This window comes from Meleagris gallopavo, chromosome 1, assembly GCF_000146605.3.
Source record: "Meleagris gallopavo isolate NT-WF06-2002-E0010 breed Aviagen turkey brand Nicholas breeding stock chromosome 1, Turkey_5.1, whole genome shotgun sequence".
In the NCBI taxonomy this organism is placed as follows: domain Eukaryota; kingdom Metazoa; phylum Chordata; class Aves; order Galliformes; family Phasianidae; genus Meleagris; species Meleagris gallopavo.
The window spans coordinates 182,832,401-182,895,300 of NC_015011.2; the positions used below are offsets into that span (position 1 = coordinate 182,832,401).

The 62,900-nt window shown below is 43.8% G+C and overlaps 1 long non-coding RNA gene across 1 annotated transcript; it reads left to right on the top strand.

The window, feature by feature from the left end:
• The first annotated feature begins 7,141 nt into the window (after window positions 1-7,141).
• On the top strand, window positions 7,142-43,767 carry LOC104909389. The gene is made up of 4 exons (XR_004158657.1): window positions 7,142-7,356; window positions 40,056-40,166; window positions 40,928-41,009; window positions 42,608-43,767. It is a non-coding gene; the product is annotated as an uncharacterized LOC104909389 (long non-coding RNA).
• The last annotated feature ends 19,133 nt before the right edge of the window (window positions 43,768-62,900 follow it).

The following is a 62,900-nucleotide window of genomic DNA, read 5'->3' on the forward strand; positions in this document are numbered from 1 at the left end:
GGGACCGGGGTCGGTTCTCACTCCTACGGGCACACAGCGCCGGTTCCCACGGCGGGGAGCCGGCAGCAGCACAGCCTGGGGGCCGGGAGGCTCCTTCCTCCCTCCTCCTCCTCCTCCTCCTCCTCCGAGGCGTGCAGCTGGCCGGGCAGGCGGGCTGCCCCCTTCCCCGCAGGAGGAGGGAGGAGGGAGGAGGGAGCTCAACAGATGGCTGCACACAAGGGAACATCTGGGAGGAGGAGGAGGAGGAGGAGGAAGGAGGCAGGACTTGTGCTCCGCTGGGCGACTCCTGAGTTGATAGACCCCCCCTCCCCTTGCCTTTATTCCTTTGTGAACTTAATGCTGGAGTGACCCCTCAAAAGGAACGGGGCTTTTTGCCTGACCCCACTAAAGAAATATGACTTTTTTCCCTTTTTGGAAAAAAAGGGAGTGTGTGTGTTTGAAGCTGGCTTTGCATCCCCTGGGTAAAATCTCTTACCATGGAATCAGAATATCCAAAGTTGGAAGGGACCCACAAGGATCGTCGAGTCTTAGACATGGCTCCACATAGGACCACCCCTTGTAGTCCCATGGCTTTGGTGTGCTGACTTCAGAATTCCCCTCAGCTCTTTTTCCTAACCTGTATTCACAGAATCGTAGAGCTAGGGTTGGAAAAGACCTCTAAGATCATCCAGTCCAACCATTTGCCTGTCATCCATGCTCTCTAAACCACGTCCCTAAGCACCACATTCACAGGAGCGGGTCCTATAACCAAACACCTCACACATCCACATTTTGCATGTGTAGGACACACACCCAGCACTCCAAGGTACTGAGACATGGTTAGTGGGCATGGTCATGTTGAGTTGACAGTAGGATGAGATGATCTTGGAGATCTTTTCCTATCTTAATGATCCTATGAGTAGGCATGGTGGTGTTGACAGTTGGACAGGATGACCTTGGAATTCTTTTCCAGCCTTAATGATTCTATGATTCTATGAGCAGGATAAGACAGCACCAAGGGCTCACCAGTCCCATGCTGTAAACTCAGGTTCCAGTTTGGGAGACTGTGCATATTGGTTTGAGGTGCACTGCGCCTGGCTCAGCACCAGCTGCTGCAGGAGACTGGAGCTAACAAACTCTTGAGATGTGATAAAGCAGAACAAAGAAGGCAGAAACCCACAGACAAGGGAGCAGAGAGGCTGGATTTGTTTGTTGTAGGGTGAGCAGAGTTTCTTGATGGTTGGGTTTAATGGCCCAGAAGTGGCTGGGCCCCATTTGAATTGTGATACTGGAGAAAGGAATGGGAGAGTACTTCTTGTTGTGGTTCTGTGGCAATGTTTGGACAAAGGGAAGGGGACCTTGAGTTCATGAGTCACAGAGAACTCATGTTGTGGCTGGCTGCAACACACACCTCTCCCTAGGTGTGACCTGTGGCAGGTCCCAAGCTGTGTTTCCTAACAAGTTTGGGATGAAAAGGCATCATCAGGCTCCTGCGTTTGCTTTGAATAATGCTGGGGCTTTGAAACGCAATCACATGGCTCACACCAATAACAAAAGATTGCTCAGCCCCATCCATTGACACCAGTGTGTTAATGAGATTGGGAGTTTGGGATTCCATCAGTCTGTGACCACTCTGCCACGGGGAGGACAGAGGAAATCTGTGCTCAGGACTCAGCTGTACCAAACACTTTGTGGGAAAACCTTGGGAAAACCCCTTCATCTGGGTTATGATTTTCTGTCTGAAGTTGGCAGCAGTGTTCCAGCCATGTGCATTCTGCTGGCAGGATCCATTCCCCAAGGTCTCTGCACTCTTCATTTTTATAGCTCTGGATAGGGGAAGTTGCTCAGCTGAAAGCTTTTGTTTAATTTTCCATTTCGTTCATTTTTCCATTCCTCTCTGTGGGTCTTTGCCATCTCAGTGTTGGCCTCAGTAAAGGAAAATGCCAGTTTGAGGCTGGGGGAATTGGGAATTAAATCCTACAGCTGGGACAAACTCCAGCACTGCCATGTCTGGTGATTTGAAATGAAGAAATGAGAAACATGAAACCTGGCTTCAAACCTCAGGATTTTGGTCAAGAAAGAACTTTAGTTGTTGTTTTTCTTATTTGAAGCCTATTATTGCTTTGCTGTAGCTGCTGGACATGGGAAGATCAAGTACTCAGAAAGTCCGTTGCTCAGATGAAATAATAATGAATCGAGTGGTGTTCTGTCTTGAACTTTGAATGTTAAGAGATGTTAATAAACCCAAAGGGCTGGAAATGGGCAGTGTGGGTGAACTGGGGGTAGGGGTTAGCAGAGATGGATGGCAAAGCGATGCTTGGTGCTGATGTGGTCCATTGCAGTACCAAGAAACGCTCCATTGCAAAGTGCCTTGGACAGTCCATAAAGGGATGCTCTCTACAGTAGATCAAACCCAGTTAATTAGCATGATAATACCAGGTTCATTTTTACAGGGCATTTAAGGGCTACGTTTCCCATCACCATTCCTATTTGCCATATTTTCTTGAGAGAAAATAATATTTTTTTCCCAGTTTCCCAGTTGTGCCAGAGCTGATCCTTCCCAGGCAAAGTCCACCATGCTGTGCTGGGACAAATTTCCCTAGCTGTCTAAGAAAGGTGATTGCCTAAATACACTAGGGTGGGATGAAAGAAGAAATGGATTTGCCTGAGGTCATGCAGCACCAGATGGTGGTAGGACTTCACCTGGTGTCCTAGGCACTGGCCATGCATTACCCACCCCTTTCTTTGCTTTGGGAAAGCAGATGAGGGCAGTTCCACCAAAATGCTTTCAGTTCATCCTGATTCAAGGCCAGTTTGGGTGGGGCTCTGTGCAGCCTGATCTGGTGGGTGGCAACCAGCTCATGGTAGTGGCGTTGGAACTGGATGGTCTTTAAGGCCCCTTCCAACCTAAGCCATTCTATGATTCAGATCTGGATATCATAAGGCATCATTCCTAAATTAGTTCAACCGGGGCCATGCTGAGCTTAACTCTGACCACGTGTTCCCAGAAGACACCATCTCGGTTTCTTGTTTCTCATTGTTTTCTCATTCCTCATTAGATGTGACAAAATCCAGGAAAATCTTAATCCAAAGGAGAGATATCTGAGTAATTCTGACTTTCTCCTGAATAAATTCCAGTATATACATGCCAGGAAAGGAGTTAAAGAGTGAATGAAGATGATGTAAGATAAATTAGTAAGAAGAGCTAATGTTGGAGTTTTGCCCCATGATATTTGAATCCCCCTCTGAAACCTCATTTCCCTTTCTTTTATGCAATCTCAGAAAAGAGGTTTTCTCATGCACCAAACTTGAAGAAAGCAAGAGTGCCCTGCAATTCCTAGCTCTGATCTTTTTGCTATGAGAGAGACTGCTCATGAACCTTCTCCTTTGTGGCTGAGGTAGATCATAGAATCATAGAATAGTAGAATCACAGACTGGTTTGGGTAGGAAGGAACCTCAAAGCCCACTCAGTCCCAACCCCTCCTATGTCCAGGGACACCTCACATAGATCAGATGTCCAAGGCCCCATCCAGCCTGGTTTTGTGCACTGACAGGGATGGGGCACCCACACCTTTTTCAGGCGACCTGTGCCAGGGCCTCACCACCTCATGGTAAAAAATATATTTCTAACGACTAATTTAAACCTACCCCCTTTTAATTTTAAACAATTCTCCCTTGTCCTATCCCTACACCTCTACAAATAGTCCATCCACAGCTCTCCTGTAGCCCCTTTAAGCACCAGAAGACCACTGTAAGGTCTCTCCAGAGCTTTCACTTCTCCAGGCTGAATACCCCCAGCTCCCAGCACAACTTCTTAGCAGAGATGTTCCAGCCTCTAAGCATCCTCATGGCCTCAGTACTTAGATACATAGAGCAGACCATTTGGGAAGCTATCCAAACTTGGATGTGCTTGATGTTATTTCTCAACAGGAAGCACCCAGAGCAGCAGCCAGCATGATTACTTGTGGATGAGTGTAGTTCTTGCAAAAGATTAGCAAAAACGTTGCCTGCAATAGAACCAAACAACGACCAACAGTTCCCACTGGCAACATGCAACAGCTGTAGGAATGTTTCCCATCCTTATGAGAGTCCTGTAGGAAATCAAAACTGCATCTCTACAACATCACACGCTCACTTTTCAGATGTTTTGGAGCCCAGAGTGCTTGCTCAGTGGAACTGTAGAGTTTTTTATCTGGCTGTATCAGCTGCTTCTGAGAAGCATGTAGTTGTTTCCCAGCAAGCTGCTCACTGGCCTGTTCACCTCCTTTCTATATATTTTCCATCTCTCATTGCAGATATTGGCTTCCCTTTGACATTAGTCAATATTTAGTTCTTGAGTTAATAAATACTAAGATTTACTGGTATGAAATCAATGCATCCTAAGATCTTTCTGCCATCAGTCATGGTTAGGCCTTGGGGCAATGAGCAGCCCCTGTCATTTTTTCAAGACCTGTTTCTTCAAGGCTGTTTGTTGACTGACTTCTTGACTAAGTTAATTCTGTTCATGAAAGCTCCACCCTCTTCTTTGTTTGGTTGAATGCTACCTGGAGTCATCATGGTCCATAGGATCACACAGCAAAGAAAGTAAAGCATAGGGATTCTTTTCTTTTGCTCCATTTATTTTTGAGCAGCTTTGCGTTGGCTTCAGCAGATAAATATGTACATTGAAGGGGTGTTGGCATCTTTCTGATGCCATGCAGGTGTTCTCATTCTGTTTCAGGCCTTTGTGTTCTCAGCTCCTCAAGGGTTTCTACACCCGTAGTTCCCATAATTCACAGAATCATAGAATCATAGCATCATTAAGGTTGGAAAAGACCTCCAAAATCCCCAAGTCCAACCTGTCCCAACCCCACCATACCCACTGACCACGTCCCTCAGTGCCACATCTCCACGGTTCTTGAACACCTCCAGGAACAGTGGCTTCTTCACCTCCCTAGGCAGCCTGTGCCACTGCATCACCACTCTTTCAGGGAGTAAATTTTTCCTGTTATCTAATCTGGACCTCCTCTGGTACATCGCATCTTAACAATTCCAAGTGATTGGAATCAGAATCCCTTCAAGCTGTAAATCTTTGAAAATGAAAACCAGGTTGTGTATCCAGTACTTATCCCATTAATCCATTCTGAAAAAGTCTAGGAAGTGCATTCTGACATCAGGCATACAAACAGGATACTTTGGTCATCTTGTCTCCTAAAACAACATTGAAGTACTCTTTATCAGATGATCAGAGACCTGAACATCCTTTTAGCTTGGAAAATAAGACTCATTTATAGTGACAGAAGGAGAACTAACAAGGAGGAAGCTAAGAGCCATACACTATGCATGTGGACTATAATGGCAGCTCTCAAATACAAGCTGAAAGAATAGTTTAGGTTGGAGGCTATCCAAGGAGGTCTTTAGTATAAAACCTCAAACTTCATCCCAGAAAACTCTTAAACTCTGACTTCATGTTTTGCATGTGATCGAGTTCCATTTACTTCACTTCTGCAGAGCATTGTGAGTTTCACTCCACACCTGTGACCTTTGTTAAGTGTGTGGGTACAAGCAGTTTGCTGAAATAAGCCCTGCATTGACACGTGTCATGGAAAAAAAAAAATGCAAAAAATAGACATCATTTAACTACTTTTAAATGTTGTTTTTGGAGAAAGTTGTCAGCACACTTTTCTCGGTGGATACCATTCTACAACCAAAATAAGCAACAAAATCTGATTACACATTTACACTGGAACTCTCTGTTCCCCCAGTTAGTTTTGTGCAGTGAAGGCCAACATGTAATGTCAATGGCTGGGCATTGGGATACCAGCTGTAAGGACAGTAGGGATTTGATGCCTTGCAGAATGGGTAAGAAATTGCCTTTCCATTAATGTGCCTTTAATTAATTCATATTTCTGATATTCATGAAACATGTAGGAACCTCATACTCCCCTTGAGTGGCAAAAACCCTTTTCTGAAAGTGAGGTGATACCAACTAACAGGCTTAAAAGATTTGATTCTTAAAGGCAAGGCAAAGTGACCACATGGGCATCGTTATGTTTAAGAACCAGGCTAAGAGAGCAAAGTAACTCCAGGCTCAATAAAAAGCAACTTTAGTTGTTTTGGTTTTCTTATTTGTTTGTTTCCTTTTTCATCTTTTCTCATTCTAAGCTAGAATGGCTATGAAAGCTTTTTTCCTTCTCTTTTTAACTTGGGGAATAAAATTCACCCATGCATGGAAGCTTTGGAAGTAAGCTTTTAGCCCAAAGCACAAATCATTACCTGATGAAATTAGCTTCTGAGGGGCCAAATTTCAAAAGAAAACATTGACTTAGGGTGCTTTTGCTTGTCACTTGAGAAGGTTAAACACTAAATAGTGGGAAATAAAGAAAACAGGAGGCCAGATAGCAGGAAAAGCTTCTTAAAAGCAAGGACTTTCATCTCTGGAATTGCCTGCTGAAATAAGCGAGGGATGCCCTTGTTGCTGATACTTTTAAAGTTAGATTAGGGAAAGAATGAAAATATCTACTCCCTAATATCTAGATCTCATTTCTTCTAATCTTAATGAAAATACTCTGACTGCAGAGGCTACGGTACAGTTTTCTCCCATATCTGTCTGCTAATCACTCTCTCCCTCCTCTGAAGCTACCTATAATGTCCATTGCTATGGTAACCGAGCATGGTATGTGCCACAGACAAGACGACATATGCATCTTTTCCTGCTTTAATAGCTACTCTGATTAGGCTGCAATCTTCCTTCATTGCTGCATTCCCAAAGGATGCATGCACATGGGTTTGCATCTCCTGGTGGGCAGCAGCTATCGCTGGTACCACGAAGCCCAGTGTGTTGACATCCAAACCAGACCATAAATTTGGGATGCGTTCCTCTGAGGTTTAATTACATGTGTTTTTAACTCAGCAGCAAGAAAACATTTTGAAAGAAGCAACGTTCAGTGAGCTTCAAGTGTAATTACCCAATAGCTAAACATGCCTGGAGAGATGGGAGTTATTGCACTCTTGGCTTTGTCAGGCAGGTTGGTCATTAAAGTTTAACAAATGAAGCCAGTATTTTATCTCAGCAAGTTTGCACCAGCTCGCATTGATCCACTGGCTGTTTGTTCATGCTACCTTTCCAAAATACACACCCATCAATACGCAGCAGCCTCGTGAACTCGAGGACAGGCTCATAATGAAGCAAGCAGATGGTTGTGAGCAGTGCTTAGAAGATTTACACCATCTTGCAACTTTATAACAGTTGCAAAAAATCATAGAATCGTAGAATTATAGAGTGGCTTGGGTTGGAAGGGACCTTAAAGACCAGTGAGTTCCAACCCCCTGCCATGGTCTGGTTGCCACTCACCATATCAGGCTGCCCAGGATCCTATCCATCCATGGCATCTCCAGGTATGTGGCATCCACAGCTCTCTCGGCAGCCTGTGCTTGAGGTTTAATGGAAAATGCAGAAAATTGTCTTCTCCACCCCAGAAAGATGCATGGAATGGTATTAGCTTCTAACACAGCCTGTCTCCACCCTTAGAGTCCTTCAGAGACAAGTGCTCAGGACTTTATGTGTAGCTGCAGTTGCTGGCATTGACCTGGTTTCACATCAGCCTTGGTCAGGGTGACCTGCAGTTTCAGAAATGAGATGCTCATCCCATAATGCTGTGCAGCAAGGAAATGTCCCCCCATTTCCCCTCCTGAGTTCTTACATTAGTGTGTCAGTTTCCTTTCATCTGTCCTCTTCTCTTCAGGATGTAAGCATGGGGGTTGGAAGAAGGAGGGAGAGATATTGGTTGGCCTGGGCAATGAAGACATGGTTGTTTTGCCTGAATGTGCGTGGCAGTGCTAACACTGGGGCAGGAGAAGAGCTAGATAAGCTGAACCTGCCTCCAGAACATGGACAATGGGATTAAAAAAATGGTGCAGAAACATATAGCTAGAAATGTGATGCTTTCTGTCTGCAGTTGTGAAATAAAGCTAGCAAGGAATAGATACAATAGCCTGTAATTTTTTTCTGATCCTCTCAAAGATATCATTATTTCGTATCTGTGTGCAAAATCATATCTGCTTAGTGAGTTTCCTCATTTTATCCCCCTTTACTCTTACTCTGCCCTTCTGCCTGCAGCAAAGCCTCCCAGGAGCTTGCCTGACCCTTAAATCCCAAACCTGCAGCACACTGTTTCCTCTGGAACCTACTGATGACTCAGAGAACGCCAGGGAGCTGTGCTGCAAAACATGGGCTCCCTGGGAGAGAAAATCTGTGCTTCTGTGCAGAGTAATGAAGGCACCTGAGGTATCCTGAGATAAAAAGGTGGGGGAGATAAGGCAGCTCTGTTTTACTGGGAGGCACATTCATGGGAATCAGCGGTGCTTCAATGTTTAAATACCAGAAGTGCCTCTTCTTTGGGCCAATGGGGTTTGTGCATATTATTCCAGCTAAGGTAAAAACCCTTATTTGTGCACACCAGCTGTAACGAGGCTGTATTTCCAACTGAGCTGGCTCTCTCAACTGATTACTTTTTCCTCTGAATGATACAGAAATGCTGCTGCTTTCTCTGCTGATAACCTCCTCCCACTGAGTGCTGCAGTGAGGCTGCTGGAGTCTATTGTCCGTGTTGTTTATGGTTTGAGATGTTATTGAGGGTGAACATGTGAATAGCCGAGCCCTGGGCTTCCTGGGGGAAACCTAGTTTTACAAAATTTGTTGAAAATTAATTACATTTGAGCCTCTCTGTTGGCCAACAGTTATATAGGAGGGAGAAAGGAAGGAAGAAGGGGACAGACTCTTTTGCAGAGTCTGTTGTGATAGAACAAGGGGAAATGGTGTCAAACTAAAAAATACAAGATATAGATTGGATATAAGAAGAAAGTTTTCTATGATAAGGATGGTGAGGCAATGGAATAAGTTGCATAGGGATGTGGTAGATGCCCCATCCCTGGAGATACCTGGTCAGGATGGATGGGGCTTTGTGCACCTGATGGAGCTGTGGGTGTCCTGCTCATTGCAGGGGATTTGAACTAGATGGCTGTTGAAGGTCCCTTCCAACTGAAACAATTCTGTGATTCTAGGCAACTGATGCAAAAAACAAATTTTGTAGTAGAAGAGGCTTGGGAACAAGCTTGGGATGAAGGAGAAGCTCTGACTTATGTGGTAGAACAGGTGTATATTCTTGGCTTCTTGGTTCTTTTGTCCTTTGAACGCTATGATGAGGGTGAACAGCCTCATGGACTATAGCTTCTTGGATGCCCGTTTTCTCATCCTTGCTGTCTACAAATGGATTATTTCTGACTTTAGGTGAAGATGCCTCATGCTATTTCAGGAAGCAACTTCCATATCTAGCAGTATAGGGACCCATTCCATTCTTCTTCCTTCTGATTTGAGTAAGCCAGGTGTTTCTTTCTGTTCACACATTTTCTGGTGTCAACAACGAGAAAAAAATAGCTTTACTATTTTGCAAGTTCATTACATGGTAGCAGAGTCTTAGTGCCTCATTTTGCAGGTGGTTGTCTCCTCAGGGGTTCATTTCAGGGTTTTGAGGGACATGATTTATTGGGCATGGTAGTGATGGGTTGACAGTTGGACTAGATGATCTTAATGATCTTTTCCAACCTTAATTCTATATAGATGGCAATACTATCAGTTTCTTGGGCTGATACAGCTCTGTGATAATACTACTGTTTCCTTTATTCTCTGACGCTGACTTTCTGTGCCACAGTGTTAGCAAAATATGTCTTTAAAAACTCTCTTCCTAGAGTGAGTCTTCAGGTTTGCTCACACTTCCTAATATATTTGTTCTCTTCCTGCATTCCTTTCTCTCCAGCTGTTGGCCTTTCTCCTACAGAGCCATCTTGGCATTTATGGGCAATTCGCATTCACAGAAGCATTTTTACAATATGTGAAGACCATCACCACCAAGTCCAATGTATCCACCAATTGTTTGCTGACATTTGCACAAGATAAAGATCTGAATGGCACAGCACACATTGCCAAGAGATTCATTTCAACCTGAACGGTTACTATACTATATGGGATGATGAGGGCATGAAATTAATCTCAATTTGCATTATTACTACACTACATGGCATGGTGAGGAAATGTTGACCGTTATTCTGTGCAGCCTTGAAACAGACTTGAAGGGGTTGCTTAACTTTCTTCCTTCTCTTAATGCTTCGCACAGCAATTACAGTTACAATAATTTGAACTGGAGCATGTATTATTTTCTTCATTTGTATGATGTTTCTCCCAAAATGTGACCCCAAAGCACCTTTAATTGCCACCCTCTCTCTTTTTCTACCCACAGTTAATACAGCAATATTTGATCTCACTCCCACACCTAAGCATTTTTCACCCATTGCTCCCTATGTAATTTACCTTAGTCAGTCAGTAATTTATTTCACCATGAGTTTTTCCACTGCTCTATGTCTGTATAGTTTCACTGGTGGCAGTAACAGGTGCATTATTTTTTGTTGGTCTGCTGATACCTCCTCTTGTTAGGCACAGGGTGATGCCTAACATTGCTAGGACATACACTGCTAAAAGGATGGAAGAACTGTTCTTACTATATAGTTTTCCCCATTTCTTCACCTTTTCAGAGTTGATAACTCTTCTGTTGTGTAAGCTATGCTCTTCACTGTGGTCTGGCACAATGGTGTCCAGGCAGAAGAAATACTCTTTTGGTGGACCTACCTTCTCATCCTTCACAGTTCATCAGAGCTCCTCTTTGTTCTCACAGCCCCAGTGGTGTTCCCATGGAATATCTTTTCCCATCTTTGTTACACACCTCGTTTTCCTGGAGTTTCTCTTGGTTGTTAAGTCTTTCTATACCCCAAAAGAGTTTACTTGCTCAGCCTTTGGATGTTTACTTCTGCTTTGTGTTGTGCTTTTATTTCCACTCTCCCACAATCCTTGGCTCTGCTTGTATTTTGCCTCTAATGTTCTTGTTTTGATGTTTGTCCAGCTCCTCCTTGTTTGCTTAGGCCTCCCAATAAGTTCCCTACTGTGCTCTCTATTGCTTCCTTAAATATTTCCCATCTGGTCTCTGCTGAGATTTCTTTATCATACCAGATTAATGGCCTGAAACATTCTCCAAGCATTATCTTTTCTGTCTATCTCATAGACTTGCCTTTTAACATTGCAAGATCAAACCTAGCTCCAGTGTCACCCCTATTTCCCTTGGGCTTTAATGTGTTTGTCATCTTTCCAATAAGTAATTGACAATCGCTGCTGCCCTTCAGCATGGCTATAGACTTTCACATCCAGCAGAGCCTCTGTTGTGCCTTTTGCCGATACTCATGAGGTCCATCTGTGCTTTTTTTTGTGCGTGACCATCTGGTGACCCCTTGTAAATCCACGAGGGAGACAAATGCCAGCAGTGATAAGACTATGCACCTCAACGTTGTGTCTGCTTAACTCCCAATTCTATGTCACCTACCGTATTTTTTCGCTTGTTATTTCTGCTTTCATCCTCTGTGTTCCCAGCTTTCACCTTCACAACTGCCTTGTAAGTTGGGAACTCATTTCAGATGTTCTATCAATAAAATTTATTTTTTCCCCTTCTCTGCAACTTGTTTTGGTGCATAAAAGCAAATCACAGATAGGCAGAGATTACTTCGAGCTGCAGTAAATACCACTGTGGATGATCTGCTCAGACATTATTTTCCTATTGTTCACAGAAGCCCTTATTCCTCTTGTACATGGAGGCCATATTATTTATATGTTTTATTTATGAAAAAGGGAAAGGAAGGGAAGGGAAGGGAAGGGAAGGAAAGGCAAAAAACCTCATGAGGTTTAACAAAGTCAAGTGTAACGTCTTGCATCTGGGTTGGGTCAGACCCAATCACAAATACAGTCTGGGTGAAGAATGAGTTGTGAGAAGCTCTGAGGAGGACATGGGATTGTTTGTCGATTAGAAATGGAGCATAAGCCAACAATGTGTGCTTGCAGCCCAGAAAACCAACTATACCCTGGGCTGGGAGGGACTCCTTGTTCAGGGGTGTGGTGACAGGACAAGGGGTGACAGAGGGTAGGTTTAGATTAGAAATACAGAAGAAATTCTTGCCAGTGAGGGCAGTGAGGCCCTAGCACAGGCTGCCCAGAGAAGATGTGGGTGCCCGACCTCCAGCAATGCTCAATGCCAGGCTGGATGGGACTTTGGGCACTGGGCTATGGGAGGTGACCCTACCCACGGAGGGGTTAGGGATGGGTGGGCTTTAAGTGTTTATGTCTCTTCTAGTACTGGGAGGAGAAGTACTCTCAGTACTCTCCAGAGACTAGTAGAAGAAGAAAGGAAGAGTAAAAGCAAGAAAAGTTGTGGGATGAAATTTTAAAAAAATTTTAACAAGAGAAAGCATACACAAATGCTGCCTTCATATTTTGCATTCCATCACTCATGAGTTTGGCCTCTTTTGGCTTAAAATCTGAGTTTACCTCTGCCCACTATGCAGGAAAATTGAAGCTTCTTTAGCAGGAAATGCAAGTTCTTTATCCTTAGATGAGATAAATTTATGACATTTCATTCAGTAATATTTGATGTGACACTTCCGGGTCATTCCTGTCCATCACCTAAATTTGGAACAACAAAATGTCTGTATCCCAGCACAGGAACAACCTGTTTTCATTTAATTTTTAGGATGTTTGATGAGATGTTTATTAAAATATTCTAAAGCAGAAAACACTGATAATAGAGAGGATATAAAAGGATGGGATTAGTTTGACGTTAACATGTCTGAGTGTCTGTAGATGGGATACATGTCTAAGTTCCCATGTTAATGAATGAAAACACATTTGCTGCCTAAAAGCTTTGTAAGATGCTGGCTGGGCTTTTCTGCTGGCTTTAGGGCACAGGAATAAACTGGTTTTGTGTCACGACATCTGATCCCATGTGGACGTGTTGGCCAACAGATGCCACCTCAAAGGTCAATCAGCACTTAGCACTATCTGAGCCTCTGGTCAACACAGGCAGCATAGTCCAAATTCAGCTACACAAACACAGGTGTTGACTTTCAGAGGCAGCTGACTGCCTTTGCAGAGCAAATCTTTGCTTCACAATGGTGGCTGTGATGCAGCCTTGGACACCCAATGTGACAGTGATGTCTGTATGCCTCACCAAGGCACACTGGGGAAGTTAGCTACCTCAAGGAATTATTAATCACCTGAAATTAACCCTCTTCTGTTAACATCTCACACTATTTGAAGTCTGGATTAACTCTGAATGTCTCCCAGCACAGTTTCTTAGTAGTTCATTGTATAAAGTCATTCCAGAGACAGCCAAATCTCAACAACTCTCAGTTTTGTCACTTAAAACACTACAAAATAGTATGACATTTCAAATGGGTCTTGAGTAGCTCATGCTTTAGATATTATGAGGCTTTCTTCGCTCTGCTTTAAATAGCTATATAAACTCCTGGGGAATGGAAGTAGTGAACCAGGCTTGCTTGGTGTTATGGCTTCCATCCGAGATTGCTGTTATGGCTTCCATTTGAGAGTGCTTGAATCCTTCTGTGCTCACAGCGTTCATTCCCTTTTGTGAACCCTTAAGGCTGATGTGTATGTCAATTTCATATCACCTTCATTTCTTAGCAGCTAAAATAATGGGCCTAACCAGGGCTGGAATAGGATAACAGAGGATGAAACTGTTTACAATTGATATAGGACTGATTGGAGACCTCCACTCTTCAGTCACAGCTTGTTACAGGAAGAGCCAATAACTAAATAGAAATGTACACTCAGAAATGTGAGAAACTGATAGACAGTTCTCAAAAATATATACCTTAGATTCTGCACTTAGGAAAATCAATGAAATGTATCGAATTGCCAGAGGTGCTCTACCAGGCATAATCAGCAAAGCCATGGTCAGACCAGAGAGCTGCCTCATTATTTCCTCTTCTGGTGATTTGCTTGACTGTTTTTTATTGCTTGTGCTTTCAAGGGGTAGCCCAAACTTCTGAGTAATGTCTTGCTTGAGCAGGAAGCTGGTAAAACTGGACTACAGTTTGCTTAGACTTTATCTTTTTCAGGCCAAGTCTTCTCTGAAGATAGGGAACTTTTATTCCAAGCAGATTCCCATTTTGTGACACTTTTTAGCAGAACCACAGATTGCAAGTTCTAATACTGAGTCATCCCAGGGGAGAGCAGAAAGCAGGGTGGTATTTAGACCATTGGGTCGCCCATATTCAAAGCACTGGCCCAGTCTTCAATATCTAGAAGAGACTCAACACGTAGCTCAGGGCAACTTCATGTTATTCTGTGATGCCTGCGACAGTGAGGAGAGGAAGGCTCATAGTTTCCACTGGAAGTGACTTCAGTGACACTTTCCACTTCAATTTCCATCAAAGCACATTAAAAGTGATAAAGCTTAGCACTCACAGGAGAGGTTTTCCAAGCTGCTGATATCTGAGTGTGTGTTTCCTAATAAAAGAGACCTACAAATACAAAAGCATCTTGGAAAACCTTGGCTCTTTGCAGTGATGCAAAGCGGGTAGTCTGAAGTCATACAGACAATTTAACTCTCTGGGTTTTCAGGCACTTAACTCTCATCTCAGATCCCCATAGATTGGCACACACTTTTATTTATTATAAAATGACCAACTCTTACCCCAGTGCTGAATAATTCAGCCTATTCCAATCTGGGGTAGAGAGGGAATGGGGAAGATGGAATACATATTTAGAGACAGAATATCAACTTTTGTAAAGTCGTATACTTTAAAACTGGAGGGACATTAAATGCCACCCTCTTTGACTCCCTTGGAGGGACAGAAATTAGCATTCTTGGAGGAGTCTAGAAATACATCTGAATCCCTCCTGGAGAGTAACTGTGATTTATGGGTTATGTGTAGGGGTCATATTAACTACAACAACATGGGATCAAGTGTTGAGAACCTCAGCACTATAAAGTGATGCAGGAAAACTGAATGTTTTTGCAGACAAAGTAGACTTTTTGGGACCACTGGGTTTGGGCATGTGATTTACTCTCCAGTGTGATGTCATTAAGTCTGGCCATGCATGACAGAGGGAAGCACTGCTGCTCAGGGTGAATATTGACCTTGTGCAAAGACAGGAACCTGGTCAGCAAACACAAAGAGAAATGAGATCAAAGAGTGTTTCTCTTTCCAGGACAGCTTTCATTGTCAGTCTTGGGTACTCATGTCAATTGATTGCCATAGTAACTGGTGCACTATCTATCTCTTGTGTGCATGGCTGTGTGGTGATGGCTGGTGAATTGGAGCAAAAAGTCCATTTTCAGACCTCCTTCTGTGATGCCTCTGTTCAAGGAGCAAGGACTCCTTGAAAGGAAGGGAAGGGAAGGGAAGGGAAGGGAAGGGAAGGGAAGAGGCCCTTTCTTTGTTTTCCTTTGTACTGTGACTTGCTCCAAGACTTGGATATCTGCAATATCAATTTGGGTTGGTTTTCTTTTCCTCGGTCTGCAAGGAAAGGTCTCTGTTAGTCAAGTGATTATTCTTAGAGTAATAAAAACTTGCAGATGGACCCAGGAGCCTGGCTGAGGCAGACAATAAAACCATGGGAAGGCATGCAGAAAAGAGAGATTGCTTTTGCTTGCCAGGCTTAGAACTCTCCCACTCTGAAGGCTGCTTGCTTTAACCCCCTTGCACCTCAACACACACTTAAAGGACAATGCATGGGTCACCTGCTAAAATACGTTAATGACCTATGCTCCTATTTTGTGCTGTCACCTCCACTCATCTCTAAAACCATTGGATGTGAGAGCTCATAAGCTATGTAACAGAAGATCTCATTCAGCTCCGGAGCACTAAAATGCTCACAAATGCAAAAGATTGGAGGTCAATTTGGCCAAAAGATTAGAATCCGATAGGACGAAGGGTAATGGATGGCTTTAAGTTGTGCCAGGAATGGTTCAGGTTGGACACTGGGAAAAACTTATTATCTGAAAGAGTGGTAATGCAGTGGAACAAGTTGTCCAGGGAGGTGGTGGAGTCACCATCCGTGGAGGTGTTCATGAACCGTGTGGATGTGGCACTGAGGGCCATGGTCAGTGGGCATGGTGGGGATGAGTTGTAGTTGGGTTTGGAGATCTTGGATGTCTTTTCCAATCTTAATGTTCTGTTCTATACCTCAGTTGCAGTGTTTTACCAGAGAGGTATATTTATCCTACTTCTTGCCTTATTTCAATCAGAGCTGAAAAACCTCTACCTGCTCCCGCGTTTGGTGGTGCATCATTTCAGCTCTCATATCTGAGTCTGTCTCCATGCCCAAGCAAGACAAATTTCCTTTTGGGCTGGGAAAGGTCAGCCATGACTCTTCTCATGTTTGCAGTTTTCCTAATAAATGGATTGCATTTTTCTGAACGAAAACAAGGCCTTGGATTTAGACATTTCCAGTCTTTCTCATAACGCTTTTACATGTGTGGAGCTGTATAGATTAGTGAAGCCTTTTGCTCTTGCATTACTCAAGAGTCTGATTTATACAGCTGAATATAAATGAAATCACAACTGCCTTGCTATCACTTGCTTCCTTCCTCCCTTTCTCCCTCCATTTATCTCTGTATCTATCTATCTGTGCTGTCCTTGGAGTGACTGAATATCTTTTCCATAAATTCAATCACAGTTGAGAGGTCCCTAGTGAAGGTCCTAGATCCTGTTAAAGTGTTGACAGGGTTAAAAGTCTTCCTCTGATTGACTTCAGGGCTTGGATTTGGGATTTAATTTCTTCGCTTCTCAACGGGTTTTTATTGGGTAAAAACAGTCTGCAGAGTATAGAGACTGCATTACAGAGAGGATGTGTCGATTCCCAGCATCATAACGACGGCTGAGGGATCAAACCTGAGGTCCTGAACCAAACTCATGGCTGCTGGCTGGGTGAAGCTGTCTGGTGCGATGCCCTCTGGCCCTGTGCTTGAGGACTTCCCATGCCTCTCTTTGGTCCCTACCAATTTCTGCTGTCCTTCCTATTTCTCTCTGGGCTGAATTTATCAAATTTCAGCTTGGCAAACTTAACTCCTTAAGCAATAGGAGCAGCTTGCTGGGATTAGTGTTGGGTTACACAGAGGTGCTGGGGGAAAAGACACACATTGTTTGGATCTCTGAAAACAACAAGGGTTGATGTAGGAGAGGGGGCAAGGTTGGGTCTGGGGAGGAAAAAGGAACACCAGCTCATTTTTCTTTCTTTAATGAAGCAATAGAACTTGAAGGAATCAGTTAGGGAAGATGTAACCCAATATGTGTGTGTGAGATAGAACCGAAGAAGGAGTGCCCAGGTCTATGGGAGTTGGGCTCTGGCCAGGCTGTGGCTTGGCTCTGGAGCCAGATTTTTGACAGGACTCTGGTTCTCAGCTGGTTCTCCAGTTTTTGAGCTGCTTTGTGTCTGAAGCTGTTTGTGAAGTCCAGAGCTGGATGATTTTCCACCTCATCACACTCTGAGACTAAATTTTGTGTGGTCTCAGCCAGTAGGCTAAAGTTGCCTCAATACCAAGTGAGATACTGCTGCGTGCAGTTCTCTAGATTCTGAAATAAACAGTAACTGAATGATTAATAGCCTTCTATTTCTATCCTGCCTAACTCTCCATATATTCTCATTCCCACAGCTTCCACTGTCTCTGCATGGATCTGGTATAATGTCTGTGTAAGTCATGAATGCATCACATTGTCCCAGTCTGATGGGTGCATTGCTGGATGAGGGCAACCCAGAATGTGCCAGGGTTGTGTCCCTGTTGTGATATGACACAGAAATGCATGGAGGGATGGGATGGGATCCACTAGAAAGACCTGCTAGCAGCTATCCCTCCATCCCAGCTCAGCTCCTCCTCTCTTGTGCTGATCTGTTAGCATTGTGGCTATTCCCACCTCAGATCTCCTCATTCCTTCCTGAACCTGGAGTAAGGGATGAGGAAGATAGTGGAGAGCAATGATGGAAATGGTGTTAATAATGGGATGAGGGAGAGAAAGGGGGGAGTTGGAGAGCTAAAGCTCTTTGAGCCATCAGCACATAGGGCTATAAGAGATGCTTGATAGTTCTGAACCCAAAACAGAAGCCGTCTGGATTGAATGTTGTATATCATCTGCTCATTGGGCTTTTCCCAACACACGTCCCCAGAAATCCAACGTACATATCTGGCATGCCCACGGGGTGCTGGGGTTGTGTTGGAAGTATGTTTTGCCTCAGCTTTTTTTTGTGAGACTTCATGAGGGAAAGTTCTTAGGACAGGGAATAGCTCATCATGGGCCAGCAAAGGGGTAAGAAAAGAAGAGAAGAGGGAATGTTAGGGGAAGTGCAAAACATTCTTAGGAAACCACAGAATTTTGTGGTTTTAGAAGCAAAACATCTTTGTTTGCATTTGTCTTGCAAACAAAATATGGGTGGCAGTCTCTCCTTTATTTCCAATGTGGTGCCCAGTGGCAGCTCTGACTCCATGAATAGAGTTACAGCTTCTGGTATGTGAGGATGAGCCTGTAGTCAACACCCAGGCCAAGGAATCTGGCTGCTCTGCCAAGCCCTGCCTTGGGCTGACTGCTTCAGCTGCATCCCTGGGGCTCAAAACATGAACAGTCAAGCTGTGTCTGTTGCCATCAAGTGAGGTGGGAGCTCTGGGGAGTGTGAGAATAGGGACTTGGCTTAGTGACCATGTTGATGGCAGGTTCATGGTTGGATGTGATGATCTTGGATGTCTTTTCAGCCATAATGGTTCTGTGATTCTAAGGGGAAAGAGACGTCTTGCTGGGTTGCAAGGACTGTGTTCAGTGCAAGTCCTCCTTGGCTGAACCCATCCTTCTTCAAACACCAACTGAACATATCACTTGGACTGGAGTTTCCTCCTTCCTGGGAAAAGCATCGCACTTGGCTATTAATAATTAACCCACATGCTTAATAATCATCCCTTATGCATTTTCTATTCCTGCCCCATCTCCTTCTTTTTTATGTGCATGTCTACAGAATTACCATCTCCTTTGCGTGTTTCCTACCCCAGATCCCACTTTGGGGTGCACCTTGTGCAAATCAGCCCAAGGAGCCATCCCTGAAATGCAAGCAATGGATTGGGCATGGGTAGTAGAAAAGCACCTACCTCTGGCTATCCTGGAGCTGCAAGAAATCAGAATCATAGAATCACAGAGTTGTTAAGGTTGGCAAAGACCATAAGGATGATCAATCCATTAAGTTAATCCACTTAACATCAGAGGCAGAGCAGGTAAAATGAGCTGCTGCCAGTGTTGCTGCTGGAGCTTTTGCTTTCACTCTGAGCATATTACTCAAGCCAAAAGGAGTCGTCTTAGGATGTTAAAGTATGGCCATGACCAACTGCAAAAGTGTCCCAGACTACAAGAAAAAGAAAACAAAGGCAAGGTCGTCCTCAGGGAGGGTAGGACCACACTGGTCTTCTCTCACCCTGCAGTGAGCAGCTTTGGAAGCTTTGGGGCTCTCCAAACCATGGCAGTCACCTCACCAGGGGTGCACACACTGCTCTGTAATGGTTCATGAGCACTGTTCCTTGGATGGGAAATGCTACTCTGAGTCAGCAGAACAAAGACACAGTGCACACAGTGGGAAAATATTCAACTCAGTGGCTTTGGCTCGGACAGGGAGTATTTCTCTCATGCCAATAGCCTTTCAGAGTTGAGTTTAATAAACATCTCCTGCCATATCTTGACATGAACTTCAGCTCTAGGAAAAAACACTTGAGGAATGAAGGAAGCATTTGATTCTTTCAGTAAACAGGAACTTAAGTGCCTAATTCAGGTCTGGGGATCTCTCCACCTCCTCATTGTGTCTTTTGGACATCTGTGAAACATGCTGAATGCCCAGCAAAGCATGTCAGCAGAAGTCCTTCTGTCTCTCCTAAATATAACTGAGCCTTGGGAGGAGAGATTTGCATTCTTCTGGATCAGAGATGAGCAGAACAGATAGAGTCTGAGCGAAGAGTCCGGGTCAGAAAACCTCAATTCTCCATGATTCTATGAAAACTTTCATATTTTTTTAACAGGCCTGTTATTTTCTCTTTCTTGCCCTGCTCCTCTCCACCTTTCATAGGGCAGTTTGATATTACAACTCTGTTAATTATTCATCACAGCCTATACATGCCAAGGTAGCTGATCACGTCATGAACTCCCCTGACTTGCCCAATCAAGCCTTATCAGGTTGTAAATTAGCCATGTAAACACAGTCAGTACTGATGAATGGTGGCCACAGTATTTCCTCCTACAAAATTTCAGCATGACTTTGCAATATTTTGAAACACGCACAATTTTGCTACAACAGTTCCTAGCCAAGGCATTGCTGTGCCCTAGAAGGGCACATACATAGCTTAAATTCTGACTGTCAAACAAGTGAATCCAAGCACAGACAGATAGTAAGGCATCAACTTGAGGAACAACCTCATGTCATGCAGATTCTTCCACATAGGGTGATATGTTACATGGTAGCTGGGGCACAGGAAAGATGAAGAAGCCACAGAAAGGAGGTGACTGAGGATGTGAGGATGTGAGGATGTTCCTTGGACCAGACCCCAATGGATACCTGAGACAAGGGATGACAGAGTCATGTACAGGAGAGAGGACCAGGGATGGTCAGTGAGTCTGCAGTGCCCTGGAATCCTCTGGGATGCACTGGGATGTTCAGTCTGAAGAAACTCCATACAAACAATACTTTTGTTGCTGCTTTAAAGAGGAGCAACATCACTGACTTCAAGGGAGGTACACCAGCAAATAGCCAGTGCGGACAAACTGAACGATTCCAGTCCCCTGAAACAGCTGGGAGCAATGGGTCCAAGAGGGAAACATCTGTTTCACAGGAAGAAGGTCAAAAGCAGGAAATGCTAGGACTTCTCCATCTTTTTCCAGATTTGGGGTGGAAGAGAAGGGGGGTAGCAGGATCATGGGAGAGAGCATCCTGAGAGCATCCTTCCGAGTCAGAGGTGATAAAAAAAGCACAAACATAGAGCAGTGTAGTGCCTTGGCCTATGACTGGTTTCACAGTGGACTCTTCTCCAAATAAATTAATGCAAAATCCAGCCAAACCGTGACAAGAGAGGAGCTCCAAGAGCCCCCTTGGTTTACACCATAACAGAATGGGGCAAGTCTGGTTCACATTCTCCTTGTAGAGCTGGGAGACAAGGAAGGTGAGGATCCCTCAGAGGCAAGGGGCCAAATCAGGCTTGACTGGTGCCACTTGACGTGACTCTACGAAACCATGGTTATGGCCCTAGACACATCTTCTGGCTCATCTTTTAGCTAATTTGCTTCCTAACTCTGTGTCATCACAAAGGGATGAAGGCAAGGTAGAGCAAGGCACTTCATCTCCTGGACTGCTCAGCATTCTTTGTCATGTTTGCACAGCTGCGGACTTTTCCACATTGAAGGAGTTTTCCTAAAAACAAGAGTGGGGATGGTGGTGGTGATGGGATGATTGCCTTTCCATCCCCTCCCTGGAAAAGTTCACACCTTTTTAAAGAGGAGGGTTAATAAACAAGGAAGTTGTCCTACTCACAATGTGGGTAAATGGGCCTTTGGGCAAAACAGCAGTTTGATTAAGTGGTCTAATTTCCAGTGTAAAGCACCTGACAATGTATTGCATTAATAACAGTATCCAGACAGACAAAACCAGGATGGAATTTGCGCATGGTTCTGCTCCCATCCTTGCTGTGTAGCCTGGATGTTCCTCTGTGTTTCAAAACCTCTTTCTTGGCCAGTTCCATAAAGCTGGGACAACCCCTGCCTGAGGTATATCAAGGCTGCTTTCAGCCCAAAGTAACCCATCTGCTCCTGTCACCAGGCTGCCTTTTTCCTCCAGCTTCAGTCTAGGTACAGTGTCATGTTTGGGATTTTTCCTGAGATTACACCTTGTCTGTCAGTGAGACAGAGACCATCTCCCATCCCCTCAACCTGCTTATAGGAGAATGAGTTACCACGTGTTGCATAGAAGATTAATAATATGTTTTGGAGAGGATTTACGGTGGAAATCAATATCAAAGAAGTATGGAATCATTAAGGATGGAAAAGACCATTAAGATTATCAAGTCAAACTGTTGACCCACCACCATTGTGCCCACTAAACCATGTCACTTAGTGCCACATCTCCATGGCTCTTGAGTACCTCCAGGGAAGGTGACTCCATGACTTCCCTGAGCAGCCTGGATAGTAATACTTCTCCAGCAGTCAGATTTCCTCATCATGCCTCACGCAGTGGCTTTGTTTTCATCCCATGAGTTATTGGAAAAGGTGGGCACAGAGATATAAAAGGTAGTCCTGGGCTGCTAGGAAATCCCTCTGCTAGCACATTCCTATAGATACTTTCATTTTGACTCAGAAAAGCATCCATCAGGCAGGTGAAGCACAGAGTGAATTCTATGCAACTATTTGGTCATTTCTCTTCTACTTTCATTTCCTAACTTCCTCAGATTGACTTTCGCAGGCTTTTGTGGCAGGTGGTCTGAGGCATTGCCCTCTGCCCTGGCCATTCCATAGTCCCAGCCCTGGCAAAATCCTCTTTGTCTCAAGAAGTTTTCGGGGAAAGTTTTATCCAACTGCTTGGCTGGGCACACAGCCAACAAAGGCAACCCCTCTGGGCTCATCAGAAGAGACCTTGTACTACATTTTCCACTATACTTATCTAATCTTGGCTTGCGTCCATCCAGTGTTTGTGCAGTAATTACCTCACTAGGCAAAACAGTTCCACTGCCTAATTGTCTCCACTTGCAGGAAATTGTGCCTAATAGCCAGCTAAATTTAATCTCCCTTCCTTGCTTCCATCCACACCAGTGAATTTGCACAGCCCTTCTCCCTCTGCTTAAGGTTCTACACATGAAGAGATCATACAGCATTACCAGCTCTTATTTCTCAGGGTCAAACAAGCAAAAGGACTTTCTTAGGCCAGTGTGAAACACAGCAATCACTCTTGACTCATTTTCCTTGGGCTGCTTTGAACCTCTTTCTGCAGATGTTTGGACCATGTCAAGAACTGAAGTGTGATCAGCTCAACTGCATTGAGCTTGTGCTAGCACAAAACAACTTTTTTCTTGAAAATATACAACCAACTCACCTTCTAGATCTTGAACCTTGAGAGTTTTCTTGCAACTTTTTTTTTCCAGTGGCTTTCAGTGATTGAAAAAGCTTTTAATTTCTAATTGGAAGGTAAATGTTTGCAGATATCACATAACTGCAGTGCAGCCTTTAAGTAAAATGTCATGATGAGTTGGCAATGCTGGAACACAACAAGCTTAAGGGCATAACACTGGTGACAAGTCACAGTAGAAATTAAATTATAGTCCATGTTTCCTTCTGGTCTCCCACAAGCTTGAATTTTTAGTAGGTTATCTTGCCTAGAAGAGACAGTAGATGTCAAGGAAATTTCTGAGTAGCTTCTCAACCTGAAGGCTGGCTGAAGGGCCTTGAAAAGAGCAGCCGAGAAAAGGGGTTGGACTCCATGATCTTAGTGGTCTCTTCCAACCTTAATGATTGTATGATTCTGTGATTCTATTTCCTCTTTTCCAGCCCATAAACAGCTGCAACTAGCCCAGCAGAGCCACATGGTGGGAATGAGTGGGTGGAAAAATGGTTATATGTGAGCTCACTTGATTGCACCATCCTGTAGGACCAGATTTCCCAGTGATTTCCTGCTGGGCTTTTAACACCTTGGTGTTGGCACATCCCCCATTTCACTCACTTCTGTGCTATCTCAGGACCCTGCTATGAAGGTATTTTTCCTTCTGTCTGGGAAAGCCTGGAGCTAATTGATGCACAAACACCATTTCTTCTAAGCTCAAGATTGGTGCATTCCTGAGGGTGAGAAATCAGAGAAAAGTGGCAGGAGACCTGTGTTGATGAGCAAGGATCTCACAAAAAAAAAAAACTCAAAGGGAAGAAGAAGGTCCAGTAAATGTGGAAAAATTACCTGTTCACTTGGAAAGAGTATAGGAATGTTGTCAGGGCCTGTAGGGATGTAATGAGGAAGGCTAAGGCCCACTTGGAATTTAATTTGGCAAAGGATAACAAGAAAGGTGTTTTTTTTAAAGTGTGTCAACAATAAAAGGAAAACTAAAGAAAATGAGAGTCTGCTACTAAATGAGCTGGGTGCCCTGGTAATGAAATGCTGAGGAGGCAGAGATCCTGTACATTTTCTTTGCTTCTGTCTTTACTACAAGGACTGCTCCTTGTGAATCTTGGGCCCTGGAGGTAAGAGAGCGTCTGGTGAATGGAAGACTTCCCTTTGGTCTAGCAAGATATGGTCAGAGATCATCTAGCCAAAATCAGTGCACACAGATTCATGGGCCCAAATGTGCTGAGGGAGCTGGCAGAGGTGGTTGCTGAACTGCTCTATATCATTTTTGAAAGGTCTTGGAGAATGGGAGAGGTGCTTGAGCACTGAAGAACAGCCAGTGTTGCTCCAGTCTTCAAAAAGGGCAAGAAGGACAATCCAGGAAACTACAGGCCAGTCAGCCTCATCTGTCTCTCTGGAAAGGTGATGGAGCAACTTGTTCTGGATGCCATCTCCAAGCAATTGAAAGAGAAGAATGTTATCAGGAGCAGTCATCATGCTTGACCAACCTGATAGCCTTCTATGATGTCATCAGGGGCTAAATGGATGGGGGGAGAGCAGTGGATGTTGTGTACCTGGACTTCAGCAAGGCATTTGACAGTCTCCCACAGCATCCTTGTAATGAAGCTTAGAAAGCGCTGGATAGATGAGTGGACAGTGAGCTGGGTTGAGAACTGGTCTGACTGGCAGAGCTCAGAGAGTTGTGATCAGTGGCTCAGAGTTTACTTGGCAGCTATATCTAGTGACGGGGATTGGTGCTGAGTCCGGTTAAACATCTTCATCAGTGACCTGGATGAAGGGATAGAGCTCACCCTCAGCAAATTTGCAGGTGAAACAAAGCTGGGAGGAGTGGCTGATGTGTCACAAGGCTGTGCTCCCATTCAAAAAGACCTGGACAGACTGGAGAGTTGAATGGAAACAAAACTAATGAGGTTCAACAAAAGAAAATACAGAGTCCTGCACCTGGGAAAAATAATTGCATACATCAGTACAGGCTGGGGGCTGATCTGCTGGAAAGGAGCTCTGCGGAGAAGGACCTAGGAGTCCTGGTGGATAACAGGTTGGTCATGAGCCAGCAATGTGCCCTGGTAGCCAAGAAGGCCAATGGGATCCTGGGGTGCATTAAAAGAGCGTGGCCAGCAGGTCGAGGGAGGTGATCCTCCCCCTCTACTTTGTCCTGGTGAGATCCTATCTGGAGTACTCTCTCAAATCAATCTCCTAAAAAGAGTCCAGCAGAGTCAACAAAGACGGTGAAAGGCCTGGAGCATCTCCTTCATGAGAAAAGGCTGAGAGACTTGTGACGGTTCAGGCTAGAGAAGAGAAAACTGAGAAGGGATCTAATGAAAGTTTATAAATATCTAAAGTGCAGGAGGCAATTGGATGAGGCCAGACTCTTCTCAGTGATGTGAAGTGGTAGGACAAGGAGTAATGGCCAAAAACTGGAACATAGGAAGTTCCACAAAAATATGTGGAAGAATTTTACAGTGAGGTTGCCAAAGTACTGGAACAGGATGCACAGAGAGGTTGTGGAGTTTCTTTCTCTGGAAAGAGACCTATCCGGATGCTTACCTTGACGTTGGATATCAGGATAAATCAGGCTGGATATCAGGAAGAACTGGTTGGATGTTGGATATCTGGAAAAACTTCTTTACTGAAAGGGTTGTTAAGCACTGGAATAGGCTCCCCAGGGAGGTGGTTGAGTCACCATCCCTGGATGTGCATTTAGGTGTGGTGCTCAGGGATTTAGCGGAGGGTTGTTAGAGTTAGGGCAGTATGGTTAGGTTGTGGTTAGACTTGATGATCTTCAAGGTCTTTTCCAACCTGAGCGATTCTGTGATTCTACCTGTGTGACCTGCTGTAGGGAACCTGCTTTAGCAGGAAGATTGGACTCAAAGATTTCTAGAGGTCCCTTTTCAATGCCTGCAATTCTGTGATTCTGTCATTCTGATGGGAGAGCTGAGAGCTTCCCATGTATCTGCTGCTTGAGTCATTGTGAGTCTGAGCACTGCAAAAGCTCCCTCAGAGGACTTAGCCCTGATCCCTACAGCCAAGGATGGCTTCCAGACACAGCTGGAGTGTGCTGATTGCTAAGTCAAGAGCCAAAGAAAGATTTATCCCACTCAGCTTTGCAGATTGCCTTTAGACCTCCATGTGGGCTCTTTTCAACTGTGTTTGTGCAGGACTGAGCACAACAGTTTTGTTTTTCATCTCGAGATCTCACAACTCCCAGCAATAAAAACACTCAGCATCAATAAGGACGAGGGTTGCGGTTATGAAGGGTGTGTTATGACCAGCCTGCATGCTGAAGCATTGTAAAAGATGGTTGTAAATGAAAAGAAAAAGCACCCGTGTTAACTCCTGCAGCCACCATGAGCTTTTATTCTTGACTGTTGATGCAGAGGCCATTTGCCCTTGCGAGACCTTGCTGAAGCCAGGGGAGGCAGGAAACACAGAGCCCCATGGTGCCACTCTTGAATAAAGCCATTTTTCAGAGGTGGGAAAGAGCTTTAAAACAGTCATGGTTTGTGAAAAGACTGAATCAGTGTGTGCTGGGTTCTGCAGGGTCCCAGGAAGGATGGACTTTAGTTTTTTTATAAAGTAGGGACTACTGGCCACTTTTCTCCAGCAAAACTATTCACAGGACCAAAATAAAATATCCCCATGACTTTTCCTTAATGGACAGAAGTTGAGCGATCAAAATTTTGGTCCTTTTAAAACCCTTTTGAAGTCAAAGGCCGAGGCTTTGTAGTTTTGTTTTTTTTTCTTTTTTCTTTTTTTTCTAAAACTCTCTGTAACTGCTGACATATGCTGCACATATGGTTTAAATATGATTAGACTTCCGATCTGTGTTTTTTTTCCCTTTATCTTGACAAAGTACCTACTTGCCGGCCATTTGCATCAGGAAGGGACTTTTAATATGATTCACAGAAAGAACTGCACTTCTGCAGTTTCATTATACAAATAATATTCTCTCTTTTTGATTGCTGTTCTTCTTTGAAATATGTGGGAATTTGCCCAAAGGAGAGAAACGATAGGTGGAATTGTGTTATACTTCCACAGACGCCCTTGGGAAAAATTACTCAAGGGTAATTACACGTCTTTCCAGATGCACTGGGTATACACCAATCTCTGGGGAACCACTGGCTCTGGTTAAACAGAAGAGGATGTGCGAGGTTGAAGCTGTGTTATTTGTAGCATGGAAAATGTCTAGAGGTTTCAGTGGTAAATGGGATGTCCCTGAGGGACACACTGCTGGTGGCAAAGAGGACGTCTGGTTCCTCCCAAAGAGCACATGTTCCTCCCAGAGAGGGCAAACAGTTCTCTGAAGTCCTGGAGATCACTGGAGAGAGCATATATTCTCCCTGGGATTTCTTAAATGCCCCTAGCAGGGTAATAGCACATCTTACAGAATCAGAAATCATTACAGAATCACAGAATCACAGAATGGCTTGGGTTGGAAGGGAGCTCAAGGATCACGAAGCTCCAACCCCCTGCCACATGCAGGGCCACCAACCTCCACATTTAATACTAGACCAGGCTGCCCAAGGCCCCATCCAACCTGGCCTTGAACACCTCCAGGGACGGAGCACCCACAGCCTCTCTGCCAGCCTGTTCCAGCACCTCACCACCCTCTCTGTAAAGAACTTCCCCCTGACAACCAATCTAAATCTTCCCTCCCTCAACTTCAAACCATTTCCCCTTGTCCTGCAGTTATCAACCCTTTCAAAGAGTTGATATTAAGGTTGAATCATTTATCATTAAGTTTGACACTGTCTCACATGACATCCTGGTTGCAGAGTTGGAGTAAAACGGACTCACTGGATAAGGAATTGGCTGGATGGTCCCACTCAGAGAGTTGCAGTCAGCTGCTCAGTGTCCATGTGGAGACGAGTGATGAGTGGCATTCTTCAGGGATTGGTGCTGGGACCATCATTTAACATCTTTGTAGACGACGTGGGCAGTGGCATGGAGTGCACCCTCATCAAGTTTGCAGACAACACCAAGCTGAGTAGTGCAGACAACACACTAGAGGAAAGGGATGCTATTCAGAGGGACCTGGACAGGCTTGAGAGGTGCACCCATGCAAACCTCATGGAGTTCAACAAGGCCAAGCACAAAGTCCTGCACCTGAGTTGGGGTAATCTCACACAAAGATACAGGTTGGGTGGAGAATGGATTAAGAGCAGCCCTGAGGAGAGAAATCTGGGAGTGTCTGTTGATGAAAGATTCAACATGAGTTGGCAGCCGAGAAGGCCAATCATATCCTGGGTTGCATCAGGAGAAGTGTGACCAGCAGGTTGAGGGAGGTGATTCTGCCTCTCTACTCTGCTCTCGTGAGACCCCACCAATTCTGGAGCCTCCAACACAAGAAGAAGGTTGGAGAAAACCACTAAGATCATCAAGTCATCAAGTCCAGCCATCAGCCCATCTCCACCATGACGACTCATAGAATCCATAAATCATTAAGATTTGGAAAAGACTGTTAAGATCATCGAGTCCAACTATCACCACTATGCCTTCATAGTAGCAGCAGTTGATTGAGACCTTGAGGTTTTGAAGCACACTGGAGAGCTGCATGTGTCAATAGCCAGATGCTAGGCAAACAGATCTCCTGTGATCTTCTAGCTCTTCTGCTAAGGAAGTCTGGGTCTGCCAGGTTTATACCCATGCATGTTATCAGAGGAGTTGCTCTACGAGAATAAATAAACGCTCAACCTTCTCTTGTGACCTACATGATATAAACCCTGATGCCCTTTAGTGAACCAAGGGAGATCCAGAGATTACTCTAGAATAGTCTGCCCAGAGGCCAGAATCTGCAGCAGGGAAGTTATACGCCACATTCATGATGCCTATAAATTTCCACTGTCTCATCTTGTTTCTGCACACCTCTGATCTCTTTGCACTCCTAAGTTCCTGAATCTCTGTCATTGCTCATTCCTCTTAGAAATACCAAATCTTTCTTTGAATCCTGCTGGTTTTCACAGTGTAGAAGTTATTCTTGATTTTTTCCTGTGCAATGAATCCTCCAGACTGTTCAGACATAGGGTAAAATAAGAAGAGTTTCTGTCTAAATGTTTCCTACCCTTTCCAATGTGTCCCTTCTGCAGCTAAATACCCCCCAAAGAAGCCCTTTTTCAAGAACCTTCTTTTATTGTAGCTGCTCTCATTAAATATTGCATCATTCAACCTTTCCTTTTTTTTTTCCCTTTTTTTTTTTTTCCCCCAGTAGTGAACTTTGCATGTACCCAGATGGCTAAAACAGGTTATGAACTCTCCTGACCCACTGTCCGTAGTTTATGAAGTTGATCACATGCAAGCTTAACCTCTGGCTTCTGAGTTTCTAGGCTGAAGTCAGCTGATAAAAGCAGAATGCAAAATCACTGCTGCGTTCACACTGCCAAGATAAAAGTTTACTATCAGTGAGACTGTGAACACTTGCAAAATACTTATGTAACAGAAGAATAAAGGTCATGTACGTGCCAGGATAGTTGTCAGAGAGCAAGAAATATGTAGGCAAGGAGATGTGTAGTGATGCCTTTTTAGCAGTCTGTAAAGCTGTTTGATGGAGTACACTGGTGCACCACCCTCTTGGTGAACAAGAAAAGAAAATTATGAGGGAGCAGGAGAGATTTCCAGTGAAAATATGTTTTGTGCAATCATGTGACTTTGTGCAACACTGGCTGCTCTACCTGTCTAACAGGCATTTCTATACTGGGAAACATGCATGATCTCAGCCTTCATCTGCAGACATTAGAAACTCTTTTTTGCCTCCTATCTCTTGGAAATAAGCTCCTTTCCCCATTCATAAGCATCACCTCTACCCTACATGAGCAAGGTCATCTAGCTGGTACAAGTCTAATTAAATGCAAGATGCTTGCTCTCAATTTAGTCCTAGAAAAGGGCTGGTGCACCCCATATCTTGATTACTTTCCTGCAGCTATTATATAACTGGGTGGGTAATAAAGACACTCCTTATGCTGAAAACTTATTTGATCTCCGCTGACCTGGTGGTTCATGCTCTTGGTTTGCCTTGAACTGTGTCCAAATAACCTAGGTTAGCCTCTGTAAATCTTCACTCCCTGCTCTCGTGACACCTCGGACATCAAAATGCTAAGTGGGATTTGGATGAAAATTCCCCAAACTCTGCTCTGGGTGAAAGGAGCACAGAGGGAGGCTTTGAAGCTTGAACCATGCTGAGGGTTACTGGGAGAAGGGACGCATGCCTGAAAGTCTGGGTTGAGGGACTTGACTCGGGACCAGTGATGCTGATTCACTTGTTCATTACATTAATGAAATCAAAGTTTATTTGGAAGGCATTTCCTGGAACAAGAGTTTGCCTGACTCTGCTTTTAGTGACATCTGAGCATAATAAAGGTTGTTTCATGTTGCTCACACTGAGCAACACCTCCCTCCTTGCCTGAGAAGAGTAAAGAAACAGGGACTGATTGATAACGAAAGGAGCTATCACCAATTTTACAGCAAAATTCAGTTTTATCAGGTGCTTGGCATACACAGCAGTTATTTGTCTTAGCGACTACTTTCTACTGAATACAAGCAAATTAAATTCCTGGGCCGATGACACATACCTCAGATCAAACGATCATATTGCAAAGGTAACCAGATAACAGTCATAAATACAACTTTTTCCTCAAGGCTGAGAGCTGCAAGTGGTCTGTGTGTGCTGGATATTTTCTACCACATTGATTTTTCGGTAGGACAAGGGCTTTTTCCTTTGCCTAGCTTGTGCTGGGAAGTCCTGTTTGCTTAACCTACTTGGTCACTTCAGGAGGGTTTTTCCACAGGTGTATCTATAACAAGAGATCAAACTGCATCTTTGGAAATCAAGGGGAGAATTCAGACCAAGTCTCAATTTAAAGCCAAATAGCACATGAGGAGCTCTATGAGGAGCAACACCAATACAATGAAAACTTTTTTTGAGGTTGTGAACCCACATAGTATCTTTTGTGGTAAAAATCTTCCATTTCATGTGTTACGTTACTTTTGCAAAGCAGTTGCATCTGGTTTTGACCTCTAAAATGGGACCCAATGGAACAGCAGAGCATGTCCCCAGAAGTCTTGGTTCTGCAGATGCTTACATCTAGACCCTCAGCAGCCTGTGGAGTGCAGATGGTATTTGCCCTCAGGTCTGCACAGTGCAGATAAGTAGTACAGGACTCAAGCTCCCTTTGAGGCTGTAAAAGGCCATAGACTCGTGTTGTTTCTGTAGTCAGAACAGACTTGCTGCCATGCCATAAAGGGCTGGCACTGAGACGCACCAATCTCTTTCCCTTCCTGGTTCCTTGAGGACACGATAAGTTTCTACTGTCTACACAAAGGGCATAAGGGAAGAAATTCAGTTTGACAAGCCCAACCTTCATGGGATCACTGAAAAATTTGGCCTGGAAGAGACCTCAGGAGACACCAGTCCAATTCCCTTTACCAAACAGATAGGGTTACAAGCCTATGAGTATAGCCTAAAATGCCTTTGTAAATGGTCATGGCTAGCACTAACTGGCTGTCAGATCAGGATACTCTGGTCTAAATCTGTCAGTAACAGCCAGTTGCTAAGTATGTGTCCTAAACAGATCGCAGAAGCATTCACACCCTCAAGGCTTAAATCTTCTAAGCTACCAGATGAGTTTCCTGCCCTCCCTTGGGGTCACTGGGGATTGCCCCAGGAGCAGCTTTTTGTTTTTGCTTTGTCTAAGAATCAGTCATTTGGTGCCCTAAAATGGGGAGATCCCCATCTGATTTATTACCTGGGATCTGCTCATCACAGACTCGTCATTTCCATTAGTCCTCATGCAAGCAAGAAATGTCTTCTGTGGATTCCCAGAGGAGACTCATTATTTCCACAGCATCTGTAGCATCTCCTTTAAAATTTTCTCCCTGAGCCTTGCAGCCCGCAGACGAGGTTACAGCAGACACTTTATTTCAGTCTTGCCAGCTAATTTCATGCTGCAAATGCAGCAAACACCCATGGTCTAATGTTCACTTAATGAAATCTCCCCAGTGGGGACTCGGAGGGGAAAAAGAGAAATAGAAGGAACAGATCTACAATATCTGTGCTTATGGAGTTGTTAATTTTGCACTGATGACGGCAAAGCACTGCGGTGTCAAAGTACCCTTTGCCAGCAGAGACATTATTCACAAAATTGTGGTGTTTTTGCAGTATTCAAGGTCCGCTGGGCTTCCTACATCACAATGCCCTTGAGGGGAGCATGTGCTTTGCTTTCCCAGGCCAGGGACAGAGGGCTCCAAAATTGCCAAGACTCATGTCATCAGGCCCTATGTGGTAAAAGGATTCATTGGTTAGAGGAGGATTTGCAAAATCAAACCCTAACAGATTTTGTACTGTGCAGGTCTAGAGCAGTTGTGTTCCTGGGATGTGGGAGTGTCATTTGCTAAAAATGCAAGTTGAGGATCTTGAAATTGTATTGGCTCTTAACACTGGTTTCTGATGGGCATGGCCAGACTAAATCTGTGTTAAAGGATCCTGAAGTTAGCTTGACCTGCCCTATTCTCTCAACAAAAAAAAAACAACCTGAGGGAGGGACTGGAGAGGTGCTGCTTTTCTCCCTGTGACCATCCTTATCATAGACCCATGGGCTCACAAAATCATTTGAGTTGTTGGAAGAGACCTTTAAAGGCCATCTGTCACAGCTTCCCTACAGTGAACAAGGACACTTACAGCTCCATTAGGTGCACAGAGCCCAGTCTAGCTTGATCTTAAATGTCTCCAGGAATGGGGCATCCACCACCTCTCTGGACATCCTGTTGGCTTTCTATGCTGCAAGGGCATATTGCTGGCTAATGTCCAGCTTACCACCACACATGGTTGGCTGCTCCCACCCTTCAGATTAGCAGAGCAGACACTTCCTTCCACCTAGTGGATTTTTAACTTGAACTGAAGGCAAACCAGACGATGGTTTCCTACGTGTTGATCTCATTAAGCAATATTGTGCAGCTCTGAGCTGAACACAGTGAATTGTGATTGACCTAAGCATATTTTCAGAGAAAATAACAACTTTTGATTTCCAAAAAGGTCATACAGTTAAGGACGTGTCTGTTATTTTTACACCCACTTTCAGGTCAGTGTACCCTTTCTCACTGCATCAATAGGCCCGTTTTGTGCAATCAGATGCCCTTCCTGAATCCATTATCTGAGTCCAAAAGAAAAACAGTAGCCAAGGGCATGTGGTGATTCTAGATCACAGAATCATAAAAACACAGAATAGTTTGGGTTGGAAGGGACCTTGAAGATCATCTAGTTCCAACCCCCTGCTATAGGCAGGGACATCTCCCTCTTGACCAGGTTGCTCAAAGCCCCATCCAGCCTGGCCACGAACACCTCTAGGGTGGGAATCTCACACTTTTGGTTTCCCAACAAAATTCCATTGCTGTTTCAGCATCAGTCTCCAAGGGACTTTCCTGAACTGCTATACCTCTGCTCAAGTCATTAGCTGGAAACTTGGACTCCAGCCCACAGTCACGTAACCCTCCCTGTCGTTGTTCATTGCTCGCCTCCGAGCAAGTGATTTAATAATCCTGTGCTTAAAGCACGGAAAGAAGAATGTGACTGCAATAACATTGTGGGAACAGCAGGAGCTTGGGAAGGACCATATTCCTGCAGAGAGGAGAATGGAGCACAGCAAAACATGGCCCCGCTCCAGAGTGGTGCTGAAAATTGCTGGAAAAAATCCCCTCCCTCACTCTGAAAACCCTCCCTGTTTGATCAGCGTTGGTTAAAACAAACACTCACTTCTTTATAAATGAGGGTCTTCAATTGCACCACCTCTTCGTGTCTTTAAACAGAGCTGCTTTGATGTTTGCCTATGGGCAGCAAGCTTTTTCCTTCCATGCGAATGGGTCTTATTTCCCTTCCTTTTCCTGAGCCTCATTTGTAGCACCACATCATGCATGGTATTTAACCCAGTTGACCTCTTTTTGATACATATTTAGAAAAGATTTCCCGTTTATTCCAATGGGCTGGAGCTCCTTGGCTTGGATTGCTTTTATATGCAGACTGAGAATGGGGGGAGAATTGCCTGAGGTTAACAAAGGTGGCAAAACCATCTCAGAATGGCATGTAGTGAATAACTAAGGCCAGGGGAATGTCATGCTGATGCTGCCTGCATGACCACAGGATGGGAAAAGTCTCATTCGTTGGCTCAGAATAATCCTTTGGGCTGGTGCCCTGGACAATTCTTATTGCAGTATCCTCCCAGATCAAGTCCAGAGCCCATCTTCCTGTTTACCATGTGGTTGAACAAGTCCAGGGGGCAAAATGTGAGCATCTAAGGGATTTCAAGGCATTCAAAGCATCTCACAAATGCCAGCTGTAATGGTGAGAAGCTTCCTTGTCTGTAATACAGCACAGTTGTCCAGGGATGCTAAAAGAAACATGGATTGTCTTGTAATAGTCAGGAATCTTGGCTCTTTGTTGCTAATTCCTCCTGTTGCCCTGAAAAGCCACTGTCCATTTGCTTTGAAGTTTGGCTTCCCCAGTGGCATGTGTCCATCCTGTTATAACCAAGCAACACCATGATGGTCAAATTTGGATTCCTAATATCTCCAAGTTAAGGACTGTTCCACCTAATGGTCTCTGCCCATTTAGAAGATGTGTTTTATTTTGTTTACTTTTGTCTGTACTTTTGTCACTCTGTTTTCTGATTTCAATACCCTTCCCAAGCACAAGAAAGTACTGTCTTCTGGAATTGAGTTCATGAACACCTCTTTTCTCAGGCCTTGGGGGGCATGCTCAGAGAAAAGGATCCTTTATCAGATGGATCTCATTGCAAATCACTAATGTATAACAGCAGCTTTTCCTAATTGAGGTCATATTTGGTCTTTCTCATGCTCAGGGTATAAAATTACCTTCTTTGGAAAACTGTAATTTGTTGACAAAGGGGAGCAAATCACTCAAGTTCAATAAAGCTACTCATGAGGCAGAAAGTAATCTGATTTACACAAAGAGATGTTTGTGAATATATTCTACACACATCATTGGATTTAGTTGAAAATACTTTTAAAGGATTATGTCCAAAGTCTGCGTTAGTGACTTTGGTGCAAATTTGGATTAGCTTCATTGAAGCAGCAGTACTCAAAGTTACTGGAAGGGAGTGGTGTCTGGCTCTTCATATACATTAAATTCTTTTTTCATTTAAATTGTTTCTAATTGTAAGTCAAGAGGCCCATTTCTCCAGAGGACTGTGGGACTGCCCAAAGGGAAATCTTTATAAACCACCTTCGCAGGCAATCCCATAAAAGCTGTCCTATTTTTTTCCCAAGTCAGTTTCCTGCCATTGGAAAATCTGGCTGCTGGCCTTCAGGGATGCTATCCAAGGAGCGAATTATCAGAACTTTACTTACAAAAAATGGATGCTTTTTTATTTTCTTGAGCAACAGGGGAGTCCCTACAGTCTTTCTGAAAGTTGCCCTTTCTTCTTTCTGTCTCTTTTTTAGACACTTCTTGTTTCTGTTGCCTCTCATGGCCTCTCAGTCCTCTTCATCTGTGGTGTGGTGGTGGCACAAGCATTTTTCCAAGTTTGCAGTTTTTCCCGACCTTGTTTTTTTTCCTCTAGAAACTTCTTCTCCTGCTTTGGTTTCCTCTATTTTGGTTAGATGCTGGTTTGGACAGCTTTTGTTGTGAATCTGATTGCAAAGTGAAAACAGTGAGGTGTTATGCAAAACAGCTGTTGGAGTTATTGCAATGTAGATGCTTCTTGGCTTTAAACTGCTGATAAGCGTCAAGCAAGAGGCCCTGTGGGGGTTTCCAGCATTTTTTTTTCAGTGTGAGCATTCAAAAAGCATCAGCCAGCACCATACCAACACACCCTTTTCCCTGCTTTAATATCACAGTAGTAAGTGGAGGAGAAGGCTATCAGCTGTACTCCAAAAAAGAAGACACACTGCCATATTTTGATCCCCTTTCTGTCTTGAGGTCTGTGTTTTCCCCATCTGTAATTTATACAGCTTCCCTGGAGTCTTCTGCCCTTAAGACCATTCATCAGCCATCAACCCTTCCCACTTCTCCCACTGTTTTCCCCATTCCCCAGTACTTTTCTCCTGAGAGCCCCATAACGTTCCCCCTTTCCCACACTATTTTCCCTCCTCCCATCTGCTGTTCCTGCTTGCCTTGGCTTTTGGCATTCACAAGCGGAAGGGGACATGGGGGCTAACTTCCCCTTCCCTCTGAACCGCTCCTTTCCTGCAATTTTTGTCATTTAATCAATGAGGCCATGGAGCCTCTGTGGTTACTCTGGATTTTCTCTATCCCTCTGTTCAACCCTTCCACAGAGACAGTTTCCAGCTTTAAGTTACCAATAAGATTTTTCTTTGGGGAAAACTGTCCAAAAATCTGCACTTCACAGATAGGGGCTGTTGGCAAGTTGGACAGCAAGTTGGAGCAATTCCTGGGCTCAAAATAGCTTTTCCATCAGTTAGTGCATCACTTGGGCTTTGCAGAACTGGCTCTGAGAGTCAGCATCAGTAAGTGCAAAAAAAGCCATTGTGTTTTGGACCTTTTTTATGTTGAACACAGAGCAGGAAGCAATTGGCCTGAATTTTGTACAGTCAGTTTCTCCATTTCCTTTTTTTACCCCATAAGGAAACCTTTGTCTTGCTTATGGGAAGGAGAGGGAGGAAGAGGGTAAATTGCACCTGTGAAGTTGAGCAGAGAATGCTTTGTCCCAGTGGAACACCTTTCATTTAGTCTTTTTTTTCTTTTTGCTTGACTAGTATTAAATTCCTTCACCTAGGAACATCCATTGATACTGACAACCAGTGAGGATACCATTTAAGAGCTGGTAATCCCTAGATGTCCCCTGGAACCCAAGAGATCCCTACCTGATCTTGATTGTTTTGGGTTTCAAGCACTTGGCAAAGGCTTTCTTGTAGGAAGAACACAATTTGATCGACTGCAGACTTCTCAGAAGATATAAACATTGCTCAATCCAGTGATTGTTCAGAAAGTTGTTGCTGGTGATGGAAATCCTTGGCCTACCTAGTTTTCCAGGATCTTTGGAGCAATGTAGGCAGCAGGATCATTGGTACCCAGCGCTGAAGCACCCTTTCTGCAGCTCATGCAATCCTTCCTGCTTGACTACTGTTTTTTTGCAGAAACACTTTCAAGTCAATCAACAGGAGGGGAATTTTTGACTTACCCTGAGTCCTACCCATAACATTTAAAAGTCACATTCAGTTTGGCCCTACATTCACAGTTTTAATTATGAAAACCATGTCGTAATGGCATCCAGATCTGGATTTCAGTTCAGCCTTTATGAGTACGTGCAAACACGGAAGCAGATATAAATGGTCTCCAAGGGATTTTGGGTTGAGTTTGTCTTTAGATGCCTTGTGGATCTCATTCCTCTCAAAAGAACACAGAAAGCAGCTGTTGTGGATACCCCACATTTCCAGCATGCTGCAGCACACTGTGTCCTTGATGCAGTCAAATTGCTCTAATGGTCACTTTGCTGCTCCTAAGCCAATTTCTGTGACTTTTGGTCTCCACAGTAGAGATGAATCACATTCCAAGTGAAAAATATAGCATGCTGCATACACACTTGCAATAAGCATCTCCCAGAAATGGGAAAGCCATCAAACTGTATTGGCAACATAGAAATATTCCCTTGTAAATGGGCTTTCAGGGAAAGTGTAGCATTAGAGGAGCTCTTTCTTGCTTTCTCTCTCTCTCTCTTTTAATTAGGGCTGTGAGCTGGCACTCAGCTCCCACTATAGAAAAATAACACACACACACACACATACACAAAGAAGAATCAGAACTACTGTTGCTGAGCTGCAGCCACTGCTCTGAACACATGCTATAATGTGCACATTGATTGCCTGAATAAACTCCAGGGGAAATATAAATAAACAAATATATATATATATATATATATATATATGCATGTACATATGTAGATTCAACACATGCATGTTGTGTTGTCTGGGGAGCAAAAAATCTGGGAAGTGTGGGACAAGCAACCCCTTTCCAGCAATAATTCATTGCACTGGAATGGAATTGGCATATGGAACCAGGCTGATGCATAATCCAAAGGACCAAACAAGGGATTTGGGAACAAGTCCTGGCTTAGGCATGTCCAATGGTAATGCCCTCAGCTGCTTTGCAGCCTGACTTGAAACACCTCAAATGTAGATTTACCCATTTTGTATTCCCACTGCAGTACTGGGCTGTAAAGCAAAAGGAGCCATAGGAGCCCACGCAGGGACTTTGGTTTTGTTAGGGATGCATCATTTTTCTCTTTCAGCTATTTAATTTTATGCTTCTCTTGCTGGTAATGTGAGGGATTCAGAATGGAGGTGTCTTTGACAGTCTGCACGCATTTGCTTAAATTCTGTTTTCCCATTTCATTTGATTAATTCCATTTGTGTTTATTTTATTTGGTTGGTGATGGAGTGTAGGATCGTGCGTGTCAGAAAGACTCCGTAATTGCATAGCCTGTCCTCTGATAGTGCAATTAATCAGGCATATTAATCATCACTGCTTTCCAGTTATTGCCTCACATATAGATATATAGCCATGAAAATTCAAGCATAGACTTAAATCTTTACAGACTTACTTCTATTAGTAGCAGTTATAGACTCGGTGACTTCCTCCATAACCTTTAGGCAATCAGTGCCCTTTTGTGATGAGTTATTTCTGCTGGTTTGATTTGATTAGAGGACTTCGGTCATTTATGTGGCTTAATTGATGGACTTATTTCCCTGAAGCTTGAAGTCTTTGATTTATTTGCTGAAAATAACAATCTGTTTGTAGATGCTCAGGATGTGCAGTGTGGGTGATAATTCTGTCAGTGCTCGGCTTCTTAATAATCTACAAAATGCTATTAAGATCTTTTAGTTGCTTATTAAGAGGAGTCTTGAATAATGCGTGGCCTGACTACTATATGACCTACATGGATGGTAATACATAGGTGGATTATAAACCTGTCAGAGGGCACTTTGGCTTTTAGTTATGTTCTTTGACAGGAAATAAATGCCTTTCCTCTATGAACTCTATTATCTTAAGCACACCCATACCTCATTTGAAAGAAATTATTAAGATTTATTGCTCAACATCTGGCCACTATTATACTTGAAGTAATCTCCTGCTGCTGCATCTCAGTTAAGTGGGAGAAGGCATTTCTGAGATGAGCAATATCTATGGAGTAAGTAATTCACCAGGAAGTTAGCCCTAGGAGGCTGAGATTTTGCCAAATACTGGTTTTTTTTTGAGAGATTTGGGTTTCTGTGGCACCCTGAGGTCCTCTGCAGTGTTATTCTGAAACACAACACATTGTGACTGTAACAACAGACCCAAAATTCATTCTTACAATGCTGCCAATATTTTATGATCCTGAAAAGATTTTTCTTAGTATATGGCTGGGGACCATCTGTGTGAGCCTTAGTGTGAAAGTAATTTTCTGCCTCTGGATGAAGTATTAGACGAGCAGGAGTGGACTTAGTGAATGCTGGACTTGGCCAATAAATTCCCTTAGTGTGATTTTGTAAGCAGGTGGTTTGGAACAGAAAACTTTTCAACCCAGGGAATTTCTGAAATACTGAGCAACTGTCTCCTGCTAGATGCATGTGGAAGTGATTGCTAATAGCTCATTGCACGAATTAGGAAATTTTAAACTGATGGAACTCAGAGAGCCCACTCAGCTTCATCTGGATTCATGCAGGTGCAACTGGAGAGCGAAACCTCGTCCATCAGAGATCTTGATTCAGGACATCTTCAGATGCTCAGTAACCCATGGATAGCCACAAATCATGCAGTAAAATCCTGCTCTTGAGTAGAGAAAATTTGGAAATGTATAAGGGAACGGGGAGGCAGGGTCATGGAAAGCCCTATATTAAAGTTGTCACTAGAGTACAGAAGCTTTTTCCCTCCTTGCTATCCATTTTATTACCAACAGTTCTCATTTCCCTAATTTAATTAGCTAGCAAAAGACCATTTACATCCATTAAATAAATCAGCATTCTGGTTCATTGTGAAGCTAATGATCCAGTCTCTAATTCATGTGGTTACAAGGAACTGGATAAACAAAAGTAGCTGTTGCCAGCAAAATCCTGCCCTGATAAAACCCAACTTTGCCAGCCCCTTGCAGGCAAACCTGGTGCTCCCTGCCCTTCATACCTGGATGCTGAAAAGTTCTGGAGGATTCAATGGAAGATGTGTGTGGTCCCCATTCTTCCCCTGGTGGACATGGTAAGTCCTTACTCTGCCTGCTTATCCATAGATGTTAAGTGTTGAGCAGGGGTCTGGCTATAGAGACTTAATATTTAGCTCAAGAGCAATCTTTTTTTTTAATTTTATTTATTTTCTTTTACTTTTGCAGCTTTGGAGGCCACTAGGTTAATCTTGGATACGGTGTAGATGAAAGGCCTTAGACCATTTCCAGGAATCCCAGTGTTGAACCTGAATTTAACTTAGAGGCCATGCTGGATGGAGACTGTCTTAAGCACATGGTTCTCATTTTCTCATGGCCATGGTCAAGAATCACTACTTCCTCATTCAGAGGGTGGTGAGGCACTGGAACAGGTTGCCCAGAGAGGCTGTGGATGTCCCATCCCTGGTGGCATTCAAGGCCAGGCTGAATGTGGCTCTGGGCAGCCTGGTCTGGTGGTTGATGACACTGCACATAGCAGGGGGGTTGAAACTAGATGATCTTCGGGTCCTTTTCAACCCAGGCCATTCTGTGATCCTATGATTCTATGATTCTATGATTCAGTGGTATTGAAAATGGTTCCTCACAGCTCCTTGTGAGGATCTGACCTGAGTCTAGAGTCTTTTATGCTAGTAATGTTGGTATCACTGGTGTCACTCCAAATTCAGACCAGAATAATCCAGGAAAACAGAGGACCCTCCTTCCATCTTCTTCAGGCTAGATATCCAGAGATGGATTAGTCTAAATGAATCCTAAATGACTAACTTTGTGCTCTTTTATTCTATTTTTCTTTTTATTCAAGCACTGGAGAGTCGTGCTTTGAAGTCTGGACTCCCAGCTTCATTCATCTGAGATAACTCCCTCCAGGAGTACCAAAATAACAGGTCAGAATTTGGCTCTTCTGACACTGTGGGGATGTTCTTCTGACAGCACTTTGACTGCACTGACCACCCCACAGATCTGTCAGTCATTTATTTCAGTTCTAAGGACTAAAGGCATCACTCTGTACACCAAACTCAGACACATTTCTTTATAGCTTCTTTAATAGACTTGTGTCAAACACTTTTCAGACAATCTAGCCATCTGGGTCTAAGCTTGTCCTCCTAGGAATGGATTTATAACTGATATATCTGAGCTAAGACCTTTTTCAGACTAAAAACTTCTTCAACCTTCAGAGAAAGTACAGCTCCCCATGTATATATATGGGGAACAGGCTCCCCAGGGAGGTGGTTGAGTCACCATCCCTGAATGTGTTTAAAAACCATTTGGAGGTGGTGCTCAGGGATTTAGCAGAGGGCTGTTAGAGTTAGGGTAGTGGTTAGGTTGTAGTTGGACTGGATTATCTTCAAGGTCTTTTCCAACCTGAACAATTCTATGATGCCGTGATTCTATGAGAGCTTGAATGTAGGTATAACTCAGGAATAACCTTGGACCTTACTGTAAATTGCTCTGATGTAGGTTGGCCACTCTCTCTCTAAAGGCAAATAATCTCTCAGTGAATTTCAAATGACAAAGTACACAATAAAAAGATGAAAAAGTTGCAGCGTTGTTCCAAGCCACAAAAATCTATTACCTTTTTCATATTTTTAAGCCAATACCCCGCTGTTTCCTGAAAGACTTTCTCTTTTATTTGGTCCATCATTTAAAACAAAGCCTATCCACATTTGTGAAGGGAATAATTGGAAAGGAGAATTAGAGTGCAAGATAATGTAATAACTTCTTAAGCCCTGAAAGGAAACAAGTCTGTGGAAATAGAAAGTACTGGAATAGAAAATATATTTGTCTTTGGAAAGTAGTAGCTAAAATACCCAGGGCAGCTTGTGTAGAGTGTGGAAAGAGAAAGAAGTTTGTGCAGATTGATTGGAACCACTTTAATGTTCAGTGTCCCAAGCAGATCAGCTGAATTATCTATTGGTAGTCTCTGTCCTTTGTCCACAAAGAGAATACTCAGACTAAATGCTGATCTTTTTGAAGTATGTAGAATTAGGTGATGCAAATTGTACTTTGACATCTATTATAAAATCCACTAGAGACTGCAGGAAACAAAGAGAGATCTCCAGGTTCGTTGTCCAAAGAACTACCTCTGAGTTTTTTGGGTGAAAAAAGTCAAAGGTTTCCCTGGGAGCCTTTGTGCTGCCTGCTTCAGGACCTTAGTTTGTAAACTGAGGTCACAAGCAGAGTCACCTAAGGCACTTGATATAGCCAGTGGAGAGAAAAAGAGAGAGACAACTTCAGGGGACAATTCTGAGCAGGAACATGAGCTGGCACGATAATAGATGTGCTGAATAGGGTTGTCATGATAGGCATTAATCTTAGCTTGTTAGATGGGAGCAGTGTCTTCCTTCATGTCCGCCCACTATCAAGAGCATCAGAGCTGCTGCCAAAACCAGGAATCCAGCAACAGCGTTCCTCAAGTGAAGGTTTAATCACCTTTTAGAATTAAAACCCACTTAGCAATTTTTAATTTTATTTTTTTTTCCAGCTTTGGCTTCAGAATCAAATAGGGCTGAAAACAGAAGGCAAAGGAAAACTGCAGTGCCAAAACAGACTGAAAATTATGAAAGCATTTTTGAGTTCCAAGAAGTTAAAAAAAAAAAAGAACCCTGAAATGAAATTTGGTATGTTTTTGCCCAGTATGTCTTTGTTTTCTCTCCCCATGATACTGAGTCACAGCTAAGTACGCCCATTGGAACTTTAATAGGAACAATGTGTTTCTTCTTCTGAGGTGGTAGGGAGTAACATGATTCTTAGTTATTCGGATAAGCACTTGTGTTCTATGCAAGTCCTCCTGATAAATGCATGGGTATTGCTGTTGCTTAGTATGCTGAACTGGATTTCAAAGAATCACTGAATTGTAGGGGTTGGAAGGAACCTCTGGGATTGTAAGCAACAATGCTTTGGGTATGAAATAGAGGAGGTGCTGCATCTGAACAGAAGTCTTAGAAATTAATGACAGCTGTTGATGCAGTGTGGTAAAGGCTAGAGGAGCTTTTTCTCTTGCTAATAGAGGCCTTGGTAAAAAGTTGCATTTCTTCCCTGAAGTGTCTGTTGCATATTATCCCATCTCAGACACGAATCCTGTACTGACATCCTTAGTGATGCTTGAATATGCAAGACAGATGAGGCAGCCACTGCGTGATTGGCTTGTCTGGGTAATCTCCAAGGTAAAGTGGAAGGGCACTGTGTATTTTTCTCTATTCTGTAGTCCTGAGTATTGATTAGTGAACTTTTAACAGCAAAATTCTGATGGTTTCTGATGGTACTATCCTAAGAAACACATCTCTAAGCAATCTGATTTATCTGCAGATGTCTGTTCATTGCAAAGCAGCTGGATAGATGACCATCAAACACACCTTCCAACTCAAATGATTCCATGATTCTACGATTTTTGTTAACCTCCTTTATGAGCCTGTTGCAATTTCACATCTTGAGCTTGAATTTAAGGAACTTTGGGAGCTTCCTTCAGAGTGTGACTGTAAAATCTACATTGCTTGGCAGTCTTTGGGACAGTCATCCATCTCCATCTCCCACTCACAAACTGGGAGACCTGTTCATGAGTGATGCACACTCATCTGGTGAGATCATACCTTGAGTACTGTGTATAACTTCGGGCTTCTCACTACAAGAAAGATACTGAGGCTCTGGAGCATGTCCAAAGAAGGACAAATGAAGCTGTGAAGGGTCTGGAGCACAGGGAACTGGGATGGTTCAGTCTGGAGAAGAGGAGGATCAGGGGAGACCTTACTGCTCTCTACAACTACCTTTGGGTTGTAGCAAGGTGGGGGTTGGCCTCTTCTCCCAGGTAACAATGATAGGATGAGAGGGAATGGCTTTGAGTTCACCAGAGGAGGTTCAGATTGGATATTAGGAAAAATTTCTTCTCCAGTAGAGTGGTAGTGCATTGGAACTGGCTGCCCAGGGTTGTGGTGGAGTCACCATCCCTGGAGGTGTTCAAGTACCATGGAGATGTGGCTCTGAGGGACATGGTCAGTGGACATGGTGGGGATGGGTTGGTGTTGGACTTGGGGCACTTGGAGGTCTTTTCCAACCTTAGAGTTAATATGATTCTATGATCTCTCTTTCTTTCAGAAGCTGCCCTTCACAAACCATGCCCACATGCATTCAAGTCCAGTCCTTGCTTCCAAAGTTAATTACATTTCTTCTCTGAAAGAGAATTCCTGCACCATTGTCATTCATCATCTGCATGTCAGTCTTGTGGTAAGATGTATGGTACTGTGTACTCCTTGCAGGGCCTGGAGTGTCCCAGTGGTGTTTTCTGAAAGTCATTTTGAGTAATCATCCCTGGAGGGTCCCTCGAGCACATTCAGCTCTACACAAAGTGGCCTCATAACCTCCTCATTTGCACTTTGCAAAGCCCTGCTCCCTTCCCCCTCCTGCCCTCTGCTCTTTGCAGAAAGACAAACAGAAAGAATCATCAGGGAATTATAGAAAATACCAAGTTGGAAGGGACCCACAGCATCATCAACGTCAACACCTGGCCCCACACAGCACTGCCCAAACCCAAACCCAATGTCTGAGAAGTGTCCCAATGCTCCCTGAGCTCCTGCCCTGGGCATCCTGTTCCATGCCCACCGCCCTCTGGGGCACAGCCTTTTCTTCACACCCTGGCCTTCCCCTGATATAGCTCCATGCCATACCCTCAGGTCTTGTCTCTGTCACCAGAGAGCAGAGATCTGTGTTGCCAATCCACTCCCTGTGAGGAGCTGCAGGCCGCTGTGAGGAGGTGCAGGCCGCCATATTGGAGCTGCAGATTGCCATGCTGGAGCTGGAGGCCACCAGGAGGAACTGCAGACTGCCATGAGAAGATGCAGGCTGCCATGCTGGAGTTGTAGGCTTTCATGTGTTCTCCCCTCAGCCTCCTTTTTTTCTAGGCTGAACAAACCAGTGGATTTCAGAGTGCACAGACACAGCTGAAGGGCATGCAGACACAGCTGAAGGGCATGCAGACCTGAAGCAGACCTTCCCAAGCTTTTTTCTTACATAGCTCTCAGAGCACTCTTATCCTTACTGCCTCCTGATTTTCCAAGTAACTGATAGGATGAGAGATCAAGTGCAGGGGATGTTCAGATTGGACATTAGGAAAATCTTCTCAGAAGGAGCCATAATGCATTGGCATAGCTGCCCAGTGAGGTGGTGGAGTCATCATCCCTGGAGGTGTTCCAGAACTGTGGGGATGTGGCACTGAGGGACATGGTCAATGGGCATGGTGAGATGGGTTGGGGTTGGATGTGGAGATTTTAGATTCAAACCTTAATGATTCTATGATTCTCTGTTGAGTCCCTGAGGTGAGAAGGGTTCTTCATGCTCCAGGCATGGCTGTGTGCTTGCAGGATGCAGGACCTGTAACTCAAGATCTTTTTCTCATGGAAGAGCTTCACACAAAAGCATCAATTAAATCTTTAGCATCAAGGTGCATTGAGATTCATGGCTTTTCTGCTCTCTCTCCTCTACTTCTTATTCATGCCATCACGCTGCTGTTTGCTATCCTTTTTTTCCCTGCCAGCACAGGTGCTCTGATGAGAATTTTGAGGAATGGATCCAGCTTAGAAACAACATAGCCAAAACAGATAATTGTTTTCTAATTGTTTGCTTCCCTGATTCCATTTTTCCTACCGTATTCAGCCACAGCTTTGCCGTACTACGCCCTGATGTGACATCTGGGGAAGAGGAGACAAGGACTGGGAGGCTATTGTTTAATCTGATAGTGCTGCAAAGGAAAATGTATTAAGAAATCACAGCCTGAAGTGCAAGACCTCTAACTGAAATAACGGAGGATTAATATCACATTCCTTTAAATTCCTTAAGGAATTTGATTTGTTGGACAGGGGCCTTCTCCACAAGAAAAGCAAACCAAAACAACAAAACACAAACACATGCACTAAACAGAAACAACAGAAAAAAAAAAAACAGTCCTTCATAAATCAGGAAATTATTATTATCTCATTCATCCTCTGCTCCTTTCTGTGCCTCTTCCTTTCGAAGGTAGAGCCTTGAGGATACACAGAGATGCACAATAATGCAGTAAATAAATAAGTGCCCTGGAGCTGAATTATGATTGCAAGTATTTTGGGACTGCATAGATTTGTGAAGACACTGTAAGCTGCTCGGTAGAATGAAAGCCTGGCTCCAGCCTCCTGCTGAGAGCTGTTCAAACACATCTTTAACGAAAATCATGACAAAAGCTGGAAACAGCAAGCCTTTCCACCCTCTCACTCCTCATTTCTGAGTTCACCAAGTCCCAGTGAAGCTTCCTCAGTCATTAGGACACCTGCAAGAATCACCTTGTTCCTTCTTGTTGTTTGGTTCCTCATTTGCATCACCTGAAAAGAGAAAGTAAATGAAAAAAAAAAAAGTAAAAGAAAACAAAAAGAAGAAAGAAAAAAGAAAAAATTAACGAAAATAAAAAATAAGAAAAATAAGAAAAAGAAAAAGAAAAAAAAGAAAAAGGAAAAAGAGAAGAAAGGAAAGAAAAGAAAATAAAGAAAACAAAAACGAAAAAAAAAAGAAAAAAAAGAAAAAGAAAAAAGAAAAAATAAGAAAATACAAAAATAAATAAATAAGGAAAAAGAAAAAGGAAAAAAGAAATAAGAAAAAGATACTCTCTTAACCTACCAAATGAGTCTTGCAGCCTGTGGCATGTTGGGAAGAAAGGAGCAAAGGTGATTTTAGTAAATGGCAGTCTGCTCTTCACATTAGTTTCTGAGGCAGCAGAGATATTTAGCAATGAGGTTTTGTGGAAAACATCTTAACTTTTTCACTGGTGTGGTGCTTCCTGTGCTATTTATTCTGCCACTAAAAACAATTTGAATTCCTGAGGTATGTGGGTTGGGATGCTGCGCATGCTTGATTCTGTAGTTAGACAAAAAAATGCCTCCAGAAACAGATTTGGGGCTACTGAAATTCATATCACCTTCCAGAGATGCCTTTGAGATGCCCCAGGACCAGAGCAGTGCTTTGGGCTATTTGGTTCCTTAAGCAAGCACTTGGGTCTGGTGCCAAAGGAAACATAAAATCGTTAAGGTTGTAAAAGACCTCAAGGATCTTCTAGTCCAGCCATCAACCTATCCCCACCATGCCCTCTGTACCATGTACCTCAACGCCACATCTACATGCTTATCAAACACCTCCAAGGATTGTGACTCCACCACCTCCCAGGCAGCCTGTTCCAATGGGCTGTCCAGATCTATTGGTATGACATTTTGGAGGCTGGGGTATAGAAAGCACAAGCATTTCAGGTGAGGATTAACAACTCATGGGGGACTCAGTGTGTGTGTGCACTTCTACCTGCTTTCTTCATTCCCCATTGTCTGGTTGCCCTATGGTCCCTTCCACATTCATTGGTCTCTCTAGTTCCTTACTAGCTCCTGTTCCAGATGCTGTCTCCTGTAGTGCACTGAAATGGGAAGTTCCTGAGGATGTTGGAGCATCCAGGTGATGTGGCTACAGAGCTCCTGGTGTCTGAGCCACATAACCTAGTGCTAATTCAGGTGGTAACCACAGCTGCACCTTCTGACTATAGCACACACTCTTGGCTCCCAGGCAGGATATAGGATCCAATGTCACTTTATTAAAAAGCTTAATGTGAAAGAGCAACCAAGGAAAGGGACATTGGATATCTGGCACTACAGGACCTCAGAAAATCTCTGGAAATACAACACAAATGAAGTAGGTGAGTGTCAAAAATGTGTATTTCCTAAACGTGAGAAGGGCCAACATGATAGGAACGTGTTCAGATATCAAGCAAAGTGGTAACACTCCAACTGCCCTTGCAACTAGGAAACATGGTTTGATCACAAGCAGAAGGATCCTCAAGTGATGGAACACTGAAAGGCCAAATCTTCTTCCACCCCAGCTCACTAATTTGGGGCTGCAGAAACACAAACATAGCAACTGTCTGTCTCTATTTTGGTCTCTGGGTTTCAGGGCAAGCTTAATCCAGCATCAGTCTAATTGTGTAGAACCCTGTGGTTTAGTGAACCAGCCTGATCTTGTTCCCTGTGGTTAATACTTCCTGTTAGGATGTTGTGCCTTTAATTCTTCTATTGACATCTCTTTTTGGCACAGCTTAGGCTAGAAGACTTGGTTTCTGAAGCATGCCACCTGGAGACCTCTAAAACATTTTAGGGCCTAAAAAAATGATATGTAAGTACAATCGTTTCAATGCACTCGTTTAGTCTTCTCATTGCCATTAGGCTATTAGCAGGCTTTCTATTCTGTATTTATGCAGCATCTTACCCAGGGAGGTCTTAGCTCACAGTTGGGATTCCTGTGTATTGTTAAAGAGGTTCACAGCTTGCCAGTCCCTTCTTTTTTATGTTCCTTTAGCCAGCACTCCTCTGTTTCCCTGAGAAGACCATTCATGGAATGGTCAGAAGCTCCCTTAACCATATTTACTTGGTGTCCCTAAACCAAGATATGGGCCCACTGCAGCAAATTACATTAGAAAACTGTCTTTAAGAAAAGATAAATGTGTGTCACTGCTCTGCTGGGAGAACTAGCAGTCTTCTCTTGTCAATCTTAGAACTAAGTCTTCTCACTGGGACTTGCATGGGAATGATATCAGCGGTGCCTCCCAGCATGCATGGAGGTGAGTAGAGGGACTGTGAAGTCTTGTGGCTTCTGCTGCTATCTGCACGATGGCCAAAACCTTTCCTTATGGCACCTCCTCAACATCTGCAGCTCTGAGCAAAAAACCTTCCCTGTGGGACAGAACACGGGGGGCAGGGAGCTCCCTTTCCCCTTTCCCCTAAGCCCTTCCACTTAATTTGTGTCATTTTGTTCAGATGCAGCTGGAAAGAATTAAAATGTCAGTGAGGCACAATTGCCTCCTTTGAGATGAAAAGCTGCTGGAAGAAACAATGCTAACAAGCATGGCAAAAAGAAAAAGGAAAAGCCTGGTGCTGTTTAGCTGGTAATAATTAGCCCCAGAAATGGAAAGAGGCAAGATCCAGCGTGTCTCCCATTCAGTTCGGGGAGGTCCAGTTAGGACCAGATTGATGAGCTCTGCTTAATCACAGAATCATAGAATGGCCTGGGTTGAAAAGGACCTCAAAGATCATCTAGTTTCAACCCCCCCTGCCATGGGTAGGGTCACCAACCATTAGACCGGGCTGCTCAGAGACACATTCAGCCTGTTAATTACTTAATTACTGCTAATTCATTGCTGGATGGAGGGCTCTGGTCTCCAGAATGAGACCTTCATGCAAAAGGTCACCAGCTTGCAGAAGGCAGGCAGAGATGCTCTTGGGACTTGGATGGGAAGTGATAGAGTTACTTGATGACCAGTGGTTGTGGGGTTTGCAGTGTTCGGAAGATCCTTCGCTATTGTCATCACAAGTAGGGTGATGGAAGTAGTTTTCTGTTTAAGGTAAATGACTTAGTGAAGTCTCTCTCCTCCAAAGCCCAAAGAACCATGGATGAAGAATAATAAATGCAAAGAAATCACTGATGCTCCAAATACCTGTACTAGAAGAATAGATCTGACCTGGGAATTGTGGGTCTGGAGATGCAACAATTCTGCTAAAAATCTCAGTACTTTAGCCTACTGACTAGTTTTGGAGAATCAGAGAATGGGACTGGAAAGGTCCTCCAGGGATTTGACTTCTGGAACACCTTATTAGGGCTGAATTTCTGTGAGCAATATGGTTCCAACAGTCCTTCTTTTTTCCATTATCCTCTTTCTAAATCTTCTTTTTCTTTCTGGACAGCGTGAGAATGATCCAGATAATCCTGTGCCCATTGTGCACCCAGTCTCAGTTTTCAGCTGTATTTGTACCCAACTGCAGTATCTCTGTGATACTTCACATCTTCCCAGAGCACTTTCAGCACAACACACACTTTTATAAAGCAAACTCCTTGAATCAGCACTTGGAGTCAGGGCTTCTTCTGAGCTGCGTGAATGGCTTCATTTATACCAGGAGTGCCTTGGGAAATAAAGGATTAGAGAGTACTTGGAAGGCCATGACATCTGAATCATAACAGAGGTATTTGCAAGCTAGAGATTGACTGACTCCAGTCTATCAAGCTCTTAAAATCTATGACAATTATATGTGACTTTCCACGTTTTTGTTTTTGTGTTGTTTTTTTTCCTTACATGCCCTGGAGCGAGTCAGCTTTTGCCTCTGTCACTGTAATGAGATGCTAGTGACTCAATCTGCATCCACCATCATTTGGCTCAAATGTTTGATGTGCCTGGAAGCTCCTTTTTTTTTCCCCCAGCTAAAGTAGTTGGCCTAATAAAAGATATGTTTCCTCTCTACAAATGTTGCTTAAGCTCAGCAATGACATCCTTGAGGAAATATTTATCTCTGTTACAAAGAAAAAAAGAGCAAGATGAGAACTGGACAGGACATGTCCAATACAAGATAATGGAGGTGACAGAACAACCTGGAAATGGCTGTATATGAAACTGAGGGCAAAGAAAGGAAAGTGTTTTAAAGAAAGATGCAAATCATATGTACATGATTGAGATCAAGAGCTCTTAGAACACAATTAAATGTTTCCCATGCCTGACATATAGGAGCTGCTCCATGGAACAAGGTAAAAGACTGCTGCTAGGCAAAGGAATATGGCTATGCCAGATGCACTCTGAAATGTAAAACTTTTATAAAAAGCCTGGGCCTGTGCAAATGGGAGGCTGAGTTCATTGAGAGTATCAACATATGGGTACCTTTCTTTGTTTTTTGACATAAGGGCTGCTCTTCTATCTCCTATCTGCTTCAGTAGCTGTGCTAAGTGTTACAACATTTTTACAACATTGCAAACTTTCAGCTCAAGCAAAGTCCATCACTTCTGACTTCTGCTTGCACATGCCTACCTCTCAATGCAAACAACAGAGCATTTCCCAATTTGGTGGGACAGAGAGCTGTGATCTGTTTTGATAAGTGTTTTCAAGGGGGAGGAAAGAGAAGAGAATTAGTACTCAGACAAAGCCAATTTTTACAGCCCAATGGTCCTGCCAGACCTTTGTTCCTGTTAATCCCATCTTCTCAGATAGCAACTGCTCATTGGGAAGATGAGAATCTTCCCAGTATGCAGCTGGTGAGTTGTACAATACCCTCAACCGTGTGAAAAATGGCTTTCTCACCCTTTCCTGTAAACTTCTTATGCTCTCTGAAGCATAACGATAGATTACTTGAATAATATTGTCTTTCACTAAGCCCTCCCTTTGGGATGAGATTTCTTTAGTGATGCACTGAAATGAAAATCCCTTCTTGCTGGCCTCATTCTAATGACTTTCAGAACATACACCCTCTGTCCTTCCCGTCTCTTGAGTTGTAATGGACATTTAAGTGATCAAGTCCAACTCCCCAGCAATGAACAGAGCCCTGTCGAGCCTGGCCTTGAATGTCTCCATATATCTACCACGTCTCTAGCCTTGGATGCAAGCATCACATCTACCACCAGCAGCATAAAGTTCCACTATGTTCCTCTTCTCTCCAGGAAGGGATTGGAGTCCTCAGAGACCAACAGAATGCTGCAGCTCTCAATACATAACTGATTAAAGGCAGCAATAATCTCCTGACCTGTGCTGCAGAGCTGGTTAGGAAAGATTTGTTTTGATATAGTGACATCACTTTTACTAATGAAGCACCTGGAGAACCTCTGTGTCAGGTCTATGACTCCAGTTGAAGAAGTCAGGCTTGCTTACTGATAAGCCATCAGTTGATCGTAAATACTGCTTTCTGAGGTCCAGTAGTGTCATTGAAATTGGCTTAATGATAAACCAGGCTCTGAGAAACCTGATCTATCTGTAGATGTCTGTGTTCATTGCAGGGGAGTTGGACTAGATGATAGGGACCCTTACAAGGGTGCCTTCCAACTCAAATGATTATATGATAAACAGTGCTTTATTCCAGTATTATAAACCCTTATATGGAGAAACTTGGCCCTTGGATAGAATTTAGATGCTCAATTTCCAATTTAGTTCTATTTGCGTATTAGAAAAACTCTCCTATTTTAAGTGGCAAAGTTCTGACACCCAGATTTGTTACATCACAGGGAAGCTTTACTTGCCACAATGTTCTCAGCAGTATCTGTGCTTTGACAAACTCACCAGAGATAAAACCACCTGTTAAGTGTATTGACACCCCTGAATGCAGTTTTTTTTTCCCAGTTGCAGGTGGACTTTAATACCATCAGTATGCACTGTAATCCAAACACAGCAGGTTTTTGCACAGAGGATCGAAGAAGTTGCACCTATACCATGCGCAGCACAAGAAACAGAAGCAACTCCTGTTTCCTGCTTAGCATCCCCAAATGACCACTACATCTCATCCTCTTTCATCTCGAATCCTCTTGCATCCTCTTGTATCATGTAATACTGAGAGAATGCTGCTGCATAAAGCTTGCACTTCGCTGTACAGTTGTGCTCTTTTAGAGGACCACTTTCTTCTCGGTGCTCCTTTCAACCCTTGAGAATCCCCACGGAGTCCCCTGGAAGCTGGAGGAGGAATTTCCCCTCCATTAGCAGCACTCTGTCTCATAGGGTCCCACTAGGAGGCCAGACAAGGAAGGCTTTGCCATCAAGGCGGTCTCTCTCCCGTTCTGCCAAATGGCCCCAGGGTGCCTCATTAGTCCCGCTGCTCCCTCGCTGTGATGGAGCTCATTTCCTTTTTAATGCACAGGCTGACAGGCCTGGAAATATCAAACCCGGCAGCTCTGCGTCCCACTCAGATCTGAAGCGCCGTGTGTCAGAGCTAATTAGCTGGATTTCAAATCAGAAGGGCAACTGGCTGCCTCCTCTGACAGCCTTGTTTCTTCAGGACCTCCCAGGAAGACTGTTTTAAAGTTTTCCCTTCTCATGCTTGAAATGAAATCACAGGAAGCTTCTTTTTTTTGTGGGTTGAGGAGAAGGGGGAAGGTGTAACTTGAGTTTTGTTTGCTTTGTCTCACCCAACACACTCAATACTTTCAAAAGGATGAGTAAAGATCAATTCGTATCCACCAGTCGCCTTTGTTTCCTGATGCACCAGGATGAGAAATGTATGTTTTCCTCCCTACACCACCATCAAATCCTGCCCCATCTGTAAAGCTACCTTGGAAGAAAGTAGCTTTCTTCTGCACAATATGGGGTGATCACCTCCAATATCTTTCCTGGGACTTCTCCTCCTTCTCCTCTGCCTGCTGCTCTCCCTCTGAGAAACCACCAACACACACAGTCACTCACAGCACTTCAGATTTTAGGGCTAGAAGAGGTGAGCGTCCAACTGGATACCTCAAATTGCATTCGTTGTCTCCCACCCTGTTCCCCATCTTAAACTTCCATTAGAGCCAGGTCATAGCCAAAGTCAAGAGCAGAACTCAGGTTTTGGATTCTTATGTATTGGCCAATGTAAGATAAGTGGTGATTTTGTGCTGATCAACTTTATACCATCGGAACAGATGTTGGTTTTAGGGCGGGTGCTTTGTGCTTTCTGCAGACTAAGTGTTCATAAACATTTAATTGCTGATAACCCATCACCTCCTAGCCAGTGAGGGAGTCAAAACTTCTACTCCTCTACAAGCCTCTGTGATGTGCAACAGAATTCCCCTAAAGGCTTCCTGTATGAATTGAAGCCCACCTGGAGTTGCCATTCCCTCCCCAAACCATTCAACCACTTTTCTGCCTTCATCTCTGGACCTTTCATCGCTTCTGCAGTGGATGCTGGGTTCCTGCACAATATGTTGCTATGGGCAATTGGCAGGCTTGGGAACCACTACAATAAATTCCCACCTGAGCTCTCAGGCACCAATTCAGCTAGGCAATTTCTTCTTCTTCCCCTCCTTTCACATCCCCAATTAAAAGTAATATGTCATTAAATTGCCTTTATGTTTTTGTTATTGGGTATGTCAAATGCCTTCACAATACCTGCTCTTACAAAAACTAAGACAAAGAGTCCCACACAACTGGCTGCCCTCCATCACTTCACTACAAAACCCCTCATAGTACATAAAGCCTTATTAAAGAAAACCTAATGAGATGCTGGAGGGCCCCCAGCATTGGAGACCTGGGGAGAGGGAAGGCAAGTGCTCAGATCTCTTCAGCTTTAGGTAGCAGGAGTTATTTAACACAGGGAAGGCTCAGCTGAGCTGAAGCAGTGTTGCTGGTGCTCTCCTCCAGGAAAAGCTTTCTAAGCCCTTAGAAGAAGCATTTCCAGTGCTGGGGGCTTGATATTTTCATTTCTGCGGAGTGATGCTTTTCTCCATCATGTGTCTGCAGTAAATGGGATAGAGCTCCTCATGAGCAAAGGAGTCAGAATGTGACTGTGGAAGAAGGCTTTCAGCTGAAGGCTTTGACGTGTCCTACAGGTGATGTCTTATTAATTCCTTTCAGTCCTCCAATAGAAGAAGAAAAGTTTTATTCCCCCTTGAACCAAAATGACACCAAAGCATGAAAACATTGTGGCAAGGTGGCTCTTCTATAGCAATAGGATGAGATGTAATAGCCTCAAGCTGTGTCAGGGGAGGTTCAGATATGATATTATGAAAAATTTGTTCTCCAGAAGAGAGGTCAGGCTCTGTAATGGGCTGCCCAGGGAGGTGGTTCAGTCACCGTCCCTGGAGGTGCTTAAAAAACATTTAGGTGTTGTATTAAGTGACATGGCTTAGTGTGGTAGATAAACAGCTGGATTAGATGATCTTGGAGGTCTTTTCCAACCTCTGTGATTCTATGATTCTATTCCATGATTCTAAGAGATGAAAGGGTACTAAAAGGAAACTTCTACCCTTCTCTCCTCAATTAGATCATAATCAGTGAGACTGGATTTATCTACATTGTGTGTAGAGGGAGAGATGAAGTCACTCCCTTCACAAGTTATCCAGACACAAATAGGCATAGATCAGAGGCAAGAATCAGATGTTACACTTTTATCATACCCCTGAGATTTAGAATCACAGAATCACAGAATCATTAAGTTTGAAAAAGACTTCTAAGATCATCCAGTCCAGTCATCAGCCCATCACCACCATGCCCACTAAACCACATCCCTAAGTGCCATGGCTTAAAAGTGGAGGCTGCCCTAAAGCTGTTTGATCACAGCAGAGCAGCTTTGTCCTACCTGTCCCCAGCTATGCCAATGTGCTCAGTGAGGCTTTGCACATCTGATGTTGAGTTAGGGAGCATCTGTGTCAACCCCATGACTGCAGACTGGGTGGAGATGACAGGCTGAGCACATCTACTGTGGGATCAGGACTCAGGGACTCTCATTGTATTTGTGCTGACATCTGTCCCTGTAGAGCTCCCTAGTTTTACAGACTTTGGGGTGAGATCTGAAAGCGCTGAGAGTGAACTGTGGCTCCTTATGGGCCAATAATTGTGGAAAACTCTTGTGCTTTAGCCAGGTTAGACTACATCCAGGATTGAAACTCTTCTGTTAAACACACCCCTCTCTAATCCTGTTGTGCACACGTGTAACCTGATCAGTTCAGCCTTTGCCAGAGGCACTGCTGTCTCTGAAAAGACTGTAGTATGGGTTGCCTGATGCCACAGATGTTGTCTGTGGCTGTGTCAGTCATTACATTTTTTTTCACTATGGTGGCAGAACTCAGACAGCAAAACTCCCTTATTGGGGTATAAACAACAGCAGTGCAGTTTGCTTGAACAATAGCACGAAGCATAAAACCTGAAGTTATGCAGTAAAACTGTCCCGGCTTCAACCTGCAGGAACTGGCTATAGAGGCTTTAATCATCCCACTTGCACACAGCAGAGGAAAGGACAGCTTTGTATTGTGGGGTTTGAAAGCTTTGTAACCCTCTTTTCTCCACACCGAGACCACCCTGAAAAGAAGGTGATGTGAATATCTGTTCACTTCTAGGAAATAAAGACTAAAACCTCAGAAGTCCCTAAACAGAAGTGAAGGGAAATCCTGGTCCTGCTACGTGGCACATGTGTGAGGAACAGGAAAATTCTGGATGAGATTGTATGGACTTGCTTGCTTTTCATTGCTGGAATTTCTTACACAATCCTTAGAAGTGTCCCTACGGGGGAGATGGGCCAAGGTGCAGTTGGTTGCATAAAGTTACATGGTATGATGCTATCAAGCATCTCTGCCAGAAGCCAAGAATTTCAGGACTTCTTGTACCATCTCTGTTTTATGAATTAATCGAGGACTGCATTGGCTTAGCTGTCATGTTAAAAGTACATGCTTGCCCCACCCTAGTGTGGAGACTTGAGTTACTTCACCAGATTGATGAGCTCTTCCTTCTGAACCACGTCTGGAGGAACCAGACTGTTATATCAGCTCTGCGGGGGACACTGCCAAGACAAACCAAACAGCCAGTCCTGCCTGTGGATATTGTTCCAGCCCAAATCCTACTTCTAGTAATGGTCAAGGCCAGTTGTGTCAAGGAAAGATGTGTCAGTGAGTGCCGCACCCTGCTCAGTGTACTCCAGACTTGAAGGAGTACAGGAGCTGAGCGAGTTGTAATTCTGGACAGCATTACACATCGTAATGCTTGCTATGAGGCCAGTCAGCATCCAGCTCTGCCCAGAAAAACCCAATTCTCCTTCCCTCAGCATGCAGAACTGCTGATGTTTTTAACAGCTGAAGCATTTTGCAAGTTTTAAAACCAGCACACAATCATAGAATCATAGAATGGTCTGGGTTGAAAAGGACCATAATTATGATCTAGTTTCAATCCCCCTGCTATGTGCAGGGTTGTCAATCACTAGACCAGGCTGCCCAGAGCCACATCCAGCCTGGCCTTGAATGCCTCCAGGGATGGGACATCCACAGTCTCCTTGGTTGTGGATCCCCCATTTCTTTCACCTCCTGCATCAGTTGGTAATCCAGTTAGCAAAGATAACTCAGGAAAAAAGACTGAGTTGTCTTTTTGTTTCAAATCCATCTTCACTGGCTGAGCAGGACACTGGAAAATGCTCACAGGGTAAGGGAGGTATATCTCGGGACTCAGGAATGGAGCCTGGCAGAAAAGCTGTTTTGGTTTCAAGAAAATGTTGGTTCTTGTGTGATAGTTGCAGAATCTGACTATAGCAAAGAAACTCAGGCCTGGTCTGTTTAATAAGCTCAGTTTTGATACAGGTGTGATCTGATCTGGTATAAATTCTTGCTGGCAGAGACATGGAAGTTTTGGTTCAGGGTAAGCTTTAGTTATAACTGGGTGAAAGCTGCTGGAGAACTGGATGTTCCTCATCTGAACTGTAAAACACCACAAACACTATAATCCACTGTACATGTTTGAAGCAAGGAGGCAAGTTCTGCACAGCTTTACATCCCATTTGTTGCTCATTGCCTTCAGCCAGGTGCTGGGCTATCCAGAACGTCGTCGCCAAGTGCTCCATACAAGGACACATTTCACTCAAATGATGCTCATTCCAGAATCGTAGAATGGCTTGGGTTGGAAGAGACCCCAAGGACCATCAAGCTCCAATCCCCTTGCTGCATGCAGGGCCACCAATCTCCATATCTAATACTAGGCCAGGCTGCCCAGGTCCCCATCCAACCTGGCCTTGAACACCTCTCTGGGCAGCCTGGTTCCAGCAAAAATCTGGAATTTCCAGAAATTTGGAAGAACTTTGTAATCCAGTCACTTAAAGAAGAACAAAGCCAGGCACCAAATAATCCAGGTAGTACATCCCGAGGGTCTTGGTTTTGATCCAGCCAGTTCCTAGGACTAAGGTTATAAGGAGAGACCAGGCTCTGCCCCAGGGAGCTCATTTTATGGCAGTCTGGACTTAGTCTGGAGACCACAGTCCATCAGTTAGTTTTATTTGAAAACTAACATCTGAAGTCACGGCTATTTAAAGGCTGCATCTATTTAAAACACACACGCGTGAAAGGGAGATAGAAATAGCAGGGGCTGTGAGGAAGGGGGGGCTGAGCTCAAATTCTTCCTTGTCTGAACACATGGAGACTTGGACGCCTTCCATGGACAGCTCACAGCCGCTGTTCCTGGACTGCCGGTGGCAGGGAAAGCAGCATCTCTTGCACATGGTGACAGCTCTCTGCCATCACAGCTGGGTCCTTCTGTGTATTTTCAGGTTGTGATCACACTATTTATAGCTGCACCTTGCTCTAAGCCATCAGATGTACTTGCGCATGAGAGGGGTATTGCTACTGCCAGAGTCCCAGGCTCCAGGGATGCTTGCAGTGCGACATCTTTGAGGACAAGGGAACAGAGAGAAGAGAAAGCCAGACATAAAACTGATGGAGAGAGCAGGCAGGACACAAGGTATCTCAGGACCACAACGGGCCTAACTGACAACATCTCCTTCCATATGATACCTACAGTTGTTCCTGTCTACTTTACAGCCCCATGGTAATGGGAGAGGTACCAAGCAGTGCAGTATAACCATCTTTTATTCTATAATGTTCTTCCCTTTGTCTCCTGGCTTTTTGCTTAAGGCTATTTTATTTTTATTCTTACCACTGTGCAGCTTCTGGAGACATTGGCATTGGCTGCTTTCCCCATGGGAAAAACCACTCTGCACCAAGTGGAGACCTGGCAGTCACCATCCAGCATGCCATGAAAACTCTGGCTTCTGTCTGAGCTTTTCTCTGCCTGTTATAGCACAGCAGCTGTGAAATGCATTACTCACAGATGTCTATAATTAGGGTCCAGCACTGCCTTCCAATGGCATCTGAACCAAAAGGCCAATGAAAATTGAACATTCTCGTCTGAGCCAGTAAATCAAAGATTTATGCTCAATGCAATTCTGTTTGAACTATTTAGCATCATCCCAAGTGTGAGAACAAATGGCAGGAATCCTGACTCCAAAGGGATTGTATCTGAGCTGTTTCCAACAAGAAGTTCCCATGTGGCCAAGAGAGTTTACATCCCGGAATTGCATAGGATCCTAAATGACAGAAGTAGGTCTCTACTGCTACATTTTGAGATGATTATTTGTGCCTCCCTGTCTACCATGGAAAACTAATTTGCATCCTGACTCACACCAGCTGTTTGCTACTGTTGATGAGCTTCAGTCATATGTAAGTTGTGTCAACAACATTACATTTTGCATACAGTGCATTTTCCAACAAAAGTCTTGGGAGACCAAGAACCTTTCCAGCAGCCACAATATCATAAAATCTCCTATAGAAAGGGACAGCACCAAAACCAATAAACATATTCAGAGTTTCCCTACGTAAAACCTACTTAAAATTTTGTTGTCTGTGCAGCTTGTTGAAGATGTTGTGTCCACTGAAGATTGATATCTTTCTGCTGTGGCTCCACACATTTTCAGGAGACTGCGAGGAGCAGGAGAGAGTGAAACATGCATAAAGAATGAGCAGTGAGGAAGAAGAGGTAGGAAAGTGCCAGCGCAGAGTAGAGATGGTTAAAATGAGCTCTCTCCAAGATTGCAGATCAGCAACCAGCAGAACTGAAACCAGATTTTTTCTGTTTCCTGTTCTGATCATCTGGATGCTTCTTTCCCCTCTTTTACTACCACTGTCCCTTTATTGCTGCAGTTCAGCAGAAGAAAAGAGTAACAGTGTTGGTTTATCATTATCATAATATTTATTACTTTACATATTTATCTTTCATCAGTGTGCTGTGTTAACTTCATACTTGTAGATACTCCCCATTCTTAGCTGTGCTCTTTCCAGAGATGGGGATATCCATTATTCCTCGATGATGGATGTCAGTCCTTGCTGACAGTCCTTCTTTCTTTGAACAAAATATAATTAGATGTGCACACACCAAGCACAAGGTTACCAACAAGAAAACAAAAAACAATATTGCATGAACAGAGATGTACATCTGGGAGACACATCAATCCATCTAGGAACCAGTAGATAGAAAATCTGAATACTAGATAGACTAACATGATGCTTGCAGGGCCAGTGTTCTGTCTGCTTAAATCTATTTCATCAAACATCATCAAGGACAAAATGTCCCCTTTGCCCATCGCTGGATGAGTGATGATGAAGAAAAAAAAATAACTGTGACTTGTTACACTTTGCTGAGTTAATCTAAGTCCTTGGTATTTTGATTGCAGTGGGCACAGTGCATCTTTGTGCTCTGGACATCAAACTGATTTGCAGGTACTCCAGTTTTAAAGGTACTGCTATATCAGATAGCACCTCAAACTGGAAAAATTGTAGGCAAGCTCTCCTTTCTTTCCAGTCTGCTGCACTGCCTGCGAGTGAATTGAAGGTAGAATAAGTGCTGAGAGAGCGTAATCCCCACATGGCATGCATCCTTGAAGCCATGCACTCACATTTACCTTTATGTTTTTGTGTTTAGTGTTTGTACAGACACTAAATTTGGTGTCCATGAAAGCATGAATCTGTGACCACTGATATTGTACTGCACGGTCCCAGCCTCGGCTGAGAGATGTGTAATTTTGAGATCAGCTCTGACCACAGGAAAAAAAAAGTCAAACTCATTCTGATACCAAGAAAGGGAGTTATAAAATCCTTTGGCAGCTGAAGGAAGACCTTGACGGTTTATTTTAGCTGAACTGGCAGCAAAAGAGAGCACCTGTACTCTCTGCCTGCTACCTGGTGACCATTGGAAGCTCTGTCTGCATTTGGCACAGCCTGGGCAAGACGAACTGGCAGGTAAATTGGAAGTAGTGGGTGAGACAATAATTTGATTTCTCTCATAAAATGACTTTCAGATAGAAGGCTCGTGGAGGGATAATTATTCTCCATTAAGGTGCCACAGGTAGGCACAGACAGATGGGACACCAGTTTTCCCAAGGTGCTCCAATAAAACCATGTAGTTGGAGACAAACCCCCTAGCTTGGACATGTCAAGCACATGAAGAAGAGTCTGAGAAATTCTCAGAAGGTGGCCCTGATGAATTCTGATCCTGGTGGGCTTGCAGGAGGCCTGGCAGGGTGTACAGGCTGAAGGGTGGGCACATGCTGCAATATAGTACTGGGCAGAAATTCAATCCATAATCTCTGCCCTTCCACTGCTGATGACTGTGCATGGCTGCAGGGAACAGGATAGCCCTCTTTGTGGGTTGATATCATCTGCTCTCCTTCTGTGCCACGCGAGATGGTCAGGAGTCATTTAGTCTACCTGGGTGCCTAAGATAACCTCAGAAAATGAGAAGCTCTACTGATGACAGCCCCTGATGCCTCTTAAGCCAGCGATGTCTCAATGGAGAAGGCAAAAAATCTGAGTTCCACACTCTTTCTACTACAGGGTGACCTTGAAGAAATCACTTCTGCTTTGCATGAAGGATGGGAGAAGCAGCATGGGCAAATCTGCTCCTCTGCTTCAACATTTTGGAGAAGTCCTGAGGCTAGTTACCTTATGAGTCAGCTTGATATAGAAAAAGAGTAGCAGCTTCAGCTTCTGTGTTTGTTCCCTTGGCTCCTTCCTGCAGTTCTCTCCTGTAACCCAGGGCAGTACGGGTTGTGTCATGGAGGACTTAAGCACTATGCATAAGCATTTTTCTGGAAAAGACCTCTTTGGGATACCAAAAAAAGCTTTATCCAAGCATTTCAAAACTGTCAGAAAAAGAAATTAAGAAAGGCAGGTGTCATACTCTCACCATCACTATGAGAAAGGCTTCTTGGATGTGAATGTTATTTTCTCTTTAATTTTTTTTCTGCATTGTTTTGGCCCATCCTACTGGGTCAGTAAAACTGCATCAAGCACTTCTCAACAGCCTCTCTTTTTTTCAGATGAAGTCCTGTCTCCTGCATGTTACTTCTTGTTGCCAAGCTATCCTGGAGCACAGAAATGTCAAGGACCTCCAGACAGCCTTGTGGGGGTGTGTTGGAGGGGGTTATATCAACAGACTAAATAATGGATGCCTTGTGTGGGCAGGCAAAGCCAGTGCCGGGGATTCGCTGAGCTTGATCAAGGAGAGTTCATGCTGATGTCACAGCTGGAAGCACTAGAATGGGCCACTTCAGATGTCTCGTAACCATTCATGGCCCCTGTTTGGAGGGGTTTGACAAAGAGCTCTTGGACAAAGCTGTGGGGACACAAGGAAGGGACTATTGGAAGAGCTGAACTAGGCTGTAGGGTCACAGAGCATGGGAAAGCTATGACAGAAGGATTTCTTATGCAGGATGGGTGCTCACACGAGGCTTAAAGGATTGCTGTTAGAAATAATGCTCCCTTCTGCCTCATTTCTTCAAATTGATGCAAGGAGTAAGGAGAGCAACAAGGTGATAGAAAGGGATGCAATAGCAATATACATTTTTTGAGGGTCACATGGGCCCTACAATGCTCACTGAGATCGAAACTCAGCACCATCCCCAAAGGTTGGATTCAGTCTCTGTGTCACATACTGGAACCAGCAGACAAGAAGTTGTTGCTGTCTTGGAGGTAGAAGGCAGGCACCATCTTTCTCTATAAAAGTCAAACCAAAAACTCAAAGAATGTTACTTTACAGAAGTTTTGATCTACTCATTTATTACCATCTGGGTCAGCTCCAAGGTAGTATCTTTCTTCCCTGTATATTCACCTCTTGCCTTTTGCCTAAAGCCCTGTTTTAAATTTCTTTCAGGATGGCAAGGATTTAAAGTACTACCACAGCACTGTCAATGAGTAATGAGTAAAAGCTCTTCCATACACCTTTGACTTCAACTTTGCCTCCTTTGTAATGCCTTACCCATCACCAAAAAAAATGGCCCTTAGTCAACATGGGGAAGCATGTCTGCAAACTGTGCTGAATTTTGTCTAAAGTTAATCTGAATTAAGAACACCCTTTTCCCAATGGACACACGTCCCACCAGCGTGGACCTGATTTAAAGACGGTGAGGTTGTTTTGACTTGCAAGTTACATTAGAAGAACACCACGGACAATGCAAGCTCAAATGATGTTCTTTATCCTCTATGTAAAA